The sequence below is a fragment of the Schistocerca americana genome, chromosome 5 (assembly GCF_021461395.2).
Source record: "Schistocerca americana isolate TAMUIC-IGC-003095 chromosome 5, iqSchAmer2.1, whole genome shotgun sequence".
In the NCBI taxonomy this organism is placed as follows: domain Eukaryota; kingdom Metazoa; phylum Arthropoda; class Insecta; order Orthoptera; family Acrididae; genus Schistocerca; species Schistocerca americana.
Window position 1 is genome coordinate 183,543,572 of NC_060123.1, and position 72,089 is coordinate 183,615,660.

Sequence of the window (72,089 nt, forward strand, 5' to 3'; positions counted from 1 at the left end):
TGAGCACACATTTCTGTATGTGCTCAGTGAAGTGTATCCTCATATCACAAAGCACAACACTCACATAAGAACTGCTATATCTGCAGAAGACAGGTTCACTGTAACACTCCTGTTTCTTGCTACAGGAGAGGGTTAGGTTAGGTCACGTCAGGTCTTCAATCTTCTTAATCTATTTTTGTATTCAGGGTGTCTCACGTTGTAAAGCGCCTCACCAGCTTCATACATCTCTTTTAATTTTGTAGTTGTCGGTACACACCAATTGTATTTACTGGCAATGTTTATAAAAACACTACAGATGACAGCGCTCCACGTGGTAATATGTCACATTACAGTGAACAGAAGACAAGCGACTTCTTTGATCAAATCTACAGAGAGGACCTACATTTGATCAAATATTTGAGGACATTTGTTAAAAAAAAAAAAAGTTCAAATGTGTGTGAAATCTTATGGGACTTAACTGCTATGGTCATCAGTCCCTAAGCTTACACACTACTTAACCTAAATTATCCTAAGGACAAACACACACACCCATGCCCGAGGGTGGACTCGAACCTCCGCCGGGACCAGCCGCACAGTCCATGACTGCAGCGCCTGCTCACTTAAAGGTGGTTGGACGTCTCTGGGCCGAAATATCATGGCAGAATATCGACGGGGCCCAGCTGCACACCCGAAAACCGTTAGAAGAAATTCAAACCTTTCCGAAACTATTTTTCGCTTTGACACCCCCCCCCCCCTGCCACACACACACACACACACACACACACACACACAAGATGTGTAAAGGGAAGAAGTCAGTCTCTCACTACATTTCGGATGTTTGTTTGCTAAAAATACCGCGTCGTGCGTGGCATTTTTATTTATTACTTCACTGTTACTGACTATTCGGCAGAAACTTTGCACGCGTTATCGACATATACTACAAAAGCCAATTATAAAATTATGTTGTTGTACTGCGTATAGTTTAGGAGATGTGGCGTGGTGAGTATTGAGTAACGCGAAAAATCAACTTTTTCTTATAAGCTTAAATATTTCTCCATTTCAATAGCACAAAATTTTCGTTGAATTAATAACAGATACCCGAGGTAGTTCTCGTATTTATCATGTACAGTTGTCAAATTAGGAAAAAGCACCACTTTCATTCTTTAGTTCTGAAGCGCGCTCCCCCGCTCTCAGGAAAGCTTTCCGCGCAGCGTCCTGCGGTCAGCGGAAGATGCAAGCATATTCCCCAGTATGCTGCGATAAATTTCCGCACCTAGGAAAGCGTAACTTAAATTTGATGTGGATTTCGACAGAAACTTTCCAGCTGAACTCAGACTGTCAGTTGAGGAACAAAAAGTCAGGCCGGATGCACTCACAGTCGAGCAGAGAGGTCGACGATTTTGCCAAACGTCGGATCAATGTAGACATCAGTTGTACAGACGTATCACCTCTGTATTTATTTGTTTCTGGAGGCGCTGGAGCTGGCAAAAGCTTGGTGCTCAGAGCGATGCGCGAACTGGCACAGACTGTGTTTAGAGGGCTGTTGATCTTCTTGTCGCCACGCCAACCGGTGTTGCAGTTAACGATTGTACACGGAATGGCTTGCCATCGCGCTTTTAGCCTTCGGAATGAAGAGAGAAGTCGAACGACAGCCAAATCGTGAATTCGACAATTTAAAAGAGTGTTTCAATTGCATCCTGTTTTCGGCTCGTGGATTTTCAAGCAGCTAAAGTCTTGAGAACATACTTTTAATCTGTGGCACCTCTGCCGTTTCGTAGAACTACATCAAAGTATGCGACAGCAAGATAGTGTCTTCATTGAACTGCTTAATTGACGTGGTGAAGGCAGCTTCACATCTACATCTACAACTACATCCATACTCCGCAAGCCACCTGACGGTGTGTGGCGGAGGGTACCTTGAGTACCTCTATCGGTTCTCCTTCTGTTACAGTCTCGTATTGTTCGTGGAAAGAAAGATTGTCGGTACGCCTCTGCGTGGGCTCTAATCTCTCTGATTTTATCCTCATGGTCTCGTCGAGAGAGATATGTAGGACGGAGCAATATACTGCTTGGCTCCTCGGTGAAGGTATGTTCTCGAAACTTCAACAAAAGCCCGTACCGAGCTACTGAGCGTCTCTCTTGCAGAGTCTTCCACTGGAGTTTATCTATCATCTCTGTAACGCTTTCACGATTACTAAATGATCCTGTAACTAAGCGCGCTGCTCTCCGTTGGATCTTCTCTATATCTTCTATCAACCCTATCTGGTACGGATCCCACACCGGTGTGCAGTGTTCAAGCAGTGGGCGAACAAGTGTACTGTAACCTACTTCCTTTGTTTTCGGATTGCATTTCCTTAGGATTCTTCCAATGAATCTCAGTCTGGCATCTGCTTTACCGACTATTAATTTTATATGGTTACTCCATTTTAAATTACTCCTAATGCCTACTCCCAGGTAATTTATGGAATTAACTGCTTGCAGTTGCTGACCTGCTATATTGTAGCTAAATGACAAAGGATCTTTCTTTCTATGTATTCGCAGCACATTACACTTGTCTACATTGAGATTGAATTGCCATTCCCTGCACCATGCGTCAATTCGTTGCAGATGCTCCTGCATTTCAGTACAATTTTCCATTGTTACAACCTCTCGGTATACTACAGCATCATCCGCAAAAAGCCTCAGTGAACTTCCGATGTTATCCACAAGGTCATTTATATATATTGTGAATAGCAACGGTCCTACGACACTCACCTGCGGCACAACTGGAATCACTCTTACTTCGGAAGACTCCTCTCCATTGAGAATGACATGCTGCGTCCTGTTGTCTAGGAACTCGTCAACCCAATCACACAATTGGTCTGATAGTCCATATGCTCTTACTTTGTTCATTAAACGACTGTGGAGAACAGTATCAAACGCCTTACGGAAGTCAAGAAACACGGCATCTACCTGTGAACCCGTGTCTATGGCTTTCTGAGTCTCGTGGACGAATAGCGCGAGATGGGTTTCACACGATCGTCTTTCTCGAAACCCATGCTGATTCCTACAGAGAAGATTTCTAGTCTCCAGAAAAGACACTATATTCGAACATAATACGTGTCTCAAAATTCTACAACTGATAGACGTTAGAGGTATAGGTATAGTTCTGCACATCTGTTCGTCGTCCCTCTTGAAAACGGGGATGACCTGTGCCCTTTTCCAACCTTTTGGAACGCTAAGCTCTTCTAGAGACCTACGGTACACCGCTGCAAGAAGGGGGGCAAGTTCCTTCGCGTACTCTGTGTAAAATCGAACTGGTACCCCTTCAGGTCCAGCAGCCTTTCCTCTTTTCAGAGATTTTAATTGTTTTTCTATCCCTCTGTCACCTATTTAGATATCTACCATTTTGTCATCTGTGCGACAATCTAGAGAAGGAACTACAGTGCAGTCTTCCTCTGTGAAGCAGCTTTGGAAAAAGACATTTAGTATTTCGGCCTTTAGTCTGTCATCATCTGTTTCAGTACCATTTTGGTCACAGAGTGTCTGGACATTTTGATCCACCTACCGCTTTGACATAAGACCAAAATTTCTTAGAATTTTCTGCCTGACTCACACTACATTACGCTTCATGTAATTTTTGTTTGTTTGCAAGGCTTTGGCTATGTTTATGATTGCTGTGACGTTCCCTTTGCTTCCGTAGCAGTTCTCTAACTCGGTTTTGTACCACGGTGGCTCTTTTCCATCTCTTACGATCTTGCTTGGCACATATTCATCTAATGCATATTGTACGATGGTTTTGAACTTTGTCATGGGTGTCGCCTATGGCAGAGCTATACGCGAAGTTGATTTGAGATCGGAGAGTGTCAAGCAGTTGCTTCACATCTATCAAACAAACGTACAGTGCATCGCCTGGAACGAGTAGAGGCTTTCGCAACTGGCTGCAAACGTTTATGAAGGTTGCGCCACTGATACGTTCTCGACAAAATCACTCAACAAACGACTCGCTTCTCAAACTGTCTGACAGCATAACCAAAGAAGTCGACCAAGGACACTGCGCTCTTGCAGTGTGCCTGGATCTTTGACGAGCCTTTGGCATACTGTGGCAAGAGGGCTTGCTGTTCAAACTGGTTAATACGGATATTCCGGCTAATGTCATTATACTAATCAGAACATATGAGGTGTGTTCAAAAAGTAAGTTGACTTTATATTTTTATGAAAAAATAAGTATTTATTCATCAATATTCATGTTTTCCCATTCAAAGTAATCCCTCTCAATACAATACACTTGTGTCAACGGTTCTTTCAATCCTCGAAGCACTTCTCAAAAGCACTTTTTGGTATAGCCTTGAGTATTTCCAGCGATGCAGTTTTTATTTCCTCAATCGTTGAGAATCTTCGTCCCATAGGTCTCTTCAGTTTTGGGAACAGAAAAAAGTCGCAGGGGGCCAAATTCAGTGAATGTGGTGGCTGAGCCAGGATTGTCGTGTTGTTGTTGGCCAAAAAATCTCTCATAAGCAACTATGAATGAGCAGGTACATTGTCGTGATGCAAAAGCCATGAACTGTTTTTCCACAATTCCGGACATTTTTGCGTATTGCATCTCGCAAACGGCGCATAACGTCAAAGTAATACCCCTTATTGACCGTACGACCTTGAGGCAAAAATCCGTGATCCACTACGCCAAGGTAATTGGAAAAAACATGAGTAAAACTTTGATATTGGATCGAACTTGGAGTGCTTTTTTTGGTCGTGGCTCTCCGGGATGCTTCCATTGGAACGATTGAGCTTTGGTTTCTACGTCATAACCGCAAGCCCATGTTTCGTCACCAGTTATGACCATTTTGAGCAAATCCGGATCATCATTGACGTCATTCAAGAGCTCTTGAGTGATGCTCATGCAACCATTCTTCTGACCAAAATTGATAAGTTGATAAATTGCATGACACGAGCCGACCGATATGCTGACATCCTCAGCAACTTCAGTAATTCGACGATTGTCCAAACAGTTTTCTTCACAGCTTCGACGTTATCATCTGTTGTTGATGTGCAGGGGCGTCCGGAGCGAGGTTCGTCGTTGGCATCTTCTCGGCCATTTCGGAAGACCTCGTACCACTTGTAAACTTTTTTTTTTTTTTTTTTACTTAGAGGAGACTTACCGCATGCCACTGTCAACATGTCAAGTGTTTCCGTGCACTTGATTCCATTTTACACACACAATTAGATGCAGATTCTGTGCTCCATTTTTTATAATAATCGAAAATCGCCGAGCAGACTAATACACGTCTTACCTTTCTATCTGTCAAAAACAAACAAAGTATGCTGTACACTTGAAATTGTGAACATATGTTCGGGACATGTGTAAAAACATAACGAAAAAAAAAAGATCGACGATCAAATGCACGTTGCCCACGCAATTTGAAAAGTCGCCTTACTTTTGAACAGCCTCGTATATTACAGAACGGACCTGTAGGGTGCATGTCGCCAACTGAAGCTTTTTACCCCAGGGCGTTATCTGATCCTCACTCCTGTACACCCTATACACCGCTGACGCACCTACTGAGACGATACAAAACGAAACAGTTCGACTCACGCATATGACGCGGCCTACTGGTGCACCGCATTACGCTCTACAACAATACAGCGCAAGACACACTCGTAACTCTTCCGCCTATAAAAGTTGGTGACCAATTGGAGGATAGGACCTAACCCCCCGAAAACATAGACAGTTCTCTTTAGTCACACACATCTACCAAAGAATTTAGACACACACATCTAACAAAGAAAAGACGACAAAACGAATATCACATTCGTCTAATACTTTGGGACACTCCATTAAGACTAAACGTCACAGCAAGATACCTCCGGGTCTATATTGACAAGCACCTCAGCTGGAACACCCACAAGACTAGACGCCGACAAAATCTCATTCCACAAGTCAAAATCGCATCCATGGCTGCAGTATAAAAACTGCACTGCATATGTATAGACTCTCATACGACCGGTCTTCGAATATGCAGCTGCCCCCATGGGGCGCATAAATGCACCACTAGTGAATAGGCTATATAGCACAGAAAGGAGACTCCTCCGCAGCATTGCCAAACCACTGTACATTGTACACAGTACTGAGGTTTACCAAACAACGAGAGTAGAATCCCTCCAAACTAGGTTAGCCAATCTGAGGGCAAGGTGTGGTAAACACATATTAAACAAAAGGTCCAACATGGAGGGCCTAATTTCCAATGACCACAGAACACACCGAAAGCATTGGTTCAAATACATCATCCCATCCTACACAATAGCCCAGAACACTGTTAAAATGTCCTCAGACCTGGCCCCCATCTTGGAACCACTCACAGCAGACACCATCACATCTCCACACCTAGATGAAAGAACATACAGTTAAAGCAAACCCACACAACCATGCATACACACACACACACACACACACACACACACACACACACACACATACACACACACACGTCACCACAATCACCACACCATACGATCACATGATCATGACCTTCTCAAGGAGCCCCAAGGAACCCCAAGGTCCTACCAAACTAGGTCTGACCGCATACATAGTAATTAAACCAAACATGTACACAGTAATTAAGACACCTCACCTCTGTACCCACTCTATAGCCAAACTCCATATCCTGATATGTCCTACCTCTTCCATCCCTCCGCACACTGCTCTTCATCAGTACAAAACTATCGTTAATATGCTAAAAATAAAAATGTAACCTTTGTAAAATTATGGTAATGTTAATTTGATTACGATGTAAAATTATAAAAAGCTCCAGAGAATCGTTGTAATATGGGAATGTCAAAATGATTATACTGTAAAATTATAATAAGCTCCAGAGAATCATTGTAAACTGTAATAATATCAAAGTGAAACATGCAATGTATTCCAAGAAAGAGAAAATAAATATAATGAACGTAATTCGTAACACCCTAAGGCTAAAAAGAGCAAACAGGAAGACCTGAAACAGATCTTCCTGTCCCCTCAGAGGAAAAAAAGAAAGAAATTGCTCCGAAATGTCAGAGGATGCAGAAAACCAAGTGCTGAAAAAGCATCGTAAACAAAACGCCGATAACTGTGGTCGACTTGCTGATGAAATCGGTATTCCAGACGGCGCTCGAGTTTTGCATTTCAATTAGCGCTGGTCTCATCTGTGGCATACTGGATGAAATTGTTGACGCATCGCGGTCAGTTTCAGGAACGTTAGCAGCCACTGGAAGTTCTCGTTCGCGTCGACGGTCCTCTCAACATTCCTACTAATGATAAACATCTTTATGCTATTCAACCGACAGTTGTCGATTACGGTGGCGAATGAAAATCGAGCGACTTCAGCTGCCTTTGCCATCTAGCTGGGCGGTAACATCTCACAAGTCGTAAGCGTCTACGCTGTCTTCACATATGGTCTACTTGGGCGGACAAATATTCGTTACTGGTCGGGTATAAGTGATGTAGAGCAAAATTCGACCTTCTGACTCTTTATTTTCATTTTGCATAATACTGACGAAGACTGACGGTTCTGTGGCTGCGCCTCACCAGTAACTGTCGAAGGATATGAGCGTTTGACAGGCCTTCCACCGTTTGATGCAGAGCAGCATTTTAGAACGGAAGGACTTCCTACGGCTGCTATAAAACTGCTCTTAGACGATGACAACAGTCAGCATGAAGGTGACCAAATAAAGAACTGAAGAGTTATTAGAACTACACTTTTCATCACAGCAGAAATTGTGGATTTCTTTCTTTCACGTTGAAAATATAAAATAAATATCAAATCACAACATAAGCTACTTATCTGCTATCTCTTCATCTATATACTCTTAGTACTAATTGAGTAATGATCGATATTTAAATATATCGCATTTCATGCTTTCTGAATAAAACTTGAAAATTTGTTTGGTAAAATAATTTGTCTAAAAGTAAGAAATGAAATAGATTAGAGAGAGACACTTGATGCGCCTTTAAATGATGTTCGAAGTCACGTACAGCAAATGACATCCCAATTGAGAATTTGAAGTTAAATGTTTAATTCATAATCTTAGAATCTAAAGAGTACTAGAGGATATCTGGATTACATTGGATTTTGTAGACCGTGCAGTCTAGTGTTGCGCGGTCATGACACATTTCTGCCACCTATTCCCGAATATGTAAAGCTGTTCCACCAATTTTTAGGTTTCGAAAATTTTTGAATAGAGACTCTTTCAAATATCAGGAAAGAAGCAATGTCTTCCTTACATGTGCTGTCGTCATCATTGTTCTTGCTTACCCACTTTTCCCGATGTAAGGACATAATTTCTATCATTATTCAAAGACGCGTCAAATGTGTCTCGAATCTGTTTTATTTCTTACTTTTAGGAAAATTATTTCATACAACATTTGACATTTTTTCAATTTTTTTTGTTTGCATGGTTCTCCAGCATTCTACTGACGAGTATTTAACCTTATACTTGTATTTACAGGGTGCCAATTATTGAACTATGTGAAAAAAATCAGTTACAAACTTCGGCGTGCACACAATTTATTCAACATGTAAACGTCACTACGGGTATTAGGATTTAGGTTATGACATGTTCGATATGCCTGCCATCATTGGCGATGATGTTGCGCAGACGAATAGCGGAATTCTGCATGACCCGCTTAAGTGTCAGATCATCGATGCTGTCGATGCCCTCCTGAATGGATGTTCTCAGCTCTGCAATGGTTTTGGGGTTATTGCTGCACACCTTGTTTTTAATATAGCCCCACAAGAAGGAGTTACATGTGTTCACATCCGGAGAATATGGCGGCCAATCGAAGGCCATGCCAGTGGTCTCTGGGTCGCCCATAGCAAGAATTGGGTCCCCAAATTGCTGCTCCAGGACACCAAACATTCACCTGCATGGATGGGGTCGAGCTCTGTCTTGCATGAACCAACTCTTGTCGAAATCAGGGTCACTTTGGATGATGGGAATGAAATCATCTTGCGTGATCTCCATGTATCGTTCGGTAGTTACCGTGCCATCAAGGAATATTGCACTCATTATTCCGTGAATGGACATTGCACACAACCACAATCACCCGTTGAAGGTGAAGAAATTTCTCCATCACGAAATGCGGATTCTCAGTCCTCCAAATGCCCCAATTTTGCTTATTGACGAACCTATCCAAATGAAAGTGGGCTTCGTCGGTAAGCCAAGCCATGCACGCTCATACTAATCCCGTCATGCCCCGCGGCCAAACGTGCACTTTGAACGTGCTAACGCAAACCGTTCAGAAGTTATGACGATTTTATTTCATATAGTTCAATAACTGTCACTCTGTACATAATTTTCTTGTTTCACTCTAAGGACACTTTATTTTTCTTGCAATGAGGCATTTTCCTTCTGTTACGCATTTAGCATCATCTAGGCGGCACGTGTGAGTTAAGGAATGTCACGGACGCCAGGGACTTTGCCCCTACTCCTCCCCGTTAAGGATCTATTTGTAGCATGACATAAACACGAAGCTTTATTATACCTTTAAGAATTGCGCACTTGGTGTAGCTATCAGGGCAAGCAAACAAACACACTTAACACAGCGCATAAACGGATACAAAGTATACACAGTTTTAGAGCAGAGAGGTTTCCGTAGCATTCCACTGAACACAAAGCTAAGTGCCACAGTAGAGAGAGAAAAACACATCATAGTCCAATTCATTTACTTCAGTAATTGCCTCGGAAATTGTGAGAGGTTTGATGGCATCATAACTGTTGTTGATGACTTATGATACTGTTCTGTAGTATTCCCTTCAGCTTGTGAAAGATAAGCAGAGTGTATGACGCATTTCACACACCCACTCATTTCCGAGATAACCCAACACAGAGAGATAAGTGCACGTATCACAACGTTCATGAACACGTAACATTTACGTGCTATTTTATTTTAAAAACAAAAGAAAAGCAAAAAGTTATCGTAAGACAGTTTCAATATACTGCCGTTTGAAACGCCTTAGTATCTTCATTTAACCGGCTTCTTTGCTTCTCACCAACTAAAAAAAAAAAAAATCTTTGGATTTTAAAAAAAAATGTGATCATCTCTGGACCTCTATCTTCCATGCTAATCACAAGCCTTCAATGAATAGAAGTAAATCTTTCTCATTTTAGCTCGGGAGATGTTTATACTGAAATTAAAGTAGCCTTACGCGCGATTCAATGTTTTAGATCACACTATTGTCACAAAAGATAGCGGAAACTAGTTTAGAGTGTTGTAAGGGGCGGAAATATGGGTTCAGTCCAAAAAAGTAATACTGGGAGCGGCGACCATTGTGCAAGCGCGAATTTAATGATGACATTCGTGACATGTAATTATTATTCTATACTCTCTATGACCACACCATATATATCAAAAAACGTTCTCATCATATGCTTGTGTATGAGAAAACGTTCATTCAAACTGATTTAATATCTAGCATAACGAATCGACTTTCAGTGATAGGCCAAAGTTACGTGTCAACTGTCAACTGCACTGCGATTTCACATACAGTATCTCACTGTAACTATTTGATACATTTTTAGTCGTTTTATAGAAGGTCCAGACATTCTTCGGTACATAATCCCATGAAAAAGCTTCGTGATGATCCACTATTGATGAGTTATCACCAATCCATATCTTGATAGTCCTTTTAATTCTGTGGTCCGTTGCTTGTCTTGTGCGGTTATCATTATGGCACCCCTTTGTATTTATCACATGTATGTGCAGTATAGGTAAATAATATTTATCAAAAACTGTTGCATTTATTACAGGTGTGTGCAGTATACGTGAATAACATATACCAAAAGACTCGTAATACAAAGTTTATGCCGCGTGGGATTAGCCGAGCGGTCTAGGGCGCTGCAGTCATGAACTGTGGGGTTGGTCCCGGCGGAGGTTCGAGTCCTCCCTCGGGCATGGGTGCGTGTGTTTGTCCTTAGGATAATTTAGGTTAAGTAGTGTGTAAGCTTAGGGAATGATGACCTTAGCAGTTAAGTCCCATAAGATTTCACACACATTTTTGAACAAAGTTTATGAACTAATCTCGTAATATTAGCTCTTTGTAAATAGAAGTGTGTTAAATGCGGAGCAAATGTTGGCAACGACGGATTCTGTCCGACAAACGCATGGTTCAAATGGCTCTGAGCACTATGGGACTTAACGTCTGAGGTCATCAGTCCCCTAGAACTTAGAATTACTTAAACCCAACTAACCTACGGACATCACACACATCCATGTCCGAGGCAGGATTCGAACCTGCGACCGTAGCAGTCGCGCGGTTCTGGACTGAAGCGCCTACAACCGCTCGGCCACAGCGGCCGTCCGACAAACGCGTGAACCAATCAAAAAGTAGGATTCCGATGTCATCATAATAACAGGTTCTAGGTATGTTGGAAACGACGAGCGTGGAACTCGACTTGCACTGTAGATCAGTTCTGTTCCCACAACCAAAATTTCTCATTCACCATTTGTCAATTATTTTATTTTAATTCTCTGGCCATTTGGATTTGAACCATATCATCTTTGTGAAATTTAGAACTTTCCCGGCGTACAGACTGTTCTACAAAATTTCGGGAGAACTGTCGGATGTCTGTAACTTCCTGGTATGATGTTTCGGCGCAGAGTGTCTGGCCATTTTCAGGTGAATAGTGACGAACAGTACACTGAGATCCCCTATTTAAGATTCCGACAGCACATGCATCGTTTCCTAGACAGCACTGCGCATGCGTTGCTCGAGTGCATGCTCTTCTGCTGTAACACTATGCGCTGCTCTGTGCGCCCTCTGTGATGAAAGCCGGCCGTTGTGGACGAGCGGTTCTAGGCGCTTCAGTCCGAAACCGCGCTGCTACAGTCGCAGGTTCAAATCCTGCCTCGGGCATGGGTGTGTGTGATGTCCTTAGGTTAATTAGGTTTAAGTAGTTCTAAGTCTAGGTGTAATGCCAGGAATGCATATCCTCCTTCCATCTATTGTACTACAAATTTTTTCCTTATTTTATTACCTGAAGATATGACATTTCTGTGTATTTATATATTGTAATTGTTCTACAATTTGTATATATATATTTAATTTATGTCGATGTATAATTGGTTTGTTTTGTAAATATTATTTGTATTTTTACGCTCGGTGTGGCCTAGGGAAAACTATGCTATCGAACGATTACATCGATAGGTCGTGTGGAGAACCAAAGTGTTTACGATCTTTGGGAGTGTTAACTCTGCCGCGTGGAGCGCGGGCAGAGCAGAGTCTGGCTGGAGTAGGGCGGTGGAGCAGGTGAGTTGAGTGACGCTCCCGCGAGTTGCCGCGCTTTCGGGGTTTGGCAGCATGTAATTGTGCTCGACTTGCTATGATAGTTTCTGGCACGGTGTCGCGGACGGGAAACATAAGCTGGCACACATCAAGAGCCCATTTCGCCTGGCGACCGTGTCGAGAAGAAGGCGCGCCATCATCCAGCTTCTGCAACAGTTACGGCCGACAATAAGTGATTGTCGCCACCTCCTCGATCGACGACTTCAAACCTTCAGTCAATCAACAAGGAAGACTGAAAGCACGTAAAGTTTTAGAACTGTATGCCAGACCTCAGCTTTTCAAACTGTTCCATTTGCGTCACTAAAATACTGGAACTTAGCATGAACCTATGTTGCTCATTGTCCTAATTGCATTACCAAGCAGGGTCCCTTCCTTAACCGAAATGAAGCCGAGTGTCGTTGAAATTCAAACGCCACCATTAAAGTAATATCATTCCATTTCACTGCTTTAATTTCAAAGTTCAGTTAAAGCATTCATAGCTGGCTACAATATTTAGATTACACAAGCACAAATTAAGAGTGTGAGTTTTGTTACCATACTTTAGCTTACCTGTGACTGTAGCTCAGCTTGGTAAGTACTAAATTTTACTATTTTTAATTGTTTAAAATCATTTACTTAAAGTTCAAAGTTAAATCTCTTATTTCTAAACTGCGTAGATTCAAGTAGCTTTTGAGATGATTGTTGATGTAGCCCAAGACTAACCTTATTTTATTTAATTTCGTAGTGCTTCAGAAGCAAAGTTCACTATTAATTTCAGTCACTAAATTAACTTTCAATTTTCCGGTTTTATGAATTCTTTTGCTAAATTAAGTCAGAGTGCAGCGAAATTTATTACTTCTGACAAACATTCAGTTTTCACACAACACGTGTCAACCTTCAGTTGCCACGCTTTTAGTGCTAATTATATGTGCATTAACCTTTCTTTTTCAGTTATTATAGTAGTTGTCCATAGGACTGGCGACCGTAATTTTCCCCAAATCTCAAATATCTAATTAACGCCAGTTAATTGTTAACGTAACGACCGCACATTTACTTTCTTCGTTAACTTTACCCTTTTTCTAAATTAATTTCCACCAATTTCATTTGCATTTTTCCTTTCATTGAGATGTAACCCTTTCCTCCCTCTTTACCGACAGATTAACTTCGGTGACGATTGCTTTTCCCAAAAATCCATTAGGTACACGCGGTTTAATTTTTCACTGTCATTAAGGTCGGTAAGTGAGGGGGAGGTTACATAGGGGACTGATGACCTCAGATGTTAAGTCCCGTAGTGCTTAGAGCCATTTGAATTTTCCGTGATGAAAGCTCGCTTTGTTGCCACAGAACCCGAAAATAAATAAACAGAAAACCAAACGAAGCAAGAAAAATGTTTACGAAACTAGACCGATTAAGAGAAAGCAAAAGAAACATCCCGTTGACACGTGGGAACACACCGCCAGCATAAAGCATAATATACCTATCCCGACAAAAACACATCCTTTAAGTAAGATGTCACAAAAAGTTCACGATACAGAGCCGCCACACAGATCTCAGAACAAGTCCGAATTGGAAAAAGTGAAAGCATGTACCCGGGAAGAAAAAAATCACTAATTACGATTATTCTTCGCCACTTAAAAATACGCAGAAAAACGATGTAACTTAGTTGTTTACCAATGGAAATAACTGAAAACTTTTGCAAGAGATGAGAAGCAAGTCTTAAAAGTTATGAATTCACATGATAAAACCAGTTAGCGACTCTGCACAAATTTGCCTCAAATACGCCTTAGGCTCGTTTTGATCCTACAATAAGGATGATGGAGTTATTTTCTCAAGATGCAAAGGATATATAAGGAGATGTTCGCTGTGGATGAGGAAGGAAGCGAATTTGATGATTTGGTAAAGGAATTAGGTAGACAAGGACGCATCGCCGTTCTGGCCACAGAGGGGCTAATGAGGGCCCATCGACTGGGGTGTCATCCCCGAGGGCAATGGCGTCGTATATATGCGGTATGGAGGTGTAGCGGGCAGCACACCGCTCTCCCGGCCCTCATCGGTTTCGCAGACCTGCTAGAACTGTTACCCGGCCAAACAGCTCCTCAGTTGGCATAATGGGGCTCAGTACACCCTGTTATAATCCTCCTGGCAGTACCGGAAATCGAGCCCAGATCCTCCGCATAGCAGTCAGCTACGCTTACCACTCAATTATGGTGGTGGCCTGAACGAGAATAACTGACTTCAGTTTATTTGTTATTAGTTTCAGCCCCCCCCCCCCCCCCCCCCCCCACAATTTGGGATGGGAGACCCAGAACTTCTACTCCTCAGCCATACAGTTTTATATGTGTAAAACAATATATTTTTTAAATGACTTGTAATACACACGGACTGATTCATGTGAACGTGGTTACACTATTTTAGAGTTTGAAAATTGGTGGGATGAAGCTCGTGATGCTGCAGTTATTTGTGTTGATAATGTTGATTGTGCTGCTACAGACACTCCTGGTGATGATGTTCATGATGATGTATCTGGTTTGGGTTGGGTTGATTTGGGGTAAGAGACCAGACAATGAGATCATTGGTCTCATCGGATTAGGAAGGATGGAGAAGGAAGTCGGCCGTGCCCTCTGAAAGGAACCATCCCAGCATTTGCCTGGAGCGATTTAGGGAAATCACGGAAAACCTAAATCAGGATGACCAGACACGGGTTGAATTGTCGTCCTCCCGAATGCGAGTCCAGTGTGCTAACCACTGTGCCACCTCGCTCGGTTTCATGACGATGTTGCAAATACTCTGGATATGCTGTTGTGTAGGAGGCATCAGTACTTACAAATCAACAGCCGCTCTCGCTGTGGGTAAGTGAAATCGACCCAAAGTAAGAAGAGGAAATTGGATTATGGGAGAAAGGAGCTGTGTAATGCAGGGTGTGGGAGCTGTATGGATGGATGAACAAGGGCTGGAGTAGTGGAGTGTGAGACTGGAATAGCGTGTCGGTAATCAGGTTTATTGTGGAGCTGACATACGTGTGAAGTGAAAGGGAGTAGCTAAATTAAAAAGGCGAGTAGGTTTAAACAAAATGAATTCCTTCTGGGGCTGTTTTTACACTTAAACGAAAAATTAAATGGACACTAAGAGTTATCTGGAAATGTATCTGGGGACGCTCGAAGGTGAGGAGATTCTGGCGACAGTTGTTGTGTAGAAGATGATGTCTGCAGTCATTTATGGAGGACGAGAGAATTGTTTGAATGCGGAGAACCTTCAAGAGGTCGAACGAATACATTGGCTTCTGTGTGAGATTACGGCTGAGTCAACCAAATACTTACCCCTTGGAAGTCAGAAAGATCTGCACTGCGTGACCATACCGGTAAACAGAATCCTGTCCATGGCATCACGTGAATTTAATTGCAGGTGTCATGCAACAGATTACTTAATGAATTGAATTTATTAAGGATTGGCCCTAGCATACGTGAAGATGGGTGCTGTAACTCTCAAGTGCTCGCGTCATGTTAAGGACAGTACACAGTAGCTTTCCGCCGCTTACGGCGCATACATGATAGCACCTTTCCAGTTCAGCTTGGCCCACACGCAATAAACTGGTACCAACTTCTACCTGGTTCTAGGCATTACGGTCATCAGTGAAACACTGGTTTTCGGTTCTATCGGTCTTTTCCACACCAGTTTAACCTGTTGGAACCGCTCAAAACAACCGTATTCCGAAATAACCGATTTTCGGTTGTTTAGCCCTGTTATTTGCTGTAACATATAGAAATCGAGAAAAGACCGTAAAGTTTTGATTCTCTCAGTTTCGAAATATATAGAATCAAAATTTTAAGTTAAATAGCCGAATAAAAGAAAATTTAGTCCATCTGCCGTTCGCTGCTTTTCTCGGGAAGTGATAAGTGGTTGAATACTACAAAAAGGCACCAGTATTCTCCTATTGATTTCAATTTCTTCAAACTTTGCTGAAAAATCATTTTGTAATCGGGGATCATACCACTCTTTGGGCATGATCAATAGCCAGTGCTGAAGGATGAAAACTGAGGTTATAGAACTCTTTCGTGTTAATTTGCCCGTTTTCAAAGGCTACAAGCAGACTAAGGCATATTATGTAGATACAGGTAACAGATCAGCTACTTTCTATTTTTATTGTGCACTATGAATGAACTGTTGTTAAATTTTTAATTTTTTACTGTTATCATAATTTCCTTCCACTTTTATTGCGTAGCAGAAATGACTAACAAATCTTTAATATTTCAAGCAAATGAAGCATTGTGTTTCATTGCTATGTCACTTCGTAGAAGTATTTTCAGACTAGAGTTGGTGCCATTCTGCAATACGACGGATATCCAGGTACGACAGCAAGAGACAGCCTTATAGACTAAGTGAGGGAAAGTCTTGCACACAGCAGAGGCCACACACGCATACCTTATGCCACGACACAGGGCAACAGGAGCAGTATTGTCTCAGCAACACTGTACAAATTCTTATACCATGTGTTTGTCATTCGTGTCTGTCGGCATTGTTATTAAAACAGTACTCATCGCTTTTCCCATTTTATATAATAACGCAATATTTCAAACCAATGCAAATGTTACAAATTAAAATTACTCCTCTTTTTTCTTTTTTTTTTAAAAAAAGAAAAGATTTATTTCAAAACGAAAATTTTTAGCAGTGCTGCTATGGCTAGATACATCATTTTTTACTCCGTTATTAGTAAAAAATAAAATAAAATCTGTTGTAACTGAGGCCAAACAAATACCTAAAAATGCAGGTTTTTCAGAACTAAAATACCGGTATCGGTTTTTCCTATCCCTACTCGGCTCCTCTTTCCCTTGTCGTAGTGGCGGTAAGCGTCCTTTGAAGTTAACCGCCCCTCCCCCCCAACCTGCCCCCCCCCCCCCGCCCCCAACGGCTGGGCATCGACTCACTTTGCCCTGTTCTACTGACCTCTACTCAATACCTAGTCAATAGCTTTCCCAACTACACATTTAGATAATCTTCCAGAATAAGAGATTAACATGCAAATTTAGCAGTTAGATATACACTCCTGGAAATTGAAATAAGAACACCGTGAATTCATTGCCCCAGGAAGGGGAAACTTTATTGACACATTCCTGGGGTCAGATACATCACATGATCACACTGACAGAACCACAGGCACATAGACACAGGCAACAGAGCATGCACAATGTCGGCACTAGTACAGAGTATATCCACCTTTCGCAGCAATGCAGGCTGCTATTCTTCCATGGAGACGATCGTAGAGATGCTGGATGTAGTCCTGTGGAACGGCTTGCCATGCCATTTCCACCTGGCGCCTCAGTTGGACCAGCGTTCGTGCTGGACGTGCAGACCGCGTGAGACGACGCTTCATCCAGTCCCAAACATGCTCAATGGGGGACAGATCCGGAGATCTTGCTGGCCAGGGTAGTTGACTTACACCTTCTAGAGCACGTTGGGTGGCACGGGATACATGCGGACGTGCATTGTCCTGTTGGAACAGCAAGTTCCCTTGCCGGTCTAGGAATGGTAGAACGATGGGTTCGATGACGGTTTGGATGTACCGTGCACTATTCAGTGTCCCCTCGACGATCACCAGTGGTGTACGGCCAGTGTAGGAGATCGCTCCCCACACCATGATGCCGGGTGTTGGCCCTGTGTGCCTCGGTCGTATGCAGTCCTGATTGTGGCGCTCACCTGCACGGCGCCAAACACGCATACGACCATCATTGGCACCAAGGCAGAAGCGACTCTCATCGCTGAAGACGACACGTCTCCATTCGTCCCTCCATTCACGCCTGTCGCGACACCACTGGAGGCGGGCTGCACGATGTTGGGGCGTGAGCGGAAGACGGCCTAACGGTGTGCAGGACCGTAGCCCAGCTTCATGGAGACGGTTGCGAATGGTCCTCGCCGATGCCCCAGGAGCAACAGTGTCCCTAATTTGCTGGGAAGTGGCGGTGCGGTCCCCTACGGCACTGATTGGGATCCTACGGTCTTGACGTGCATCCGTGCGTCGCTGCGGTCCGGTCCCAGGTCGACGGGCACGTGCACCTTCCGCCGACCACTGGCGACAACATCGATGTACTGTGGAGACCTCACGCCCCACGTGTTGAGCAATTCGGCGGTACGTCCACCCGGCCTCCCGCATGCCCACTATACGCCCTCGCTCAAAGTCCGTCAACTGCACATACGGTTCACGTCCACGCTGTCGCGGCATGCTACCAGTGTTAAAGACAGCGATGGAGCTCCGTATGCCACGGCAAACTGGCTGACACTGACGGCGGCGGTGCACAAATGCTGCGCAACTAGCGCCCTTCGACGGCCAACACAGCGGTTCCTGGTGTGTCCGCTGTGCCGTGCGTGTGATCATTGCTTGTACAGCCCTCTCGCAGTGTCCGGAGCAAGTATGGTGGGTCTGACACACCGGTGTCAATGTGTTCTTTTTTCCATTTCCAGGAGTGTAGTAATCGCTGGCAATTACTTTAACCATACTTGTACTCTCATTTCTAGATGATAATTAATTTAGATTGGCTGCCTTTATCAATTTCACGGAGTTTGAATATCGTACGTGGCAGTTTTGTCAAAAACGATCGCTTAACATTTGTATTACTGCTGTGAATGTTACGCACCAGTTGTCGAAAATGTGGCCAAAAAAAGTTTCGGGATTACGTTAAGCCATTATCAGGTTCGATAAAACAAGGAAACACGAACCATTACTCCCTATTAATACGCATACCGTTACACATGTAAATCTTCCTATATTGCTGTGTAGTAATACATAATTAAAATTAATATGCCCATAGGCAACGTCAAAAGTAAGCTGCAAACATTCATTGACAAAGACATAGAAACTCTTCCTTGAACGTTACTTGTGGACACATAATACTCCCAAAAAGCTCAGTTATTAGCTAAAGTCAACTACCCTCCCCGATCCGCCCCCTTAGCTGAGTGCTCAGTGCGTCTCACTGCTATGCAGCAGACTTACGTTTGATTTCCGGCCGGGTCGGAGATTTTCTGCGATCGGGGATTGGGTATTGAGTTGTCCTCATCATCATCGACACGCAAGTCGCCGAGTGTGGTGCCTATTGAAAAGACTTGCAACCCGGCGGCCGAACTTTCCCAGGTGGCCATCAATGCCATTAAGATCATTTCATTTCAACTGCCCTCACTTACCAAAGATTGTACAGTCGTGTTACGTATGTGTCAAAGCCCCAAGTGAGCTTTCATAAGTCATAGCAAATCCTAAAAACCAATGTTGCAGCTATGCTGGAATGCAAAATGCTAACGTCTGTTTAGAATAAGCAACAGGAAACATTTAAACTTAACTACAACTACGAAGACTAGGCTGGTGGCTGCTTCTCCTTCTGTAGTGTTCGTTAAGTTGTAATGATTACTGTTGGTGACTCTAAATGGCTGCCAACAATATATGTGCAAGACTGGTTTTTAAGATCTGCTGTGACTTGAAACATAAACGTTCACAGATTTTACGGTTGACAGCACCATCGTTGGGGACTGTGATACATACGGAACGTGAGAGTACAGTCTCTGGTAGCTGATGGCAGGGAGGTACAGGAATACTTTCCCAGCTCCATTCTCACACCACTACAAAGATGGATGATTTTCGGTGGTTGGACAAAAATATGCGAACATTGAGTGAAATACATGTTTCAATACGTGCTTCAACATAAATGCAGGTGATTGCCAAGCCTGCTGGTTACACTGTTTTACTTGACCATGAGCGGCACAGTTGTGCAATGTTATCTATGGTTTGTAAGAGTCAGTCGTGCTCAGAACAGTATTCTGTGTAGTTGTGGGTGCATTGCGTCGAAGCTGAGTGAATTCGCTCATTGCCAAATTGTTTGAGCTCGTATAGCTTCTGTAGCCGTATTGTTTGGTGTTCCAAGAGGCACAGTATCGAAGATTTAAACGGTTGTTATTGTTGTGGTTTTCAGTCCAGAGGCTGGTTTGATGCAGCTCTCCATGCTACTCTATCCTGTGCAAACTCTTCATCTCCCAGTACCTACTTTAACCTACATCCTTCTGAATCTGTTTAGTATATTCATTTCTTGGTCTCCCTCTACGATTTTTATCCTCCACGCTGCCCTCCAAAGCTAAATTGGTGATCCCTTGATGCCTCAGAATATGCCCTACCAACCGATCCCTTCTTCTAGTAATTTGTACCACAAATTTCTTTTCTCTCCAATTCTGTCCGCAGCTCGTGGTCGTGCGGTAGCGTTCTCGCTTCCCGGGTTCGATTCCCGGCGGGGTCAGGGATTTTCTCTGCCTCGTGATGACTGGGTGTTGTGTGATGTCCTTAGGTTAGTTAGGTTTAAGTAGTTCTGAGTTCTAGGGGACTGATGACCATAGATGTTAAGTCCCATAGTGCTCGGAGCCATTTGAACAATTTTTTCTCCAATTCTATTCAATACCTCCTCATTAGTTATGTGATCTACCCATCTAATTTTCAGTATTCTTCCGTAGCACCACATTTCGAAAGTTTCTGTTCTCTTCTTGTTAAAACTATTTATCGTCCATGTTTCACTTCCATATATGGCTACACTCCATACAAAAACTTTCAGAAACGATTTCTTGACACTTAAATCTATACTCGATGTTAACAAATTTCTCTTCTTCAGAAACGCTTTCCTTGACATTGCCAGTCTACATTTGATGTCCTCTCTACTTCGACCATCATCAATTATCTTGCTCCCCAAATAGAAAAATTCCTTTACTACTTTAAGCGTCTCATTTCCTAATCTAATTCCGGCAGAATCACCCGATTTAATTCGATTAAATTCCATTATCCTCGTTTTGCTTTTGTTGATGCTCATCTTATATCCTCCTTTCAAAACACTGTCCACTCCGTTCAGCTGCTCTTCCAGGTCCTCTGCTGTCTCTGACAGAATTACAATGTCATCAGTGAACCTCAAAGTTTTTATTTCTTCTCCATGGATTTTAATTACCGCACCGAATTTATCATTTGTCTCTTTTACTGCTTGGTCAATGTACAGATTGAATAACACTGGGGATAAGTTACAACCCTGCCTCACTCCCTTCCCAACCAATGCTTCCCTTTCATGACCCTCGACTCTTATAACTGCCATCTGGTTTCTGTACAAATTGTAAATAGCCTTTCGCCCCCTGTATCTTACCCCTCCTACCTCCAGAATTTGAAAGAGAGTAATCAGTCGACATTGTCAAATGCTTTCTGTAAGTCTACAAATGCTAGAAACGTAGGCGTGCCTTTCCTTAATCTATTTTCTAAGATAAGTCGTAGGGTCAGTATTGCCTCACGTGTTCCAACATTTCCACGGAATCCAAACTGATCTTCCCCGAGGTCGGCTTCAATCAGTTTTTCCATTCGTCTGTAAAGAATTCGCGTTAGTATTTTGCAGCCGTGTCTTATTAAACTGATAGTTCAGTAATTTTCACATCTGTCAATACCTGATTTCTTTGGGATTGGGATTACTATATTCTTCTTGAAGTCTGAGGGTATTTCGCCTGTCTCATACATCTTGCTCACTAGATGGTAGAGTTTTGTTAGCCCTGGCTCTCCCAATGCTGTCAGTAGTTCTATACAGGGAAAACCGAAAACATCATCAACTAATTCACAATACGGACGAAAATGTGTGTTGAGCGATCGTGACGCGCGGTCCTTGAAGAGGATTGGGACGCAAATTAAGGGACGAGAGCTGCAAAACTTACTGTAGAGTTGAATCTCGCACCCGCGATCCCTGTCAGCAGCACAACACAACAACACGATGGGACCTCCACAAACAAGGAGTTGCAGGGCGAGCTGGTATTGCTTAACCACGCATCAGTGCTTCAAATGCACGCAAGAGAGAAACGTGGTGTCGAAGACATACAACCTGGACTTCGGAGCAATGCAAGAATGTCATTTGGCCGGATGAATCCTGTTTCATACTGTTTCCAACTTCTGGCCGAGTTTACGTCTCACGAGTGAAACTTGGCTGGGCTTCGCTGATGATTTGGACAGCCGTATCCTGGTATTCCATGGGCGCCACAGTTACTGTGCAAGGCGCGTTACTGCCAAGGATTATGTGATCGTTTTGGCTGACCAGATCCATCCCATGGTGCAATGTTTGTAATCCAGTGGTGATGTTGTGATCCAAAACAACGGGGCCCCTGTTCACAAAGCGCACAGCGTCCAGGACTGGTTTTGTGATCACTGGTCGCGTCTCCCCTGGTCAAATACCAAGCTCACCAGATCTCAATAGTGTTGAGCGTTTGTGGTCTGATTTGGAGAGACGGATGAGTGGTCGCAATCTGCCTCCTACCAAAGTTACCGGAACTTGCCACTGTTCTGCAGGAAGAATCGTATCAGAGTCTCTTGAAAACCATGCAGGCCCTGTATTTATCCATCCCGATACGACTGGGAGATGATTTGAATGCCAACACCGTATTAGACATGGTAATGTGTTGGGGTTTTGATGTTTCTATACTTTTGTCCATCCCTTTGTACACTCCTGGAAATTGAAATAAGAACACCGTGAATTCATTGTCCCAGGAAGGGGAAACTTTATTGACACATTCCTGGGGTCAGATACATCACATGATCACACTGACAGAACCACAGGCACATAGACACAGGCAACAGAGCATGCACAATGTCGGCACTAGTACAGTGTATATCCACCTTTCGCAGCAATGCAGGCTCCTATTCTCCCATGGAGACGATCGTAGAGATGCTGGATGTAGTCCTGTGGAACGGCTTGCCATGCCATTTCCACCTGGCGCCTCAGTTGGACCAGCGTTCGTGCTGGACGTGCAGACCGCGTGAGACGACGCTTCATCCAGTCCCAAACATGCTCAATGGGGGACAGATCCGGAGATCTTGCTGGCCAGGGTAGTTGACTTACACCTTCTAGAGCACGTTGGGTGGCACGGGATACATGCGGACGTGCATTGTACTGTTGGAACAGCAAGTTCCGTTGCCGGTCTAGGAATGGTAGAACGATGGATTCGATGACGGTTTGGATGTACCGTGCACTATTCAGTGTCCCCTCGACGATAACCAGTGGTGTACGGCCAGTGTAGGAGATCGCTCCCCACACCATGATGCCGGGTGTTGGCCCTGTGTGCCTCGGTCGTATGCAGTCCTGATTGTGGCGCTCACCTGCACGGCGCCAAACACGCATACGACCATCATTGGCACCAAGGCAGAAGCGACTCTCATCGCTGAAGACGACACGTCTCCATTCGTCCCTCCATTCACGTCTGTCGCGACACCACTGGAGGCGGGCTGCACGATGTTGGGGCGTGAGCGGAAGACGGCCTAACGGTGTGCGGGACCGTAGCCCAGCTTCATTGAGACGGTTGCGAATGGTCCTCGCCGATACCCCAGGAGCAACAGTGTCCCTAATTTGCTGGGAAGTGGCGGTGCGGTCCCCTACGGCACTGCGTAGGATCCTACGGTCTTGGCGTGCATCCGTGCGTCGCTGCGGTCCGGTCCCAGGTCGACGGGTACGTGCACCTTCCGCCGACCACTGGCGACAACATCGATGTACTGTGGAGACCTCACGCCCCACGTGTTGAGCAATTCGGCGGTACGTCCACCCGGCCTCCCGCATGCCCACTATACGCCCTCGCTCAAAGTCCGTCAACTGCACATACGGTTCACGTCCACGCTGTCGCGGCATGCTACCAGTGTTAAAGACTGCGATGGAGCTCCGTATGCCACGGCAAACTGGCTGACACTGACGGCGGCGGTGCACAAATGCTGCGCGGCTAGCGCCATTCGACGGCCAACACTGCGGTTCCTGGTGTGTCCGCTGTGTCGTGCGTGTGATCATTGCTTGTACAGCCCTCTCGCAGTGTCCGGAGCAAGTATGGTGGGTCTGACACACCGGTGTCAATGTGTTCTTTTTCCCATTTCCAGGAATGTATATGCTGTACTTGGACGAAAGCAAGTGATACATCCATCTACAAGAAAGCTAGCAGAAATGAGCCACAAAGTTGTCGGCCAGTATCACTGATAATCTCTGCTCTAGAATCTCATAAAGTATTCAGAGCTCAAACATAATGCGGTATATTGAACAGAATATCCTCCTCCATGACAACCATATGGATTCCGGAAAATTGAGTATTTCAAACCGCAACTTGCGCTTTTCTCACATGACTTCTTGAAAGCCCTGAAAGAAGGCTATCGGGTAGATACTGTATTTTCGGACTTCAGAATAGCATTTGACACAGTACCACATCAACAATGATCATATAGGGTATCAAACAAAATTTGTAACTGAACTGCGTATTTATTAGCAGGGAGTCACTGACAGATGTAGACTTAGCCTCACGGTGTCCAAGCGAAGTGTTTTGGGTTCAAAATGGTTAAAATGGCTCTGAGCACTATGGGACTTAACATCTGAAGTCATCAGTCCCCTAGAACTTAGAACTACTTAAACCTAACTAACCTAAGGACATTACACACATCCATGCCCGTGGCAGGATTCGAACCTGCGACCGTAGCGGTAGCGCGGTTCCAGACTGAAGCGCCTAGAACCACTCGGCCACACCGTCCGGCGAAGTGTTTTGGGACGCTTGCTATTCATGTTGAGTTAATAGTAAGCTAAAACTTTTTTTTATAGATCATGCAGTTTTCTATTATACAGTTCTTGTTATCGTAGTCTTCTGTCCAAAGGCCGGTTTGGTATCTCTCTACTATCTGAAAAAAATGATCAGTAATATATAGACAGATCTTGATAAGATATCAGTGTGGTTTGAAGACTGGCAACTTTCTTTAAATGCTGTGTTATAAAACTGTGCACTTTACAAAACGTGTCATACGGCTACAGCATCAGTGTGTCTAAAATGGAGCCGTTCGACTCATACAAATGTCTGCGTGTAACAATTTGTGCCGGCCACTGTGGCCGTGCGACTCCAGGTCCTTCAATCTGGAACCGCGTGACCGCTACGGTCGCAGGTTCGAATCCTGCTCGGACATGGATGTGTGTGATGTCCTTAGGTTAGTTAGGTTTAAGTAGTTCTAAGTCCTAGGGGACTGATGACCACAGATGTTAAGTCGCATAGTGCTCAGAGCCATCTGAACCATTTTTTTGAACAATTTGTGGGAGTGTGGAATTGATTTTTGTCATAGGTGAAGTAGATGGCGGTCTTTGTTTCGTTGGTTGTACAGTGGGAAAACGGCGCCGGGCTGCAAAGGATATTTCTTACAAAACATTCGTGGAAACTGTTGCAATATCGTAACACAAGTCACTATTATTTTTTAAGAAATGTTAATATAATTTTCAGCCAGAAAAGGTATTTTTGAAATTCAGAGGAGAGAGAGATAGTTTAATTTATCGCTGCTTTAGTTTCGACCATCTAATGTTCTAATTTAATGTGCAGATATTTCGGTCTCTGTCTTCACCCTTTCCGGCGTAGGCAGCCGAGCGAACTACACACAGTTATCATCTGCTATTTTGGCTCTCACTGTCTTGCAATTACTTGCCTATTTAATTTCTTGCCAGGTCAGGAACACTATCAATTATATAAACAGTTATTGTAAAGGGTACACTTACAAAATAGTCATTAACAACAGGGTAAAACTAATGTTTTGTGTCATTTAATTGAGTAGCTTGATCCAGTGATGAATGCACTCACGATCATCTGTTATTTCCTGTGTTAAAGGAGGGTTAATCTTCATTAAAATGTTTGTATCCGCGTGTCATATTGTCGTGACAGAGGTCACGATACGTAGCACTGCCAAAAATTTTTCTTCTCGCAGATATATTCACTGTTATTAAGAAACTTCAGTCTTTCGTTAGGATAGTGATTGCTGTTTCATTATACGTATATCATTTATGGACTTGTTTGAGGCACCGATTAATGGCTTTAATTAACATTTGTGTCTTTATCTTTGATTGTGACATCATGCAATGTTTTTGTATGTACATATAACATTATTGGTAGCGGACGCCACACTGTCCTCTAACACCGCTCAAGTGTGTGATACCCGTTCCGTCTGGCTTCAACACAGGATTTCGAACGTACACAAAAAAGACAGAATTGTGACAAATCTGGTTGACGCACGGCGCACTTCCACGCAAAATCTGGAAAACCGAACTGGGAGAGCTTTGTCAGTAGATGACAACTATCCCACGAAAGCCTACTTACAGAAATTTGGTAACTAGTATTAAGTCATGAATCGCTAAAACACTTAAAAACACAAAGCACCTTGTGCAACAGGCTGTGCCCATATACATATTGTTCACAGTTGCTTGTTACTTCGTGAAAACACGATACACAAAAGCATAACTGTTTGCACGTGCTGGACATATTCTAAAAAGTGCAAATCCACTTCAAATTGCGTATAAGGTACAATTGCGTATGAGGTACAACTCAGAGAGTTGGGCATAAGGTACAAGTCGAACAGTTGTACCTTATACGCAGTTTAAAGTGGATTTGCACCGTTTAGAATATGTCCAGCATATGCAAACAATTGTGCTTTTGTGTACTGTGTTTTTATAATGCAACAAGCAGCTGTGAACAATATGTATATAGACCTAGTCTGTTGCACAATGTGCTTTATGTTTTTAAATATTTTAGCGATGAGAAAGCTTTTATAAGGTACTATTTTTATCCACTTGACTTCTTGTGTTTGACGTCAGCGTAAAATGAACGTGTTTTACAACAAAAAGATTTTAGTACCAGAGGGGGAAGGGGGAAGGGGGGTCTAGTTGGCGGAAGTGACCTACGCTGTTCTTCTATCAGCTAAACAATATTTCACTCCGAAGTTACAGCATCGAATCGACGAAGCTATAGGCGTGCACATACATGTTGATTCGTCGAAAAGACTAACGTATAGTATTCACGAACAAAATGTACTTGTTGATTCGACGAACATTTAGTAATGAGCAACCACTTTGCTATAGGTATCTGATTAGATGTTCGTTGAAAAGCACGTTTGGATTTCTCCATATCAGCCAAGGACCGACTGCGTCCACTGGATATACTACGTGTGACGTTATAAAACGTTTTGAGTTATTTTTCTCAGCTAACTTTCTCAGGAAATGTTACTTTGCACGAATGCTGCAATGGCTGAGCAACGCACAAAGTGTAGACCAATCAATCGAACATCGGACACCAACAAAGTTGACCTGAAAGCTATTCTGGGGCTGCGTATATTCAGCGCTGCCCATCAAGGCGAATCATCTTCCAGTGCGCCTTCTTTTCAACGAGAGCAGATGCGGCCCCCAGTTTTTGGCTACAAATTCCCGGGCTCGATTCGATTTTATCGTAAACTGTCTTCGATCGCAATGATAACTCCAGAGAGAGAGGTTTGGCAGATGTTGCTAGGGAGCTGTCAGCAACACTATGAACCTGGCGTCTGCATCATCATTGACAAGCAACTAGTTGAAGTCCGCGGTCGGGTCGCACTCAAGATGTACATTCCCAACAAGCCCGACAGAATTGAAATGAAAATCGTAATGATGTGCGGCAGTGGGACAATATACAGGACGACAATTATTGAACTATACGAAAAAAAACGTAAACTAGCTGCAAACTACGGCGTGTACACTCTTTATTCAACATGTAAACGTCACTACGGGTGTTCGAATTTAGGTTATGACATTTCAATATGTCTACCATCATTGACGATAATGTGGCGCAGACGAGTAGTGAAATTCTGCTTGACCCGCTGAAGTATCGGAACATCGATACTGTCGATGACATCCAGAACGGCAGTTTCCAGCTCAGCAATGGTTTTGGAGCTAATGCTGTACACCTTGTCTTTAATATAGCCCTACAAACAAGAGTCTCATGTGTTCAGATCCGGAGAATATGGCGACTAATCGAGGCCCATGTCAATAGCCTCTGGCTACCCCGGATCCAGAATGCGGTTCCCAGAGTGCTCCTCAAGGATATCAAACGCTCTCCTGTTTCGACGGGGTCGAGCTCCGTCTTGCATGAAGCACATCTTGTCAAAATCAGGGCCACTTTGGATAAAGGGTTGAAATCATCTTACAAAACCTTCACATACCGTTCGGTAGTCACTATGCCATCAAGGAATATCGCACCGATTGTTCTGTGACTAGACACTGCACACCACACAGTCACCCGTTGAGAGTGAAGAGACTTCTCGACCGCGATATGCGGATTCTCAGTCACCCAAATGCGCCAATTTTGTTTATTGACAAACCATCCAAAGGAAGGTGGGTCTTCTCGCTAAATCAAACAACAATGCGCATACTAAATTCCCATCATGCCTCGTGGCCGACCATGCAGTTTGAACTTCCTTACGCAAACCGTTCAGAAGTAATGCCGATTTTATTTCATATAGTTCAATAGTAGTCTCGCTGTACATGATACACGCAGTTCCGTATTTGTGGAAGGTCCAGCTGGAATACCGGTGGCAGAATTTTTGGCAGAAAAACTCTTTCAATCGATCAACGGCTCGAATCGAAATGTAACCTTGGACAACCGGTTCGCATCCGTTCCGCTTTTCAGGAAGCTGAAGTTCGTCTACAAGCTCACCGCCATGTGGACAAATTGGTTGAATAAGAGAGAAGTTCTGGCTGAATTCATCGATATAAATTTTGAAAACCCAACGTACAGATATATTCTTCTTCATTCACGATGACGATCTGGCAGTTTCCTACAAGCCAAAGCAGAAGGAGTTCTAAGAATTTTTAGCATATTGCAGCCCCATCAGCAACTGTGATAGACTAATATTTTGAAGAGCCGGCCGCGGTGGCCGAGCGGTTCTAGGCGCTTCAGTCTGGAACAGCGCGACCGCTACGGTCGCAGGTTCGAATCCTGCTTCGGGCATGGATGTGTGTCATGTCCTTAGGTTAGTTAGGTTTAAGTAGTTCTAAGTTCTAGGGGACTGATGACTTCAGAAGTTAAGACCCATAGTGCTCAGAGCCATGTGAACCATTTTCGAACATTTGAAGAATCAGCCTCAGTTGCGCAAATTTTCTGGTTTTTACGAGGTTTCGGCTAAATTAATCTAGCCTTCTTCAGAAGCATAAAATTACTATAACATGCGAGAGTACGTATTTGCCGCTGCCGACCGATCGCGTCGCGAAGAGATGCTGGGGCTGGACTTCAGTTAAGTAGTTTTGATTCGGCATGGTACCACGGTACTATAGGTTTTTATTTTAATGTTGACTGTGCCTTACTCTGGCATGTTATAGTAATTTTATGCTTCTGAAGAAGGCTAGATTAATTTAGCGGAAACCTGGTAAAGACCAGAAAATTTGCGCAACTGAGGCTGATTCTGCAAAATATCAGAAGGAGTTCGTTTGCGTTCTTTCATCCACCCATTACGATGGCCGCGTCTATCCGGAGAGCCATAAACGGCACAGTATTCTCCAGTATAATGAGACGAAATCTGGCGTTGATACATTTGACCATATGTGCACGCTTCAAATGTCATCAGAAAAACCAAGCGGTAGCCACTCTGTTGTTTTTACGCCTACATCATTTATACGCGCATTTTCTACGGAGACCATCATGTGGAAAGGGGCGAACGAAATCCGTCGCGGCTGAATTTCATGTTCTCCCTTACAGGTGCTTTGTCGAAGGAATGGCTCATGGCAAGGAAAAAAAATGTATATATTGCAGGGCAACATCGGCACGTGAAGCAGAGAATAGAAAACGTGTTGAAGTTACAAATATTTCTGAACGGTGCCCGAAACAAAAGGAACAGGAAGTCCACCCCTTATATCAGGAATTCCCAACGCAGATCAAGGAGCCGCATCCGACACCCAGCCCTCTCAGCGCAAAAAAAGCCGCATTTGCAGAGACTGCAGCTATAAGCTGAGAAGAACGGCGAAAAGCAACTGTGTAACGCGTGATGCAACCTGTGTGTGGGGAACATCGAAAGGTTGTGTGCAATACGTGCCATCAGCAACGCTCATGAAGCCTGAAGGAATTCATATTATAGGGAAGAATTACTTTTCTCCCACAGTGTTTTTCCTTCGAAGTAGATTTCGCACGGTTCCTCAACGCAACGTTTATAAGCAAGAGGCCATTTGCGATTCGTTAATCAAGAGCAGCTTTGATTTTTTTGTTTTTCGGACGTTGTATTCGGTTTTATGTCAGCTGTCCTGATTATTTCGTTAGGTATGCGTACTTTCCGTGTTTCCACATTTTTTCAAAATAATGTGTGTGAAATCTTATGGGACTTAACTGCTAAGGTCATCAGTCCCTAAGCTTACACACTACTTAACCTAAATTATCCTAAGGACAAACACACACACCCATGCCCGAGGGAGGAGTCGAACGTCCTCCGGGACCAGACGCACAGTCCATGACTGCAACGCCTGAGACCGCACGTCTAATCCCGCGCGGCCCACATTTTTTGTCAAGTTATTTTTGATTCATTAGATAAACTGATCTAGTATTTTTCTTTTTCTGTCATGTAAGAGTTGTTGGAACTATCTTTTGAGTAGTTATTCCATAGTGTTCCCAGCGGGTTAAAAATATGTATCGAGGCCCTTTTATTTGTGAACCCATACGGCGAGAGTTTTTGTGATTTATTGCAATGGAAAGACTGTGTATACCGTGAAACGTATTTTTCGTTAACTTTCCTACAATAAAGGGTTTCTTATTCTACCGATGTGTCGCATTTAGTCATTTTCCTAGCCCATCATAAGTGTGGCAGTCGAATCGACAAAGGTACAGGTATGGAAGGGTTCGATATTGGTGTAGTATTCTAGGGTTAATTTGGTGTCTAGGCTTCTATTACGAACAAACAGTGCATGCGACGCACAGCGGGGTAGGAACAAACTTACGTTCCATCCTAATGCGCAATGTTGGAGAGGCGTATGGTATTAGTTGCGTACAACAGTGCAAGTATATGTTTCAGCAAAAATGTGCTTTGCGCCATATGCGAAGCTTCAAAAGCAGGGCAGTTATTCAAATTCGTAATTACACTTTGAATACTGGAATGCAAATACATATTTATAGCCGAGGTTATAAATGTAAACCTTAAAATTACGATAGTGTTGCGTTAAAAACAGCGCTGTTGTAATGCGTTGTGTGTGCTAGCAGTCTCCTACTTGGCGTAGCTGCGCGCCAACTGCCATGTTCTCGGAGTTTCTAGAGGCTGGCTGCTGCTGCCGGCAGTAAACGATGCCTGCCGTGCTTCCTTCGCTGCGTATTCCACCACGTGAGCCTGTTGCGTCACGGCGCAATGCGTCACGCAGCACCTCGCGGCCGATGACGTTTCGCTTTTGATCAGCGTCCATCGCGACTACGCTTTGGATAGGCCGATGTGTAGCGTGCGGGAGACTCTCGAAACCCTGTCACTACGTACAAAATATATACAGATGGTGAACTGAAACATGAAAACGCCAAAAACACAACACATTACCATCGCTAATACGGTGTAAGAAAACCGCTGGCATTCAGAACACCTCACAGTCGTCTCATAATGGATAAACACAAGTTTTATATGGTTTTCAAGGGAATCTTATAACCATTCATCCCGCAAAATAGTAGTAAGTTCAGATAACATTGATAGAGACGGGCAGCGATCGCGAACACGTCTCTTCAAAGTGGACCACAAAGGTTCAGTAATATTAAGGTCTGGTGACTTTTCGTGGCCCGGGGAGATGCGACAGTTCATCCTCATACTCACAGAACCAGTTCTGGACGATGTGATGAGCCCAGTCGTTTTACAATACAGCATCGCCGTCGGCGAGCAATCATTTGAAATGGCTTGGACTTGATCAGCCAAAATCGTCGAATAATCCGTGGCAATAGTGCGACTTTGAAAAGCAACCACGTTCCCACGGAAAATCACGATATGAGTGCCCAAATCATCATTGAATCCTCGCCATGTTTTGCTCTTGTAACGTAAACTCGGCCAGAAGTTGGCAAAAGTGTGATACAAGACCCATCCGACCAAATGACACTTTTCCATTGCTCCTAAGTCCAGGTCTTATGGAAGTGTTTCACCCGCGTTTATGTCTAAGTATTTTGTACATTTTTGGTCGCCCTTGTATGATTTAATGTTGCGTTTGTGATGATAAATGAAAAGTCTACAAAATCAATTTTTGCCCGAATCCTAAAACAAAATTAATGTCTCAAATTGTTTTGAATGTTAGACCTAGGCTAGCCAACTTAACTTCGAAATATGTTGGGGGTGCCAACGCAGTGCCCGTACCTGACTGGATAGATAGGCTAGAGCCAGCTGCCTCTGTTTAAAACATATGTCCGAAGATTTTTCGTTTTTTAGTTATTAATGCAAGAACATTTTTACAAAGTTGTCAGATCAGAAACTGATAACAATTGCTCAAAATATTCTCCATGAGCTCCTTTTTTTGTTTTTGTGAGAGAAAGCCACACCCAAAGTATGAAAAAGTACGTCTAATACTGTTCTGATAATATACCGGCAACAGAGGGTAATCAATTAGTATTAAACATTTACAGGATTAAAAAATTATATATGCTGTAAGTGTACCTAAATAGCTATGAGACAGATCTGTGATATTAACAAAGAGATAGAGGGGCTGGCCAGTACTTACCTCAGCTCAGCACAGCCGATAGATCAGAAAATTTACACTCCTAGCTTTCGGAACTTTGTTCCTTCATCGGGGAGGAGAGAGGGGAAAGAAAGGGAAGAAGGGAAAGTGGATTCAGTTACTCACAACCCAGGTTATGAAGCAACAGGGAAAGGTAAACAGGGAGGGTAGCAAGGATGGAGGCATGGTTGTCAGAGCTCTCTTTGTTAGTATTTGTTTCACATCTTTATATGAGATTTTCCATTAATCATTTAGATCTGTGATATTTGTAGTCTAATACACTGGTTCCCAGTCACGGTCTAATTACTCCCAGCGGGTAAGATAAAATTTACGGAGAAATGAACACAAAAAGTGTTCTACTGTGGTTCAATAACGAAACTAGTAACCTCAGAGTTTTTGCAGATGATGCAGATATCTATACTGAATTAGTTTCTGAAAAAAAAAAATCTGAGAAATATTCAGTCAGATCTTGATAGCTGTTTAAAATTAGGTACAAAAGTTGGCAATGTCTTGTAAATGATCGGAAATCCTCTGTCGTAGGTAAGGTAAGCGGCCTGCTCTGGTTCATTGGTACAATACTAGGAAAATGCAGTCAGTCTACGTGGGGTACTGCTTATTAAACACTCGTGTGATTCACCCCAGGAAATTTCTCAGTTGTGTGAGCGGTCCACAAAGGACTAAGAAGGCGATACTGAACGTAGAGCGCCACGAGTGATCGCAGATTTCTTCGACTCATGCGACCATAGACCATAGATAACACAGACTGCGCATGTCGTCATTTTACTGAATCCAACATCTAAATCACGTGACTCGGGGCACGAAGCCGAGCATATCATTGCGCATTTATATTGCACAATTGGACTTTTTATTTACATATCAAATGTTGCACGTTTTACTAGATGCAGAAGCAATAACCTTCAAATATACTCAGATTAGTCTTGTTTTGTATCCTTCAGATTAGGTAAAGCGACGAAAATCTCAGTTGCGTCAGTCAGTTACTGTAAAATACTTGCAGAGGTATTTCCGTAAGTTGAAGGTTAGGATGGATGTTGGTCCTTGGATGTAAAATTTTGGTGAATGACTAAGGTTTTGAGACAGTACACCGTTAATATCTAGCTCACTACACCAGCATAATCAACGTTTTGTAATATATTACGCTTCCTTTCTTGATATCGTTTCGATATCTGTACTGGATTAAACAAAAGTAGAAAAGATTTTGTGTAACTACCTGATATTATGTACATAAACGAATTTTTTTTCTCACAAAAGCTTACTAAATAAAGCATTTCACACATATTCTTGTGGAATCGTTAGAAAAGTCATGCTGCGTTCGAAATTTTTATTTTGTCTTAAACGTCATTGGAAGCGGTGAACTACAAGAATTCACAGCGAAAAAAAAAATGTATTCACTAAAGAACAGTCATTCTGTCGCTTGTTAAAAGAACTGTCAATACGTTTCAACTTGACCACATGTAAAAACGACAACCACTGCTTTATTATCAGGAATTTCAGAGAAACTAGGTTAACTGCAGTACTGCATGTGTAAGAGTAGTACTACAGTTCGTTGAATTGTCAAAATCAGCTCCACTTCACAAAGGGCGTAATGGTAGACTCGGCTTTCTGCCCCGAGTAAGATGCTGGTTTCAAGCGTTAACACGGCAGAGTTATGGACATGTGCGGTGTATGTTATATATGGTCTATGCATGCGACAGCATCACATAGATGCTACAAACAAAAGAACTCCCAGGCAGTTGAAGATAGACACAAACTATTCTGTGACATATATTTACAAGTTTGCAAGAACCAGCTATGAGAAGTCTAGGAATATGCTAAACCTGTAGGGACAGCGAAGAAAAGCTTAGACTAATTACAGAGTGAAGAGGTTTCTAAGCAAGCATTCTTTCCTCTCTCCATACCTGACTAGAACGGGAAGAAGCTCTAATGACTGATACAATGAGAAATCCCCTGCCTTGCCACGCACTTCACAGTGGTTTGCAGAGCACAGATGTAGACGTGAAGTATTTACTCACATATACGCCAAAATAATTCTATGAGAAAACTGTCCAGAAGGAAGAGAGTTTCACACGTTCCTTAAATGTGGTAAAGACGTAATGAGGTAATTTGTTCAGGAGGCAGACTGTAGAGAAGGAGTTTGCGAATGTTTTTGTTTTGTGGTTGGATAAAAAAAAAAAAAAAGGTTCAAATGGCTCTGAGCACTATGGGACTTAACAGCTGAGGTCATCAGTCCCCTAGAACTTAGACCTACTTAAACCTAACTAACCTAAGGACATCACACACATCCATGCCCGAGGCAGGATTCGAACCTGCGACCGCAGCGGTCGCACGGTTCCAGACTGAAGCGCCTAGAACCGCTAGGCCACCATGGCCGGCGGTTGGATACAGCTAGCACACTAGTGTTGCGATTATGAAGAGGTGACAGGTATTTGATCTCCGATGTGAGATATTGTGGTGCACGCTCACTGGGGAGCCGGTGAAGTTAACACAGCGTATGGCAGCTAAGCAAACAAAACAAGTAGGCCTATGAGGCACTCAAACATTCAAATATGGGTTCTTCACACCGGAGCAATATTCTAGGATGGGTCGCACGAGTCTTTTGCAAGCAATCTCCTACGTAGACTGGTTGCATTTCTCTGGTATCCTACCAATAAACGTAAGCCTACCATCTGCTGTGCCCACGACTGACCCTATGCGATCGCTCCATTTCATGTCCCTGCTAAGTGTTTCTACGAGTTTAGAGATTGCAACTGTGACTCACTAAAGGAAGTTGCCAATCCTTGCACAATTCTGAAATCTTATTACAAGCATTCCGTCTTCAGGTCACGAGTGGCCTACCGGGACCATCCGACCGCCGTGTCATCCTCAGTGGAGGATGCGGATAGGAGGGGCGTGGGGTCAGCACACCGCTCTCCCGGTCGTTATGATGGTATTCTTGACCGAAGCCGCTACTATTCGGTCGAGTAGCTCCTCAACTGGCATCACGAGGCTGAGTGCATCCCGAAATGAGATCTTATTAAGGTCTGACTGAATATTTGTACAGCTTTGTCATCTGCGAAAAGTCCGAGGTTATTACTACTATTGTCTGTAAGATCATTAATACATAACACGAACAGCAAGGAACTTCCCTGCGGCACACCCGAAGTTACTTCTACATCTGTCGATGACTCTATCCAATATAACACGCTGCATCCTCCCTACTCAGAAACCCTCGATGCTGTCGTAAATTTAGTCTGATGCTCCATACGATCGTACTTTTGACACTATGCGTTGGTGTGGTACTGAGTCAAATGCATTTCGCAAATCTAGAAATACTGCACCTATCGGGCTACTTCCATCCATGACCTTCGATTTGTCATGTGAAAGAAGTGTAAGTTAGGTTTCACACGATCTGTGTTTCCGAAATCCATGCTGGTTGATATGTAGGAGCTCTGTTCGAGTAACCTCATTATGTTTGAGCTCAGAATATGTGCTAAGATTCTACAACAAATGAATATCTAAGATACTGGTCGTGGATCACTTCTGCTGCCCTTCTTGTAGAAAAGTGTGGCCTGTGCTGTCTTTCGGCTATTGGTGACTGTTTTCTGTTCGACGAATCTACGATGGATTGTATTGACAAAGGGATTAAATCAGTCTCAAATTGAGTGCAGAATCTGACAGGGATTTCATCGGATTTTGGAGCTTTGTTCAGTGTTAACGATTTCAGCAGTTTCGCAACACCATTGACACTAATATTCATTTCACACATCTTTTCAGTGGTTCGAGAATTAAAGTGGGGCAATATTCCTGGGTTTTCCTTTGTAAAGGAATATTTGAAAGCAGAGTTAAGCATTTCTAAGTATTTGTTCTGTCTTTTATGCTCTTCGTACGTTTTCCTTCCTATTTCTTTGCCTTTATCAACACCTGGCGAGCTGTTAACGATTCAGCGTTATATGGGATCGACGTTTCGTTGTAAGGACAGTCAGACTGCGATCGACGTTTCTGTTTCTAAGGCCGTCTCCTGTCCCGTGACACCTAGCGTGCTGTAACTGCACTTCTGTGCGGTACGCAGCAGGCTCGCTCTCGCGGCCGATGACTTCTCAGTTTTGAAGTAACTGCATCTTGCCACGCAATCTCTGCGTCATAACGGCGGAACATTTCGTTACACGCTACTTGGCGTCCGACAAGTTTTCGGTCACTTACAGCTTAAAGGAAAAAGTGCCGGAGTTCAGACACTCAGCAGTGCCTACAACGTACTTTACTGTATAGATTCCTAATATTACGAGCAGGTTCGGTACCATCGAACCGTATTCAAATTTGAGTATGTCAGGTACAAGAGCAACGCGTCAGATTATGTAACCAAAGTGAATACTACGTCGTAGGACAGCAATCTAGCTTGGTGGCATTCGCTTTTTCGATATAAACCCAGAAGGAGAATGACAGTACGTGGCGGACGTTCTACAAACCAAACTCGCATATTTCTGTGGTTCACTTACCAAACACTCCCAGATTTAACTAACAAGCAGTCAACAGACAGTTAATAATAATTAATAAACATTAATAGACGATGGTTAAGAAAAGTTTATTAATTATCTGCATGTATATTTTAATTTATATACGACAAATGTACTAGAGGTAATGAACGATTTAGTTTTGAAGCATTCATGCCACTTACGGCAGTTGCCTTGCTATGGCGGAGTATAACACTATTGTGTTATACTCCTACTGCCACACTATTGTGTTATACTCCGCCATAGCATACGTATTGCTTCTAGAAACTGACTGGTTATTCTAGTAGCTGACATATTTGGGTATGTTCTGGTGCATTTGGTTTTAGATACGGCGTAATAGCAGTGCTGTGTACCTCAGATTATAGGATGGTTAGTTACTTTGTGTTTATTATCTTTACAGACCTAGAGATGCACTGGACTCGCATTCGGGAGGACGACGGTTCAATCCCGTCTCCGGCCATCCTGATTTAGGTTTTCCGTGATTTCCCTAAATCGTTTCAGGCAAATGCCGGGATGGTTCCTTTGAAAGGGCACGGCCGATTTCCTTCCCAATCCTTCCCTAACCCGAGCTTGCGCTCCGTCTCTAATGACCTCGTTGTCGACGGGACGTTAAACACTAACCACCACCACCACCTAGAGATGATTGTGTGGAACATAAATCGACCATAACATCATAAATATATCCAATCTAGACGACAGTAAAATTTGTTGATAAACCATTTAATGTGGATTTTTTTCTAAAAAAAAAATAGAAGAAAAAAAAGACAATTTACAAATCTGTACAGTACCACTGTCTGTCATAATTGTGTTTATGTAATTAATGTTCCTCCAGCTTCAATGAATTGCGTACAGTACCACTGTCTGTCATAATTGTGTTTATGTAATTAATGTTCCTCCAGCTTCAATGAATTGCGTATTTTAAACAGTGTATTGGTTATAAGTTGCACATTCCTCGAATGTATAGCTACGAGATACGGTATATATTATGTAGAACTGTGTCAAAATTGGAAGTGTTTGATTTCATGAGTTTAATTTCAGTTAAGTTGGCATAACAACAACCACTATTTAACGCTTGTGAATAATAACATCGGCTTCTGCACCACCACTCAATTTGAATTACTCCACACTCATTATATCATAGAACACGGAATGCAGTTAGTTGAGGTTTCCCCTATTTTTCTCGAGTAGTGCATGTCGACATTTTTTATGGTCACGCAAAGGGTTGATGGTGGAAAACAACCGCTGCCTTGAATTGAAAACAGAAGCAGTAGGTGGCAAATAGAATGAAACAGGCCGATCTCATAGGATGGTGGTGCGGTCTGAATTGAATAAGGAAAGAATTCTCGTCAGTGCCCTTCGCAGTGTAAGCTGATGGCCGAACGCCAGGTGTCTTAAGTTTGCCGGCCAAGTACCCTCATACTTCGTATGTTGCTCAACCAAAACATGGCGGCCACGGACTGTCAGTAGAATGCAAAAGAAAATACTTACTGATTCTGTGCCCACATGGATATATTACATTGCGTATGGCAGAGGAATGAGACGAACGGTTTCGAGACCAGTGCAAAAAGCAGTTAATATTCTGTTGTATTATTTCAAAAATATGGTGTGCTCCGGAAAATTGACAGTTAATTCTGCTTCATTTCACTTATGCTTTCCCTCACACATTCCGTTGCCGTACGAAGGAACGCCGTGGGACACAACAGAAATCAATAAATTAGGTGCGGTGCTGTATTAGGCAGAAGTATAAATGCGTGTGATTGCTAGAACAGCAGTACAGGTGTCTCCCGCTGAGACACATCAGCAAAGAAGCGCAGTGGGCAGCACACCGGACTCGCATTCGGGAGGACAACGGTTCAAATCCGCTTCCAGCCATCCTGACTGAGGTTTCCCTAAATCGCTTGAGACAAATGGCGGGATGGTTCCTCTGAAAGGTTACGGCTGATTTCCTTCCGCGTCCTTCCTTAATCCGAACTCGTGCCCCGTCTATAAAGACATGGTTGTAGGTGGCACCACTCGACAACACAACTCCTCCGCGTCGTCGAATACATTACACACGGACACAATACAAACGAAGCAACAGGGGCGGTGTTCCTGGACATCGAAAAGGCCTTCGATCGTCTGTGGCACAACGGCCTCATACGCAAACTCGGCGACGCAGGGTTCCCTCACGGGCTCGGACGTCTCACACACTCGTATCTCACGGACAGGAGTTTCAACACAGACGTGCAGGGCAAACAATCAACACGATACGGTATCCAGGCTGGAGCACCCCAAGGAAGCATCCTAGGGCCCATACTGTTTAGCCTCTACATTAGTGCCCTTCCAGCTACACGCAACACGATGGTGGCAATCTACGCGGATGACACTGTCATCCTCGCGCAAGATTGGAAGCCGTCTAACATTAACTCACGACTACAGACTGCACTCAGGGCGACAGAGCCTTGACTGGTGAAATGGAGTGTTAAAGTAAACGTCGACAAGTGCGAAGCCGTTCTGTTCACTCGAAGACCGAAGCAAATGTCCAAACATCAACACTGCAACCCAGTAACACTACATGCACGCCCAATACGTTTCCGTGAGAAGGTCAAATACATCGGTGTCTGCCTGGTCCGGAAACTACTCTGGGGGTACCACATTCAGCACGTGACCAACAAAGCAAACGCGAGGCTCAAACAACTGTACCCTATGCTTAACAGGCGTAGCACACTGAATAGTAGGGTGTCCAGGTCCATGTACACCACACTTACCAGACCTCTGATGACGTATGCTGCTCCCGTCTGGGGATACGCTGCACCCACACGTCTGCGCCGTCTGCGGCTCATATAGAACAAACTACTCAGAATCATAACCAATGCTCCGCGCTAGACACGCACCGCTGATCTTCACGGGGAATATCGGATAGATACTACCTTGCAGGTATTCCAGAAACTCTCCACACGACTGTACAGAAACACGAGACACTCGCGTAACCCGTTAATCCTTTCTCTGGGGAACTACGACCACAACCATAGATGGAAACATAATAGACCAAAGACACTATTAGCAATAAATTAAACACCTATGGTCCATAGCACGCTAACACGACAGTACTGGCGAGCCCCTGCAACGCAGCTACTACTGGCAACCCCAGATGCTCGACCCGCCGAAAAACAGGCAATCGCAGGAAAGCCGTACTGTACACAATACGCAAACCAGTCATACACACACCCCACACTGTGAGCTAGTCTGTGGCCGATCGCCCACTAATGTACAACGACCTCGAACTGTCACAGCGACGCAGCAGCTGCAGCAAGCCCTACAACGAGCACCCGCAACGACAAAGGTAACGATGCACGATAGCTCGCATTAACGTAACCACACCTTGGATGCACTGTCACAGCTAGTAAGCCTCTACTGCCCTTACTATCCGTCCTACTGTCGCAGAGGCGTTTACCCTTGACAGTTGCCTTGGCACTTTTTTCCCTCTGCCCTTACAGGCCGCTACCCTTCGATCGCTTTCGTCCGCTTCCTGTCTCCTGATGGACCATGTCAATGAGTAATCCTACCCAGACGCATGTACAATATCACAGCCCGCATCCTGTGACTCCTGATTTGAAAACTAACATGTTATACGGAGATGACACTATAACTTTAGGTTTGGTCACCACGTCGGTGTGGGCGTGGAGGGGCCCCATCCTGTCGGGGGCGTTAAACACTTCTTCTTCTTCTTCTTCTTCTTGCGTTACGGCCTCTGTAGGACCACGGGTAGCCCATTCATGGGCTGCATTTTCCTCTTCTTCTCCCAGAACCTCTTCATTCTTTCTCTTCTTCTCTCCCGCTCTTCTTCCGAGATCTTCAGTTTCCGTTTCTCCTGTCGGCTCCACTGGTGACACTCTAATCTTTCTTGTATTCTTCTCTGTCATTGATCTCCGGTATATTGGTCGGTGTATGTTTTTTCCTCCAATTTTCCTTTCCTTCGACCTTGATCCCCAATTCCACCCAGTCCTTCCGAAGTTCAACAACCGACTTGGTTCCTGTCTTTCCCCTTGTCCTCCCTGTTGTTTCCCACACTCTCTTCGTCACTCTGTCCATACTCATCCTAACTACATGTTCAGCAAACCTTGCCCTTTTGAGTCTGATTTCCCCGGATATTGTTCTCATGTTCTGGTACAATTCTTCCCTATGTCTTCGCATCCACCTCTTTTGCGACCAAGTATTTTTCTCAGTATTTTTCTCTCTTCTTTCTCTAGTTGTTCTGCCCCATCTCTTCCTAGTGACATCGTCTCAGCAGCATATAATACTGCATTCCTCACCGTTGCCTTGTAGTGGCTTATCTTTGCCTCTGTGGACGTATTCTTTTTATTGTATATCTCTCTCGTCATGCAGAAGGCTGACCTCATCTGCTTTATCCTCTCTGTTATTCGCTCCTTGCTCCTGTTCCTTCCTGTTATAAATTCTCCCAGGTATTTAAATTTGCGTTAAACACATATATTCATAGCTTCCTTTTGCTGAGATATGCAGCTACTGATAACTATTATGTATGAACAAAGCAGACATTTACTAAGTATAAATTGATGTTAAAATTTGCAACGACATCTACAGCTCCTTCTAAAACGAAATACGTTATCAGAGGGCTGTTCAATAAGTAATGCAAAATTTTTTTTCTGAAAGCAGGTTGATTTTATTCATGTTTCCAATACACCATATTATTCTCCACTCTTTTGCTACAAAACTACATTTTTAACATAATCTCTGTCCAATGCGACGGCCTTGCGCCACCGTACTGGGAGATCCTGTGTGCTCACACGGTACCACTCTACTGGTCGACGTCGGAGCAGACGTCTCGCTGCTTCAGTAACCTCCCATCGGCCACGTACTGCTTCTCACACAATGCATCCTTCATTGGACCAAACAGATGGAAGTCGGAAGTTGCGAGATCCGGGCTTACGGTGGATGAGGAAAAACAGCTCACTGAAGTTGTGTGAACTCACCTCGGATGCGCAGACTTCTATGGTTCAAAATGGTTCAAATGGCTGTGAGCACTATGGGACGTAACATCTCAGGTCATCAGTCCCCTAGAACTTAGAACTACTTAACTGACCTAAAGACATCACACACATCCATGCCCAAGGGAGGATTCGAACGTGCGACCGTAGCGGTCGCGCGGTACCAGACTGAAGGGCTTAGAACCGCACGGCCACATCGGCCGGCAGATTTGTATGGGGCCTTGTATTGTCATAGAGAAGGAGAAGTTCGTTTGAATATTTGTGGCGATGAACACGCTGAAGTGGCTTCTTCAGCTTCCTAAGGGTAGCACAATACACTTCAGAGTTGATTTTTGCACCATGATGGAAGACATCAAACAGAATAACCTCTTCGGAGTCCCAGAAGACGTCCCCATGACATTACTGGCTGAGGGTGCCGCTTTGAACTTTTTCTTCGGAGGAGAGGTGGTGTGGCGCCACGCCGTTGATTGCAGTTTTGTTTCCGGTCCGAAGTGATTAATCCATGCCCGCATCTCGTGGTCGTGCGGTAGCGTTCTCGCTTCCCACGCCCGGGTTCCCGGGTTCGATTCCCGGCGGGGTCAGGGATTTTCTCTGCCTCGTGATGGCTGGGTGTTGTGTGCTGTCCTTAGGTTAGTTAGGTTTAAGTAGTTCTAAGTTCTAGGGGACTGATGACCATAGATGTTAAGTCCCATAGTGCTCAGAGCCATTTGAACCATTTTTTGATTAATCCATACTTCTACATCTGTCGCGATGTTCGACAAAAAAAAAATAAATAAAGTTGTCACGATCAGCCTGCAACGCGCAAGCAGTTCCGTACAGATGGTTCTTTGCTGCTCTATGGTGCGGAGACCTGGACATTGAGGAAGGAAGATGAAAGAAGATTAGAGGCACTAGAGTTGTGGATATGGAGAAGAATGGAAAAAGTGAAATGGGAAGACCGAATAAGGAATGAAGAAGTATCAAGAGTTGTAGAAGAAAGAAAACATGCTGAAAGTTATGAGAAAGAGAAAACGGAACTGGATTGGACATTATTTGAGGAGGGACTGTTCATTGAAGGAAGGAATAGAAAAAATGGTGGAGGAAAAAAGGGGAAGAGTAAAAAGAAGATATCAAATGCTGGACAATGTAAAAGGAGACAAATACTCATAAATGAAAAGGCTGGCTATGGACAGACAAAAGTGGAAGAGGCTTAACCTGCCGTAAGGCAGAATACCGTGCTACTACTACTTATGATCTTCTGTTAGGCGGCGAAGAACCCAGCGGCCACGCACCATTGAGTGTTCCAACTGGTGTGTGGGTGCGTCAGTAATACCAACAGAGACGTTCAATTGTGCAGCGAGGTGTTTGATTTGATCCGCCAGTCATCTCGAATGAGAGTGTCCACACGTTCCAACTTTGCAGGAGTCACAGCTGGGTGCGGCCGGCCAGCATGCGCGAGATCGGACAGGTTTGCGCGACCTTGTTATGACTGCAGTCACCTCGGCCCACGACCCACCGTACCTTTGTTCGCTATCAGGAACTGTCCTGGAGTCATAATGGATGCGAACCTTCATAGAACACAGTCGAAATAGTGCACCTAGCCCTGTCTCTCTCTCTCTTCCTCGTACAGCTGCTGAAAAGGATCGCTCGGACTACGACTACGATTCCCAGTACAAAATAAACATGCGTGCAGTATACCCTCCAGACATCCGACTCAATTTCGCACGAGGAGGCCCAGCCCCAAACTGAACAACTTAATCACAACCATAGTTTGTCATCTGTGAAGAACGCAAACTATTCGCGACGACTTCCACAGTCTCACTTCATGTTTATACGGCAGTGGCATTGTATAGGTACATATCAGGAGTTCACAAACTATTGACGGAACACTTTGAGAATCCTGCTACTTTGTACTTCGGCGAAACACATTATTTTGAAGGTAAACAACATTTTAAAATACAATAAAAACTAGTTTCATTCAGTGATTACTTCAGTTTATCCGGCCGCGGTGGTCTAGCGGTTCTAGGCGCTTCAGTCCGGAACCGCGCGACTGCTACGGTCGGAGGTTCGAATCCTGCGTCGGGGATGGATGTGTGTGATGTCCTTAGGTTTGAGTAGTTCTAAGTTCTAGGGGACTGATGACCTCAGATGTTAAGTCCCATAATGCTCAGAGCCATTTTGAACTTCAGTTTATATCACAACTAATAAAACTGGTATGTCAAAGTGTTGAAAAAAACGCCATGTTATTAATAGTTTTTTACGGAGCACTTACTCACTTCCCGCGGAACGTCAATGTTCTGCAGAACACAGCCTGGGAAACCGTAGTACTGACTGAAGAACGCGGCCTTTCCTGTCTGCAAACATCAAAAGAATCTACCTTGGAAACATTCAAAGAACTGATATCAGTCGTTTGAGATACAATCAGTTTTGTTGAATTCCTTGCCGGCCAGGGTGGCCGAGCGGTTCTAGGAGTTCAGTCCGGAATCGCGCGACTGCTACTGTCGCAGGTTCGAATCCTGCCTCGGGCATCGATGTGTGTTATGTCTTTAGGTTAGTTAGGTTTAAGTAGTTGTAAGTTCTAGGGCACTGATGACCTCAGATGTTAAGTCCCATAGTGCTCAGAGCCATTTGAACCATTTTGTTTAATTCCTTGGTCACGATGCGTTCTCGAATTCACCGGATCACTCATATCAAAGACAACAATTTTAGAATCTCAGTCCTTCTGCGATTGGTACAAACATAGTTAACACATTAAAACAGCACAGCGTAACTCTTGAGCTGAAAACTCTACGGCATTTCAACGCCTGAAATTAAAGAGGATGGACGTCTAGCAACTTAGGAACAGAAATTGATTGTTCACCATATCTCTGATATTATTCCTAACAAAGTGTCAAATTCTTCTTGTTGTCTGGGTGTTCAACATTTGCTGCGGATCTAGTGATGTGTGTTGTATGTTTTACTTATGGATCACTGGCCGTTGTGCTATTGTGAAACCTTAATACATTCAGTACACTTATGAAAGTGCACTCGGTTTCGGAGTGACGATGAGGGAGGAAATGTGAATCAGATATTTCAACCTTGCAAGTGGCCATGAACGCTCACTACCGTCGAAGTCGACTGTACAGGTAGCCTATGTGTGTGTAGAAGTTGGTACACGTGCTGTCCGAGCCACGGCCGAACTGAGCTGGCAGTATACACAAGTGCACTGTCACCTTGGAAGAGGCGAACACAGCTGGCAGCGCGCTTAACTGCTTTCCCATTTTCAAAGATACTCCTAAATAGCCAACAGTCTCTCCTGTGGGAAGCACGTCGCGCTCCTAAAACACTCACATAATACGTCGATTTAGTTCCTCTGGAACGAGTAGACAGATACTATTGAATATTACGAAACTGGGTTTTACATTTTCGTTGGACCGCCATAGGTTAAACGGAAGGAAGCTCTACGTGTAAACTTCACTGTTCATCCGCTGTACGTAAACCATACCTGTTATTAAAAATATGCAGAGTACTCTGTAACGGTCGTCGTAGAACCACGAAAATCAAATGGCTCTGAGCACCATGGAACTTAACTTTTGAGGTCATCGGTCCCCTAGAACTTAGAACTACTTAAACCTAACTAACCTAAGGACATCATACACATCCATGCTCGAGGCAGGATTCGAACCTGCGACCGTAGCGGTCGCGCGGTTCCAGACTGTAGCACCTAGATTAGCTCGGCCACCCTGGCCGGCCGTAGAACCACGATTTATTATTTTCATCGGTATTTTATGCCAACAGTCTGTACTCATCGAAACTGAGGGCGATTCCACGTTAGTCTTAAGGGACAATTTTCTGGTAACTCGTCAATCCAAGCTAAAGTTTTCCGAATCCAAAACGTCCTGCAGAGACCTGTTTGAGGAACTGGGTGCATAAATACTGGTTCAAAATACATTTATTCCTTAATGAAATTTACCATTAAAAATATATTTCTTTTTCAGACCCATAGCTCGGTTCATAGAATCAATACTAGAAATAAGTACAACCTTCACGAAGATTTAAATCTCTTACTTTGGTCCAGAAATGCGTTCGTTACTCAGGAACACACATTTTCGATAACTTTCCAGGAGCCATAAAAAGTTTAACTACAGTTTAACAAGAACTTAAAGTAATTTTTAGTAACCAACTCGTTCTACTCCACTGATAAAGTTGTTAACAGAATAGACTGATGAGTATGTAATGCGACCAATGCAAATAAGTGTAAAATGATTTTTCTGCATGATGATACGTGACTACAATAGCCTAACAACCATCGTAGGCAGCTCAGTGTATTGAACATTTATATATTTTGTTACAAGTTTGTTATTACCTTTTAAATGAAGTATATTTAAACTTTTGTTGATTTTCTTCCCATCCATGAGGACTCTATGTATTCTTGTTTTCAGACATGTTCTACACCCTGGAGGACCTCAAAACAATGGAGCTATAGGAACGAAAAGTACACCACATACAATGTATTGTATGCATTCACGTGATTGCCGTAGCGCACGTGTGTCAGCTTCCCATTACTGTGGCCACCACTCCTGTATTCAGAAGAGCTTTGGGGTATTTCTGCAATCGTAACACTGCTAACGTGCTCTCAGCTGCACACAAAAGAGCTGGCGGCATTTAGCGTATGCTCTGTGTAACGTGCACACACGAGTAACGATTTGTTCAAGAAATCAAGTCTTTCATTTAAAGCGTTTCTACCACATTGGCCAGTAAAATAACTCCGTGTTTATGAGCTGGCAGAATCACTCGGGCTTCCTAAGGAGGATGTGTACTCTCGCAATATGATGAAGTTCCACCGAAGGCAAAACGATCGACTTCTGCAGTGTAGGTCGCTTGCTAAATTCATTACAGCGGCAGTTCGTTTGGGGGTAATCTTCGCGTTTTTATTTAGGTGGTTGAATGTATTCGTAAGTTCAATTTGAAAGACAGAGGGAAAGAGGACGTGGCAGGTTGTGTGCCAATTTGCCACTCCGTGTGTTCACTGCGCTCGTCCTAACACTGCAGATTATTTGTCTATATGTAGTTGTACGATCTGAATCATGAGGTTAAACATATCTTATATTTTAAAGCGTTTCATCCTCCTCCCATATTTGAAGATGCCGTAAAAAAGTTGTTAGCCTACTGTGATATAGATTACGTTATGGAACTATTTGCTAATCGCAATTATGAGTCAGTCAAATAAGGCTGGAGCATCGGTTGCACTGATCGTAACAGTGATAAGTACGTCTTCCACTGTCTTACTCATTCTGCGCGTTCCTGAGACCAATTCCGCCTAGTCAGCACGTGACGCTCTAGTCGTCATGAAATGCAAGGCCCAGAGAAAATCTAATCGACCACGATTGTATGGGTTAGCACTGTGAATTCAGTACGACAAGATGTTAGTACGCAATCGACAACAGTATCGCGGTATTGTAGTTTTCGGCACATGGCTTCGGAACGGGAAGTACGCCCGCCATGTTTATTTTATAACAGCACCGAAGTCGCAAGGTCACGGTGCGGTGCGTCATGCACTACGCCCGCTCTCGTAGCCGATGACTTTTCAGTTTTGAAACTACATGTCTTCTCCTTAGACCAATGTGACGCAATCAGCGGTCGTTACTAGACGATACCGGCGTGTGTTAGGCGAACTGCCGTTTGTGGCTGGAGGGAAAGTAAAGACTTTCACTCGTCGATGTGAGGCTATAGAGAGAGCGCGCAACATTGGTTGAAAAAGCACAGGGCCGAGGTAACTGGTCGTGGCTTTTTGTTGGAGTCATTTAAACTGACATTTGTTAAATAGCGTCGCTGCGCACCATCCACTTACACGTTCAGATTATTTTCACGTCTGGAGAGCAACGCTCTCCTAGCTGTTAGCTAAGTGCTTGTCCGCGATTAGGATCTGTAGGTCCTTGGACTGAACTTTTGACGTGGGCCGTACTAGCGAAATATTACTATACCTGACCCATGAAAACAGCATTGTAGAGCAAGTTTCGAATTAGAAGCCTGCAATGTACAGTTTAAGGAATGCTGTTTAACATTATACGATTTTACTCCACGATTTAATGAACTGATGAGATTTAAAAATAAAAAGAACCGAGTTCATTAAGGTATTAAACACGATTTATCAACAGCGCTATGAACAGCCATAGTTTTAGGAAAAGGACAAAAAGTTGAGATTTCTACCGTCACAAGAATCAATGTTTCAGTTTTAAAAATATCATATTCGAACTATAAGCAAAGATGTTTCTTAGGTATATGCAAGATAAGAAAATTAGTTTATCAACCAAGCATGTTTGTTGTTGTTGTCTTCAGTCCTGAGACTGGTTTGATGCAGCTCTCCATGCTACTCTATCCTGTGCAAGCTTCTTCATCTCCCAGCACCTACTGCAGCCTACATCCTTCTGAATCTGCTTAGTGTGTTCATCTCTTGGTCTCCCTCTACGACTTTTACCCTCCACGCTGCCCTCCAGTACTAAATTGGTGATCCCTTGATGCCTTGATGCCAACCGATCCCTTCTTCTGGTCAAATTGTGCCACAAACTCCTCTTCTCCCCAATTCTGTTCAATACCTCCTCATTAGTTACGTGATCTACCCATCTAATCTTCAGCATTCTTCTGTAGCACCAGATTTCGAAACTTCTATTCTCTTCTTGTCTAAACTATTTATCGTCCATGTTTCACTTCCATACATGGCTACACTCCATACAAATACATTCAGAAATGACTTCCTGACACTTAAATCTATACTCGATGTTAACAAATTTGTCTTCTTCAGAAAAGCTTTCCTTGTCATTGCCAGTCTACATTTTATATCCTCTCTACTTCGACCATCATCAGTTATTTTGTTCCCCAAATAGCAAAACTCCTTTACTACTTTAAGGGTCTCATTTCCTAATCTAATTCCCTCAGCAACTTCCGAGTTAATTCGACTACATTCCATTATCCTTGTTTTGCTTTTGTTGATGTTCATCTTATATCCTCCTTTCAAGACACTGTCCATTCCGTTCAACTGCTCTTTCAAGTCCTTTGCTGTCTCTGACAGAATTACAATGTCATCGGCGAACCTCAAAGTTTTTATTTCTTCTCCATGGATTTTAATACCTACTCATAACTTTTCTTTTGTTTCCTTTACTGCTTGCTCAATACATAGATTGAATAGCATCGGGGAGAGGCTACAACCTTGTCTCACTCCCTTCCCAACCGCTGCTTCCCTTTCATGTCCCTCGACTCTTATAACTGCCATCTGATTTCTGTACAAATTGTAAATAGCCTTTCACTCCCTGTATTTTACCCCTGTCACCTTCAGAATTTGAAAGAGAGTGTTCCAGTCAACATTGTCAAAAGCTTTCTCTAAGTCTACAAATACTAGAAACATAGGTTTGCCATTCCTTAATCTTTCTTCTAGGATAAGTCGTAGGGTCAGTATTGCCTCGCGTGTTCCAACATTTCTACGGAATCCAAACTGAATTTCGCCGAGGTCGGCTTCTACCAGTTTTTCCATTCGTCTGTAAAGAATTCGTGTTAGTATTTTGCAGCTGTGACTTATTAAACTGATAGTTCGGTAATTTTCACATCTGTCAATACCTGATTTCTTTGGGATTGGAATTATTATATTCTTCTTGAAGTCTGAGGGAATTTCGCCTGTCTCATACATCTTGCTCACCAGATGGTAGAGTTTTGTCAGGACTGGCTCTCCCAAGGCTGTCAGTAGTTCTAATGGAATGTTGTCTACTCCCGGGGCCTTGTTTCGACTTAGGTGTTTCAGTGCTCTGTCAAACTCTTCACGCAGTATCGTATCTTCCATTTCATCTTCATCTACCTCCTCTTCCATTTCCATAATATTGTCCTCAAGAACATCGCCCCTGTATAGACCCTCTATATACTCCTTCCACCTTTCTGCTTTCAACCAAGCATACTTTCATAAATTTAGACAATATTGCCTATGGAGTGCAGCATCTGGTGCTATATTTAGGTTAAAAACAACAGCCTAGATCGCAATAATATCTGTTTATTTAACGGTTTCGGCTTGCGGTGAAGCTATCTCCAGAATTTTTGGCCCCTTATGGCTGACAGTGTACGATCGTGGTATCATGAGAGAACCGAGGAGCCGCCAACGCCACCCATATGGGCCCAAAATTTCTGAAGACGGTTTTAGCATAAGCCGAAACCTGTAAATAAACAAGTATTATTGCATTCTCGACTGTTGATTTTAACCTAAACAAGTATGCGTTATGTACACTGAATTCGAATACAACACTTTTCCAAAATTTCTTCTTCCTGTACTCGTGCCTCTGCCTCACAAAGACGCAAGGCCGGCATGGTTATTAAAAGGATCTGGCATGGTTAATTTAAGGGATGGTCGGAAGCTGCTTCGGTCGCCACCTCGTTAACCCCAGGGCCAGATCATTTGTACCACAACTGTCTGTGTTGAATGGTATTCATGTGAAAGTGAACGAAAGTTTAAGAAATGTTTTGCGAGTTGTGCAAATGAGGAGGGTCTTGGGTACCAGCCCAGCATTCAGATAGTAGGATGTGGGAAACCACCTAAAAACCACATCCAGGCTGGCCAGCACACCGACCATCGTCGTTAATCCTAAAGTCGAATTCAATCCGGGGCTGGCGCACCTGCTCATCCCGAAAGCGGCCTCTTAAGACGCACGACTATCCATGCTGCAGAATACAACACATATCGAAATAGTCAGCCTTAGTGTTAAAGTTTCAGATAATCTTATTGGCTAATGGGTTTTCTTCTAAACTTCATACCAATGAACCTACATACAGGGTGTTTCCGTAAAAGCGTGCAAAAAATGTAACAGGACAATTTCAGGTAGGGAACCTGGGGTCAGAGAAGATAGCTTAAGGAGATAAAAGGAATAAAATCGCATTACTGTGTACTTTTTTATTTACATTAGTTACAGTTAACTGCAGATACCATCACTGACACAATGAACGTACCATTTGTACTGTATCTTACAAAATGTGCTGAAACTGACTGCCATCAACCCCAATTCAAGCATGACATCGGCAAAGAAGATTCCCACAAATATCCCTGACGTGTTTCGAATCACACCACAGGCAGTTACAATTCTGGCAACTAATTCCATCTCCGTATCCACAGAAGTGACTTTAGATATCCCCATAGGAAATAATCAAGGGGATTCGGGTCAGACGACCTCGCAGGCCATGGAATAAGACCTCCCATTCCAATCCAGCGACCAGGAAATGGGGCATTGAGGTGGCTGCGGACATCCACACTGAAGTTTAATCCACATTTACTCACGAACAGCCAAGGGTACGTTCTTCAACAACTTAGGTACAACTCTTTGCACTAACCTCAAGAACAGGGGGCAATTCAGACTTCCTAGTTATCAACTATCAAGCTGAATAACAGTAATGCTAGACAAAGCAACAGGCAGGTTTACTTCCGTCTCCTTAAGCTGGCCTCTCCGACCTCAGATCGTTCAATGAAGCGTTCTCTATGTCCAGTAATATTTTTGCACGCTCCAACGGAAACACCCCGTGTAGTATCTCCATTGGTTAGCTGTCATACAACATCGCTTTCAACATAGAGCGATGCCTAAATGTTTAAGGAAGTTTTCTAAGATGTGCGGTCGACGCCTGTTTTTGATCAAAATCAATTCTGAAAATGAATTTTTTTCTCCTTTTGTTTATAGTCACTAGCCAAAAGTACATTCTTAGAACGACCTCGACGTTAGGAAAACAATCTTCGATGTTTTATGGGTTCTGGTTTGGGTGAAATGAGACATGGAAATGGGTTTCGGCAAAAACGGACTCATTTCTAAGGAGGTGGGGGTTCAAAATGGTTCAAATGGCTCTGAGCACTATGGGACTCAACTGCTGTGGTCATAAGTCCCCTAGAACTTAGAACTACTTAAACCTAACTAACCTAAGGACATCACACACATCCATGCCCGAGGCAGGATTCGAACCTGCGACCGTCGCGGGACGTGCGGTTCCAGACTGTAGCGCCTTTAACCGCTCGGCCACTTCGGCCGGCGGGGGGGGGGGGGGGGGTTCAAAGGGCTCTGAGCACAATGGGACTTAACAACTGAGGTCACCTGTCCCCTAGAACTTAGAGCTATTTAAACCTAACTAACCTAAGGACAACACACACATCCATGCCCGAGGCAGGATTCGAACCTGCGACCGTAGCAGTCTCGCGGCTCCGGACTAAAGCGCCTAGAACCGCTCGGCCACCGCGGCCGGCCTCATTTCGAACTCCCTAAATTCCTCTAAACATTTTTTTTAAAGTCATAGCCGTTTTCCGAACTGAAATGGCATGCGTTTCACCGGCCGCCACTGGGAATTTGACGGGAGGGAGAGCGGTATCTGAGAGGTGATCTCTGACATCATTCATGTCAGCTGTCCAATGAAAAATTCTGCCGAATAAGCCGATACAAAACAGTGGCCTCTGTGGGTTTTGCGATTGTAAGGAGCCCGCATCAGGGTATTGAACAAAGACTTTTTTTGTTTTAAATGTTTGTGGCGTGGGCCCTTAGGCTGCGCCCCAGATAACACGCGCGTAAATGCAACCCTTGTCAAGAATAAGAACTGGAATTGCTCACACTCGCTGCCTGGTCGACGTCTCAAAGGAAAAGGAGTATCTAGATATGCATCGATATCGGTAGAAGTCATTGCAGTGCCTATTAGTAAAGGAAATAGATTCGCGGCATAAGTCGACGATCATTACGAATTTTACGAATAGAACTGTCTAGCCTGCGTTAGGCGATTTATTTACTACATTATTTTATTACGTATCTTACCTGATGCTATTATCAAATCCAAAATTAGAACTTCTGATTCAAAGCTAGATGCCAGTCTGCTGTAAATCCTATGCCAAAGTTGACCGTAGAGATGTTGTGGAATAATCTAACAAATAAAAAATAAAAAATATATGGGTTGGATATCTCGATCTTTTATAATAAATACAGGTATCAATCGAGGCGGTGGTTAATCTGTACTTCTTTCCAATTGTGTCATGATGGAAACTGTAAGAATGTGGAATGAAAAACTGAAAGAATCCAAAATATGTTGCTACTCGCGATGGGGAGAGAAAAACAAAGGTTTTGCAATAAATTGCCTAGGATTTGCGGATTATTTTACACTACTTTATGAAAGCCTGACAGATGTAGCAGTGCAAGCCAATCTTCTGAAAGAGGTAGCCAACATGACAGGCTTAATCTCTGCAGAGAAAAGAAAGTGCATGACAAATGTAAAAAGTGATCCAAACTAGTTAAAAACTGGCAAATACAAAAGGTAAATAAAACAAGTATTTGAGGAATACTAAACACGAAAACTGTTTTTAAAAAATCTGCTTTAAAGCGGAGGATACACAAGATGGAAAAGACGTATGATATAACTAAGAATGCCTACAACGAAAAGTTCATATCTGAAAAAATTAAAATGATGCACAACAACGCAGTAGTTACACAAAAATGCTTGTATGCTAGCGAATGACTAATACTAAATATAAACTTGATGAATCAGAAGTGTTGGAAAGAAGAATTGTAGCTAGAATGAAATTTTCACTCTACAGCGGAGTGTGTGCTGATATGAAACTTCCTGGCAGATTAAAACTGTGTGCCGGACCGAGACTCGAACTCGGGAACTTTGCCTTTCGCGGGAAAGCGCTCTACCGACTGAGCTACCCAAGCTCGACTCACGCCCCGTCATCACAGCTTTACTTCTGCCAGGAAACGAGGTACTGGCTGAAGTAAATCTGTGAGGACGGGGCGTGAGTCGTGCTTGGGTAGCTCAGTCGGTAGAGCACTTGCCCGCGAAAGGCAAAGTTCCCGAGTTCGAGTCTCGGTCCGGCACACAGTTTTAATCTGCCAGGAAGTTTCATATCAGCGCACACTCCGCTGTAGAGTGAAAATTTCATTCTAGGAACATCCCCCCAGGCTGTGGCTAAGCCATGTCTCCGCAATGTCCTTTCTTCCAGGAGTGCTAGTTCTGCAAGGTTCGCAGGAGAGCTTCTGTAAAGTTTGGAAGGTAGGAGACGAAGTACTGGCAGAAGTAAAGCTGTGAGGACGAGGCGTGAGTCGTGCTTTGGTAGCTCAGTCGGTAGAGCACTTGCCCACGAAAGGCAAAAGTCCCGAGTTCGAGTCTCGGTCCGGCACACAGTTTTAATCTGCCAGGAAGTTTCAAGAATCGTAGCATTTCGGAAATTAAGAAGTAACGTTGAAATTTCTGAGAACATAGGTATCACATCATTAACAATAAAGAAGAGCACATTACTATTTTTTGGACATGCTTGCCTAATGAATGACAGTAGACGCACCAATCATATCTTCAAATACCTTAGGTAAAAGAAATTAACAACCGTCTTGATTCATAAGGTTAGAAAAAACTTGAAAAGGAATAACATTAGAGAAGAATAAGTGTCGTTAAGAGAGATTTTTAGGGGGAAAGTTTGAAAACTGGAACGAATCCAAGGCGGAAAGGAAAAGAAAACTGGCACAAAGTGTTCTGAAGACACGAAAAGAAATATAGTGAAACAATGAAGAAATGCTGGTAGAAAAGGAAAGAACAGCAAATGATTAACAATTGAAATCAGAAAGTGGCCCCTAGACGGACTTAATGCAAGAAGAAGACAGAAAGATTAAGCCGTCTACACAGCCTTATTCGTAAAATAAATAGAGAGAAACCTGAAGTTAAAATCTTCTGGGTTATTAGGCGCCGTCATATTTCTTCTAAAATGATCGACGTTTCCACCCCTCTGCTGGGATCTTCCTCAGTATCTTCTGGTGTCCACTACCGTTAGACCACTGTCAGAGACGACTGTAGCGTCCTCTTATAAAGAAGAGTTTTCTCGCGTTCTTGCTGGAGAAGTGATAGTATAGGTTAAAATTCATATGGCTGCCAATGGTGGGCCATAGTCATAGGCTAATATAACCGCTGTGATGCAAAAGAGTTTAACTTCAGAGAGAAACCTGTCGCACATTCGCCTTACGTCAAATCTGACATCGGCAGAGGCAGTTCGAGCATACGAATAGCTTATATTTATCCAGAATCTCATTCGCATACGCGGTTTTCAGATTCTTGTCCATTCGACGCCTAGAACATGAAAATGACGCGAATACAATTTTCCGTTTGCCGCCTCCCTATAATAATCGAGAGACCATCAACTATAAACTGTCATATTGATAAGAGTAAGACCTGAAACTCAAAATTTTCGGTAATAATTTCAGCCACCTCTCTTTACGAGTGAAAAAAGAAATGTGAACCAAATGTTCAATCTGTAAAATAACTTTCAATAATTACACAGCACACATGCTGGATATTGCTCTACTTAAGTGCCTCGTTCTCAAAGAACATGGCGATCGGTAGCATGGTCTCCTGTTTGTTCATGGCTTCTCATCCTGGCTGGAGAACTTAAGCCAGTGGTTTGGGGTGAACACAGAATCGCTGCTCAGAAATGCCATGGTCTACAACACAAGACAAAAGCAGCCAGTATGTGAGAAAATAAGGCACACAATGTATAACATTCCGAATAATATAAAAATTATTCCATTCCCTTATGGCAGGGTCGTACAACAACAGGTTTTTAATTATTTCAGGATAAAAAAATTATTCAGAACAATGTTTGGAACGACCCGTCGCATACTGGTCCTTAAGTCGTTTGGTTGACGGTCAGTTTTAAATGTATATACACTATGTGATCAAATGTATCCGGACACCTGGCTGAAAATGACGTACAAGTTCGTGGCGCCCTCCATCGGCAATGCTGGAATTCAGTATGGTGTTAGCCCATCCTTACCCTGATGACAGCTTCCACTTTCGCAGGCATCGTTCAATCAGGTACTGGAAGGTTTCTTGGGGAAAACATCCCAGTGATGTTCTATAAGATTCAGGTCAGGGCTCTGTGCAGGCCAATCCTCTACAGGGATGTTACTGTCGTTTAACCACTCCGCCACAGGCTGTGCATTATAAACAGGTGCTCCATCATGTTGAAAGATGCAATCGCCATCCCCAAATTGCTCTTCAACAGTGGTAAGCAAGAAGGTGCTTAAAACATCAATGTAGGCCTGTACTGTGATAGTGCCACGCAAAACAAGGGGTGCAAGCCCCCTCCATGAAAAACACGACCACACTATAACACCACCGCCTCCGAATTTTACTGCTGGCACTACACATGCTGGCAGATGACGTTCACCGGGCATTCGCTATACCCACACCCTGCGATCGGATCGCCACAGTGTGTATCGTGATTCGTGACTCCACTCAACGTTTTCCCGCCGTTCGATCGTCCAATGTTTACGCTCCTTACACCAAGCGAGTCGTCGTTTGGCATTTACCGGCGTGATGTGTGGCTTATGAGCAGCCGCTCGACCATGAAATCCAAGTTTTCTCACCTCCCGCCTAACTGTCTTAGTACTTGCAGTGGATCCTGATGCAATTTGGAGTTCCTGTGTGATAGTCTGGGCTAGATGTCTGCCTATTACACATTACGACCGTCTTCAACTGTTGGCGGCCTCTGTCAGTCAACAGACGAGGTCGGCCTGTACGCTTTTGCGTCCTTTCACGTTTCTACTTCACTATCACATCGGAAACAGTGGACCTAGGGATGTTTAGGAGTCTGGAAATCTGGCGTACAGACGTATGACGCAAGTGACACCCAATCACCTGCCCACGTTCGAAGTCCGTGAGTTCCGCGGAGCGCCCCATTCTGCTCTCTCACGATGTCTAATGACTACTGAGGTCGTTGATATGGAGTACCTGGCGGTAGGTGGCAGCACAATGCACCTAATGTGAAAAACGTATGTTTTTGGGGTGTTCGGATACTTTTGATCACATAGCGTATGTATGAATGTCAGACATGTCCGACAGAAAATGTAGGGTGAGTCAGGAGGAAAGGTACGTGTTTTGATGGGTGATAGCATTACTGATTCTGAACAAAAAACTTGATGTGGACATATGCCCTATTCCGAATGGTTTCCGAGATAGAACAATTTTAATGTACATGTCCATTTATTTTCTGTAGTATTCACTATCATTGTTTACAACGTACCACAGTAATATAGAGGAAGTGAGACCAACATTTTGATACAGGTCGCTTGTGGTCTAGCAAGTCGGAAAACTACCTCAAACTGGTCTACAAGCAGTACCTAAGTTACAGCGCACCCATGTCTAGCGAGATTTTCAATATTCCTGCGATCTCTCCGCGTAAACTGTTAGTCCTAGACAAAAAATAAATAGGACCTTTTTTGTAGCAAATTTAATTTAGTTTAATTGTGTACTGAGATACATTTTCGTTGGAGTGTGTGGTTTTCGAGTTATTAAAGAAAACCGTTCAAAAGTGATATTAAACATATATATACAGGGTGAGTCACTAACTATTGCCATCAAGAATAATTCCGAAAGTATGATAGTTGGTGAAAAGTTTGTGGGACAAATGTTGGATGGAACAACGGGCGCCATAATATGACATTGGTTTTTTGTTGCTAGGTGGGGTCGATTCAGAGATATGAAGGTCAACTTTGTTTTATTTTTAAATGGGTTGCTATAGTTTGGTACTTATTTTCCGATAGCCGCTATCGAGACAAATGCAATGATGTGTAACAGTAAGGTCTTTGAAGGTCAACGAAGGTCAAAAAGATCGCATGAACGTCCATTTACAGAAGGTGTTCGAAGTGATGACCATTGATATCAATGCAGTGCTGCAATCTTCTTATCATGGATTGAGTGACATTCCTTATCACTTCGGCACTTATCGAAGCACATGCTCTGTCAGTTCTCTGTTGTATATCGTGCAAGTAGTAAACATTCGCCGAATACGGCGTATCCATCTAACGTGCCATTGACATGTAAACTCCATTCGACGGTTTCGCGATACAACACTAATACGAACGGTAAGACTAGTATCGATGAATCTGGCTAATGTGATTGTGTATACTTTCGAAGAACAAGTCGATATGCTTCTCATTTACGGAGAATGCCAACGAAATTCAGTGAGAGCTATAAGCTTGTAAGCTGAAAGATATCCTCAACGTACTCATCCTACACGTCGTACATTTAAATATGTGTATGATAAACTAAGATCAACCGGATCTTTAACGTATCGGAAACATATCCAGCAAAGGAAAGTTTCTAACGAGGAAACGGAAATTGGTACTCTTGCCACTGTGGTTCGAGATCCTTGTGTTAGTTCGGTTCAAATCGCAAGGGAATGTGGCACGAGCCAGAGTAGTGTTCTTCGTGTTCTGCATCGCCATAAATATCATCCTTACCATATCAGTCTCCACTAAGAATTAATTGGGACGGATTGTATGCGTCGCATTGAATTCTGCCGATGGGTTCAACTTCAGGTTCAGAGGGATGACATATTTATTAATTTAATTTTATTTACTGACGAGGCTACATTCACGAACCATGGAAATGTTAATTTGCATAACATGCGTTATTGGGCAACTGAAAATCCGTATTGGCTGCGGCAAGTTGCACACTAAAAACTGTGGTCATTGAATGTATGGTGTGGATTCTGAAGGATTGAATTGTAAGCCCCTATTTCATCGAAGGAAATCTTAATGGAAGGAAGTACACCACATTCCTGCGAGAAACATTAGGTCTGTTATTGGAAGAAATACCTTTAGGAACAAGGAACAGAATGTGGTATCAGCACCATGGGTGTCCAACACATTTTTCGCTGATGGGTAGAAATGAGTTGCAGAGACAATTCCCAAATCGCTGGATTGGGCGCGGCAGAGATGTGTCGTGGTCGGCTCCTTCGCCAGACTTGACGCCTCTGGATTTTTTCTTCTGGGAATTCGTAAAAGACATTGCTTATAGAAACGTACCAACTACACCTGAAGATATGAAAGAGAGAATTGTCAGAGCATGTGCTTCCATATGTGCCGATGTGGTAAGGAATACCATTCAGCCTATGATAAGGAGCTTGCACCACTGCATTCATACCACTGGATACGTCTCGAAAGCCGCTATCAGAAAATAAGTACCAAGCTATAGCATCCCATTCAAAAAAACAAAGTTGACCTTCATATCTCTGAAGCGACCCCACCTAGCAACAAAAAAATCAACGTCATATTATGGTCCCACTTGTCCCATGCAACTTTTGTCCCACAAACTTTTCAGCTCCTATCATACTTTCGGAGTTATTCTTGGTGGCAACAGTTGGTGACCTACCACATATTGTGTGTGACAGTGTGAAGGCTCGATGACTTTTCCTTCAGTGCGGATGCACTAATATCGTCCAATCTCCTACGAGAATCAATAATTTGCGAATGGACGAGGGACGCTGCATTGTGGAGTGCGATAAGCTGGAAACTTGAATCGGTCAGGGACTGTGTCCGGATGGCCGAAGCTGTAACCTGTTTTTTTGTTCCACAAAAAAAAGACAAAATGAAAAACTGAAGGGGAGCAGTTTGGCGATGGGAAGAGGTTTCGACCCCTGGCCACTCTGCCTCCACCGGCCTGACGCTTATTGCTCTACTTCCTTAATTAATAAAAAAAAAGGGAAAAAATGTGGTTGAGGCAACCTCTTGCAACAAGCGGGAAAATAAAAAAGCGGTTAAGGCAACCGCTCATGAGAAGCGGTAAATCTGGGTTCGAGTCCTGGTCCGGCAAAAATTTTCAACTGAAAGTCGCTAGTTTCCCATCCACCCTCCCACTTGCTTCAAATTCCCCTATTCTCTGTTTCGTTTACAATGTTTTAAATGCATCATTTCGCGTAAGTCCTGTGACAACAAAGCACAAAAGGTTAGCCATGAAGAAATGTCGCTAAATTCAGAAGAAAAGTGCTTGGGATATAAAAAAAAGACACTGCAGCGTCTATCAGCTACAGGAGTGCAGCCTGGAGCACGCACTCGAGGACGGCACGGTATTGTTGGCCTGGCTTTCGTTTCGTGGCTGTATCAGCTGAGTCACTATTTAGCACACGTTTCCCGGATGCGACGTTTTACTGCCTCGCTGAATGTTTTGTGTCACATCGCCCACGTTATCAAGCAGGAGAGCTCGGCCGTAAAAGCAGTGTGCAGGTAGGTTCTTAAGTTCCTCGTGGCAGATTATGCGTAGTATTTTTACGGTTTTCGTGAGAACCTTTGCTCTATGCACAGAACCACATCGTATACCACTGTCTGATTTCCCACAAATGCCCTCCTAAAGTAATTTGTATAAATTATTTTGAGACTTTTACACTCCTGGAAATTGAAATAAGAACACCGTGAATTCATTGTCCCAGGAAGGGGAAACTTTATTGACACATTCCTGGGGTCAGATACATCACATGATCACACTGACAGAACCACAGGCACATAGACACAGGCAACAGAGCATGCACAATGTCGGCACTAGTACAGTGTATATCTACCTTTCGCAGCAATGCAGGCTGCTATTCTCCCATGGAGACGATCGTAGAGATGATGGATGTAGTCCTGTGGAACGGCTTGCCATGCCATTTCCACCTGGCGCCTCAGTTGGACCAGCGTTCGTGCTGGACGTGCAGACCGCGTGAGACGACGCTTCATCCAGTCCCAAACATGCTCAATGGGGGACAGATCCGGAGATCTTGCTGGCCAGGGTAGTTGACTTACACCTTCTAGAGCACGTTGGGTGGCACGGGATACATGCGGACGTGCATTGTCCTGTTGGAACAGCAAGTTCCCTTGCCGGTCTAGGAATGGTAGAACAATGGGTTCGATGACGGTTTGGATGTACCGTGCACTATTCAGTGTCCCCTCGACGATCACCAGTGGTGTACGGCCAGTGTAGGAGATCGCTCCCCACACCATGATGCCGGGTGTTGGCCCTGTGTGCCTCGGTCGTATGCAGTCCTGATTGTGGCGCTCACCTGCACGGCGCCAAACACGCATACGACCATCATTGGCACCAAGGCAGAGGCGACTCTCATCGCTGAAGACGACACGTCTCCATTTGTCCCTCCATTCACACCTGTCGCGACACCACTGGAGGCGGGCTGCACGATGTTGGGGCGTGAGCGGAAGACGGCCTAACGGTGTGCGGGACCGTAGCCCAGCTTCATGGAGACGGTTGCGAATGGTCCTCGCCGATACCCCAGGAGCAACAGTGTCCCTAATTTGCTGGGAAGTGGCGGTGCGGTCCCCTACGGCACTGCGTAGGATCCTACGGTCTTGGCGTGCACCCGTGCGTCGCTGCGGTCCGGTCCCAGGTCGACGGGCACGTGCAGCTTCCGCCGACCACTGGCGACAACATCGATGTACTGTGGAGACCTCACGCCCCACGTGTTGAGCAATTCGGCGGTACGTCCACCCGGCCTCCCGCATGCCCACTATACGCCCTCGCTCAAAGTCCGTCAACTGCACATACGGTTCACGTCCACGCTGTCGCGGCATGCTACCAGTGTTAAAGACTGCGATGGAGCTCCGTATGCCACGGCAAACTGGCTGACACTGACGGCGGCGGTGCACAAATGCTGCGCAGCTAGCGCCATTCGACGGCCAACACCGCGGTTCCTGGTGTGTCCGCTGTGCCGTGCGTGTGATCATTGCTTGTACAGCCCTCTCGCAGTGTCCGGAGCAAGTATGGTGGGTCTGACACACCGGTGTCAATGTGTTCTTTTTTCCATTTCCAGGAGTGTACATCAACTAATGTAAAACTGTTTTGTATTACGGGCTTATATTTAAGGATACCAGGCAATAAAAGAATAAGCCTTACGAAACTAAGGAAATCAACTTTTCCGTCTATTAGTGACGACAGAGACAAGGCTATAAATGGTGTTAAGAAAAAGTATTTCATAGTTTGAGAGGTGGTGGTATGGACCAAAAGAATACACAAACGTACATTAAACTTGGGCTCTTAATTGCATACCTTAGGAGGTATGAGCACTTGTTCGTCTTCGCTACTATGAAACACATCTCCTCAATTGTTTTTTTTAAATCTGTGGGTCGTTCTTAATAGCAAAGAGCCTGCAAGAGAATAAATGTATTTCACAGTTGCGTAAATGGACAAATGCTCGTATCTCGTCAAGTATGCATTTTAGATTCCTTGTTTTTGTCTTGTTTTGGCCCATACCAACAACTCCCCTATGGTTTGTATGTGTTTGTCCATGTAGTTTATCGTGCCTTTGATACGTCTTTGTGAGTGCGCATGTTCATCATCAGCTTATTCTGCCTTCGCGAGTTCTTCTGTGTGTGTGTGTGTGTGTGTGTGTGTGTGTGTGCCTGTACAATGTCACGGTCGCCATCTCCGTCGTGCCACTGTTTCGTCCCTGTTCCACAGCTACCGCCACTACCGCCGACGCCACTGCCAATGCCTTTGTAGTTGATGGGTTCATTGGCGACACCATTATTGACACTGCTGACGCCGACTGTCCATCAGCTGGTAACATCGCCACCACCATGGCTTCCCCAACCACACCTGTCCCCTACTACAGCCTGTGCAGGATGTGGGATGTGGAGTGACCAATTTTCGTCCAAAGCGCTGGGCGAGTTCATTCGTTTGTTCGGAATGGGAGGCCAACAGTGTCTGTAACCTTTCGGCCGGTCAGCGATGACAAGCTCGAGGCGCACGCCCTGCAATCTTTCTCAAACGATTTCACATAAACTATTCGGTAAAAAAATTTCATACGTCAGCCTCATGATGGCGTGCCCACCATTTCGTTAATGTTTATAGTTATTGTGATACTTATATGTAATTAAGACACCGCGCGAAATTATAAAAAGTTTGTAATGAAAAATAGGAGTCACTATGATGTTGCGTTTGGTGCTTATCACATAATATGTTGCTGCATATGAAATTAGCTAACATATTGAATTGGGTAGAGGTCTCTATCTGTCATCAATCTTGAGAAAATTGATCTGCCCTAGCACACTCATTTGCGATCGCGCCTCACCACTGACAAAATCAGAGTGAAATAGCCAGTTCATTTCTCATATTCCATAAACGCTTTGAGATATTGAAATGAGATTTTGGCAAATTGTAGTTTGCAGAGAGAAGAGTATTTTGTGATATAGTTATTATTGAAAACTTCATTACCTACTTTGTACCAAGAATGTCCTTTTTTATAACATACTGACCTTACTTTTCCTCACTTAATAAACTGCTTTTTCAGAATTCTTTTGCAATTTCATCTGTATAACATTTTAGTGAGGTGAGACATTGCAACCAGAGAAATGTGTAGGTTTATTCAAAATTCGCCATTCATGATGCTTTTCTGAAAGTTGCAAATGATTGACAAGCCAGATGAAAATATATCGCTGCATTTTTGGCGAATTTCTTTTTAGAAACTAACCAAAGCAGAGGTGGCAGTAGATCTTACTGAAAGACCACGTGCATGTGTGGGCATGGAGGGCCTCCACTTAACTTTCACAGAAAATGTGACCATAGGTTTCAGTTTAGTGTGGCACTACCCTCCAACGCTCGTCATTTCCCCTACAATGCCTGCCTGTAACCCCCAACACTACCGCACTCCCTACGCGTGCCATGCCATCTCTGCATGTAGTGGCGATGGCATTTTGTGTGCGCTATTCCATCACTTGGGGCACATCCACATTCCATCACGCCTATTTCTCTGTTCCACTCTCCTCCTCTCCGGGCATACCATCCTCAGTAGCACCCTCTTCAGATTCAACACAAGGACCAGTATTATCCAGTGCAGCAACAACACCAGAATTGCCACCACCATGCTTAGACCCACCTGCGCTATCATAATCGACTCTGCACTATCACCATCGACTTAGCCTGATGCTGCCCCCACCCCTGATGTCAAAAAAGCACCTAAACAAACGAAAAGCCCAGACTTCATTGACTGCCAGGCCATCCCATCTGTCACTACATCTACAAAATTTCACACCTTCCTCCTCTCCTTTCCTGTCTCGAAATTCCTCGAATCTAAAACCTGCTCCTCGAAATCAGAAAATATATCTCTCCTTAACCATCACACAGATCATCCCTAGAAGTGAGTCCATCCTCATTAAATCCCCTGATCCACAATTCCACACCGAACTCTTCCAGAAGATTCCCTGGGTCACTTTCAGTCCCTATGCAAATCTCACACACTTTCCTACAACCAACCAGACCAAGCAACCACAACCTCTTCACTGTTCCCATACCCTCAACACCATGGTCAAAGGAATCGACCCTGAGTCCACGATGGAAGAGGTCGAGTTTGAGCTCATCTCCATCCTCACTTCAAAGTTCAGAAGGTGCCCCGTATCTTTGAAAATTCAGCCCCAACCTTCAAAGTACGCTTCTTCACTGAATCTCCATCCACAATTGATCACCGTCTGTACCATGGGGTCCTGATCTACAAATGACAACACAGCTGAGTCACCCAAATCCCATCCTCAATCCTACCACTGTCATAAGAGCTGCTCCTTTTTAGCCAAGAATCACCTATTCATGCACACCCTCTCCCGACACCATATTGATGCCTTCATCCTAAATGAAACCTTCCTTGAACCTCATCATATTATCCACATCTCGCCATATATCCTCCACCAAAGAGATAATCTGCTACCCATGGCCCAAGGTGAAGTTGCTATTAGCCATCTCCCCATTTGGCCACAATTTCTCTACAACACTCTGACTGAACACCTTATTCTCACTCTCTTCCTCAAAACCATAACTGTTACCTGTGCCACTATTTATATACAACCACATCATCCCATTTCATATGACTTCACCACCCACATAGACAATATCTTTGAACTGTGATTGATTTTCAAAGAATATTCTTAAGCTTTATTTTATTTACTAGCGATTCATCAAGAACATTAACACATTTAATCACACTATGTGAGCATGGAAGTAGTTGCCAGGGAGTAACTGATCAAATCATAACCAAATTCCTTTTAACAAATGGGAATTTTATTCCCTTTAATAGTGCCTAAAATCATTTTTTAAAAAGAAACAGATTTAAAATTATAACCAGAAAGCACCCTCTAAATATCAAAGTTACAGTTTATTCAGAGACAGAAAGAAACAAGTTTTGACTGTATGAGCTTTCTGGGCAGAGAACCTTGCCACTCACTTTTGATACAACCGTAGTTATGACCGCTCACAACAGCCTCTGAAAGACTGCACTAGTGCAAATCTGCAACACACCCGATAACTTTAAACAAAGAGTTTTAACAATTTACACAAACACACAAACTATGCACCCCCTACCCCATAGGAGGGATGGAAATGGTACAAAACACTAACAATTAAAATATTAACCTTGCCACTGAAGGTGCAACTTGATTTTAACTTCTAAGAAAAGTCTTACGGTGAAAGGGTGGCAACTTTATATACTAAAATGATCGTTTAAATAAAAGCCCTTGAAAAGCAATCTTATATAACATTCTATAAGGTTGGCCAAACAATAGTTAAGATGCTCTACAGTACCCAGATACCGCCTCTCAAGATCATAGGCAATAATATCAAAGTTTCCAAAGACCAAAACGTATTTCTGGTATTGGGCCGTTACACTCCAAGCAATAAATTTGTTAACACACCAAATCCGACAAACATGACAGAGGCACCTACTAACGTACGGTAGATTGATAGGGAGATTACCGAACAACCCGAACCGAAGGTTGCTCTAAGCCGCCCCTACTCCACAAGGGAAAAACGGACCACCCAATTTATAAACAACCACCTTCCCGCAGGTGGGCAAACGGCGAAGAATGGTGGGACGACCCCAAAGCAAAACGCTTGGTGACCTCACCAAGAAAACAACTAGAAAGTAACAAGAGTAAACAACCTCTAATAAACTGCGATTTCTCGAGAAGACCTGGTGCAGCACCCCCAAATCGCTCTCCGGAACCGTCCGCTGCCAGGCGCTTCAACGGACGCGGGAAGGCGCGCCGATCTCCCGTCTCACGGCGTCGCAGCTCGCACTGGCCAGACTGATGTCGTGGGTTGACTCCTGTTGCTCTCGTGTCGACCGCGAAGTCACTACCCATCGCTATACGCCGCGGCCCACTGAACTCACGTGGCGACCTCACATGCGCGACCGACCAACCGATCGATCCAACCGCCAATGACCATTGTCTGAGCAAACTCGAGCAGACTGGTGGCCTAAACGCAGACTCAGATGCAGGAACTAAGCCCCGACCGGGCGACCACTTGCTGAGTTCTCTAACTGGCGGAGTGGAAAGAATCTCATTTTGCCGGCTTTAAAGGTTGATCCGAACGACAGACATACTAGCACTCCGAATGACAGACAGTCACTAACTGCCTAACAAATGCGGACGAGAGACAGACTAGCAAGCTGGAGACGAGAGACTGACCCAGGCTGACCCTTCTGGCGAGCTCATAGCGCCCCTTAAATGCACGTGAACAGGCAACTTTTCCCATTTCCCACTAGAGAGAGACGCCAAAGCTGCGATTATCACAGCGGCGCCACTGCCAGAAATGGAGGGCGACTGCTTCACACTACGCGCTGCGGCTCGCTCTCCAAAGCACCAATTTTTACCACGGCTCAATCTTTTCAACCTATATTAGTACCACTGACCTTAACCTATGAAGCAAGTCCCATGATGACCTCCTGTGGTGGAATCGATTTACTGACTCCCTCCATGGTGATATAGTCCCTCTGCCACTACATGCCCCCCCTGAAAGCGATTCCACTCCTGATGTTATTGTCACCTCTCCTAACTTTCTTGGGCGTATTACTGCTGTAGTCCTCATCCCAGTGGAAGCAACCACCTCCTTGCCCTATTCACCATCACCTACACTGCACATCCTATGTGTGCACCTACTACTCCTGCCTCCGACAAACACATCCAGGATTACTCCCAACTGGGATATCCACAGGGAATTCATTGCTATGAAACTTGGAAGCCTCCGCTTCTCCTTCCAAGACCCCATGACATCCACCATGTCACCACCTTCCTACCGCAGACCTTGTCAAAAGCCATAACTCACAATATTATGACAAAACCTATCTATTCACACTGTCCCACACTACCTCCACATGCTCTCCTACACCTCCGTGAATCCTGTCATCTTTACTGATCCTTCCAGCTGACCCATGACTGAGACACACACGCTACCAACAACTACAACGACACATCTGAAATTCGCTGAATGCAAAGAAAGGCCACATTTGGCGCCAAGTTTGCACAGACCTCAATGCCACACTGCTCATAATCTCCTCCAGGTAGTGAAAGGCATTTCACCACCTTACTGGCAACAACCTTGCTCCTTCTTGTCCCCTCCTGCATTATAATCACCCTCTCCCTGGCAACCTCTGCAAAGCCAAACACTTTGCGTCCTATCTCTCTGACACCTACACCATCCCAGATGATCCCCACTTCGATTACTCCTTATTCCTGACACCCTATAAGTGTACCAATACTTCCCTCCAACCCCTCACTCATGTTGTTGTTGCTGTTGTTGTGGTCTTCAGTCCTGAGACTGGTTTGATGCAGCTCTCCATGCTACTCTACCTGTGCAAGCTTCTTCATCTCCCAGTACCTACTGCAACCTACATCCTTCTGAATCTGCTTAGTGTATTCATCTCTTGGTCTCCCTCTACGATTTTTACCCTCCACGCTGCCCTCCAATGCTAAATTTGTGATCCCTCGATGCCTCAGAACATGTCCTACCAACCGATCCCTTCTTCTAGTCAAGTTGTGCCACAAACTTCTCTTCTCCCCAATCCTATTCAATACCTCCTCATTAGTTACGTGATCTACCCACCTTATCTTCAGCATTCTTCTGTAGCACCACATTTCGAAAGCTTCTATTCTCTTCTTGTCCAAACTAGTTATCGTCCATGTCTCACTTCCATACATGGCTACACTCCACACAAATACTTTCAGAAACGACTTCCTGACACCTAAATCTATATTCGATGTTAACAAATTTCTCTTCTTGAGAAACGCTTTCCTTGCCATTGCCAGTCTACATTTTATATCCTCTCTACTTCGACCATCATCGGTTATTTTACTCCCTAAATAGCAAAACTCCTTTACTACTTTAAGTGTCTCATTTCCTAATCTAATTCCCTCAGCATCACCCGACTTAATTTGACTACATTCCATTATCCTCGTTTTGCTTTTGTTGATGTTCATCTTATATCCTCCTTTCAAGACACTGTCCATTCCGTTCAACTGCTCTTCCAAGTCCTTTGCTGTCTCTGACAGAATTACAATGTCATCGGCGAACCTCAAAGTTTTTACTTCTTCTCCATGAATTTTAATACTACTCCGAATTTTTCTTTTGTTTCCTTTACTGCTTGCTCAATATACAGATTGAATAACATCGGGGAGAGGCTACAACCCTGTCTCACTCCTTTCCCAACCACTGCTTCCCTTTCATGCCCCTCGACTCTTATAACTGCCTTCTGGTTTCTGTACAAATTGTAAATAGCCTTTCACTCCCTGTATTTTACCCCTGCCACCTTCAGAATTTGAAAGAGTATTCCAGTCAACATTGTCAAAAGCTTTCTCTAAGTCTACAAATGCTAGAAACGTAGGTTTGCATTTTCTTAATCTTTCTTCCAAGATAAGTCGTAAGGTCAGTATTGCCTCACGTGTTCCAACATTTCTACGGAATCCAAACTGGTCTTCCCCTAGGTCGGCTTCTACCAGTTTTTCCATTCGTCTGTAATAGCTTCCAGAATCTCGACAACATTCCACAGACAGAACTCAACACTCCTATAACAACACAAGACATTCAACAGATAACCCATCACAAACGCAACATGGCTCCCACTAACAACTGCATTACCTACATACACCTGTTTAACAAGTCCTTGAGGCCTTTCTATCCCAGTTCATCCATAAACATCTACAACAACATCTACCCACTTCTGTCCATCAATGTGGGTTCCATCCCAACTCTTCCTCCAATGAGCAACTCCTGTACCTTACTCATCTGCTCTTCCATCAAATCAACCACGGCAAATCCGCCGTTTTTGTCTCTCTAGATCTTTAGAAAGCTTATGATCGTGTATTGCATTCTGGGCCACTTTTAAGCTCCAGACCTGTGCATTTCCCATAAATTATGTCCAGCTTAACGCCTCCTTTCTCTTTAATGTCCGTCTTATGTCACATATCTTCCATTTCACTGCAGTTGTGCCCTAAGGTTTTATCCTTTCATATCTCCTGTTTGTCCTCCACACTGCTGATATGCCCAAACCCCGTCTCCCTGAGCATATCCTCCAGTAGGTGGATAACACTGTTTTTCTCACCCTCTACCCCACCCTCCAGAAATCCCAACGATATCTCTAGCTCCGCCTCAATCAGTTCTCCTTCAAGAGCAACCAGTGGCTCCTCAAAATCAACCCTGCCAAAGTATATGCGGTAATTATAGGCTGAACCACCCACAGCTTCCGTCCCAGTGACTTTTACCTTGTCATTTATGGCCTTCCTATCCAGTTAACGAACATGCTAAAATACCTCTGACTAACACTTGATCGCCGTCTACCATGGAAACCCCATTTACTAACCATTCAACAGAAAGCCGACAATAGACTAGAATTACGAAAACTACTAACTGGCCGAACGTGGGAATTATACCCTTCCACAATCCTCCACATTTATAAATCTTTGATCTGATGCATCCTCTGCTATGAAAATGTGGCATCGACTTCCACTCCTCCCTCCATTTGTCAGGAACTACAGATCCTAGAACGCCACGCACTGCACATAGCCTTTCGAATACACTTACCCTCTGCCACCTGCATTCTCGACCAACACGCTCCAATTTCATCTTGTTCATCCCCAACAATTCCCACCCCTTAGTTTCTCCCTCCATACCAAAACTTGATTGTGATCTTTCAGGAAGATCTACTGTCATCTCTGCTTTGGTTAGCTTCTAAAAAGAATTTCACCAAAAATGCATGATATGCAGATGCAGTTGCAAAAGAATTCTGAAAAAGCAGTTTATTAAGTTTATTAAGTGGGGAAAAGCAAGGTCAGTAGGTTATAAAAACACACATTCTTGGCACAAAGTAAACGTGTAACGTCTTCACTTATGTTGTTCCAAAACCCATAACATTTCTCGTTTCACCAGCGATCGATGGCGCTTAAAAATGGCATTCTTTTATTGAAAATGTCTGTAGTTAGTGGAATAACAAGGTAGATAATGAAGGTTTACATAATAACTATATCGCAAAATACTCTCTTCTTTGCATGCTATTATTTGCCACAATCTCATTTCAGTATCTCAAAGCGTTTATGGAATATGAGAAATGTAGTGGCTATTTCACTCTGGTTTTGTCACTGGCGAGGCGCGATCACAAAATAGTGTGCTAGGGCAGATCAATTTTCTCAAGATTGATGACAGATAGAGACCTCTACCCAATTCAATATGTTACCTAAATTTCATATACAGCAACATATTTTGTGAAGAGCACCTAACGCAACATCATAGTGACTCCTATTTTTCACTACAAACTTTTTAGAATTTCCCCCAGTCTCTTAATTACACATCAATATCACAATAACTATAAACATTAACGAAATGATGGGCTGACGTATAAAGGTAAAAGTAAAGAAAAAATGAAATTTTTTTAAAGAATAGTTTATGTGAAATCGTTTGAGAAAGATTGCAGGGCGTGCGCCTCGAGCTTGTCATCGCTGACCAGCCGTATGGTTACAGACACTGCTGGCCTCCCATTCCGAACAAACGAATGAACTCGCCCAGCGCTTTGGACGAAAATTGATCACTGTACATCAGCCACCATATCCTGCACAAGGGGGGTTGGGAGGGACAGGTGTGGTTGGGGAAGGCAAGGTGGTGACGACATTACCAGCTGATGGACAGTTGGCACAGTCGGTGTCAGCGGTGTCAGTAATGATGTCGCCAATGAAGGCATCAACTACAAAGGCATCGGCAGTGGCGTCGGCGGTAGTGGCGGTAGCTGTGGAACAGGGACGAAACAGTGGCACGGTGGAGATGGCGACCGTGACATTGTACAGGCACACACACACACACACACACACACACACACACACACACAGAAGAACTCCCAAAGGCAGAATAAGCTGATGATGAACATGCAAACTCAAAAAGACGTCTCAAATGCACGATAAACTACATGGACAATCAAACATAAACCATAGGGAAGTTGTCCCTACCAGTCCATCCTATAAGAAGAGTAGCAGCGAGAGAACTGGTTGTAGTATTTACACTTGCCGATTGATGCTACTGGAAGGATGATGCCTGCTATAAACCCATGCCGCCTGTATACAGTGGTCATGTAGCAACTGCATTGGGGAATGAAACACACTTACTATTTATGAGTCGCAAGTCACATTCTAGCCAACAGAAACAGCGCGCGATATTTTTCGTGAGTGTAGCGCTTATTAGCCTCTTTCAACAAGACATCTCAAAACGAAAAAACTGGCCAGTCGCCTCCAGTGTACTCCAGCGCTATTTACCAAGTGACCAGTGTAGTCCAGCGCTATTTACCAAGTGAATTATGTACCTGTAGAGCCAACCTTCCAGAGCCTTTCTTTGTAGCTACCCGGTCATGACAAGCTAAGCCACGGCTTCCGGTCGGATGCAGCCATGTGACTACGCCTACCTCTGCCCACAGACTGGCGTGTCTAACTCCTATCACACTACAAGACAAGCAGGCGTGGCTTGGACATAGATTTCTAACTGCAGTTCCAGCACTGGCATAGGCTCCCCAGTTTAAAAAATCCACTTTACCCAATCTAAGATGGGGATGTTGTTTTCCATACACCTCCAGTTTCTCATGTGAAATGTAGATTTTTCCCTTTTAATTGCTTTATTTCTGAAGACGGAAGAATTCGGAGCATACACGTGTTTTCACATCGGTAAAGTATCGGTACTTATTAATTCGTAGAGTGAAAATTCTGTGCAATAGTATGGCATAGGCTAAATTCCCTCTGAGTATTCTCTCATCCGGTAAAAAATCTGTTCTTATCAGCTTAATAAACTCCTGGAAAT